Source organism: Eublepharis macularius, chromosome 5 (genome assembly GCF_028583425.1).
Source record: "Eublepharis macularius isolate TG4126 chromosome 5, MPM_Emac_v1.0, whole genome shotgun sequence".
NCBI lineage: Eukaryota > Metazoa > Chordata > Lepidosauria > Squamata > Eublepharidae > Eublepharis > Eublepharis macularius.
In genome coordinates this window covers 130,129,066-130,185,116 of record NC_072794.1, presented here as the reverse complement: position 1 = coordinate 130,185,116, position 56,051 = coordinate 130,129,066, and the positions used below count along the sequence as shown (strand labels likewise).

The 56,051-nt window shown below is 42.6% G+C and overlaps 2 protein-coding genes across 3 annotated transcripts; one reads left to right on the top strand and one right to left on the bottom strand.

The window, feature by feature from the left end:
* The first annotated feature begins 5,673 nt into the window (after nt 1–5,673).
* On the top strand, nt 5,674–14,246 carry TIMM17A (translocase of inner mitochondrial membrane 17A). The gene is made up of 6 exons (XM_054979689.1): nt 5,674–5,764; nt 9,146–9,245; nt 10,129–10,192; nt 10,822–10,950; nt 11,292–11,402; nt 14,013–14,246. Exons 1-6 carry the CDS (start codon nt 5,739–5,741, stop codon nt 14,081–14,083), a joined length of 501 nt encoding a protein of 166 aa, XP_054835664.1. The 5' UTR covers nt 5,674–5,738; the 3' UTR covers nt 14,084–14,246.
* Nucleotides 14,247–14,544: 298 nt separating this feature from the next.
* ADIPOR1 (adiponectin receptor 1) lies at nt 14,545–50,108 on the bottom strand. Of its 2 annotated transcripts, none has more exons than XM_054979687.1 (9): nt 50,034–50,108; nt 39,672–39,756; nt 36,611–36,776; nt 31,174–31,290; nt 30,179–30,350; nt 25,550–25,736; nt 24,380–24,567; nt 22,646–22,839; nt 14,545–20,337 (listed from the first exon to the last, which is right to left on the bottom strand). In XM_054979687.1, the coding sequence occupies exons 3-9, from the start codon at nt 36,749–36,751 to the stop codon at nt 20,209–20,211; spliced, it is 1,128 nt and encodes a 375-aa protein (XP_054835662.1). In that variant the 5' UTR covers nt 36,752–36,776; nt 39,672–39,756; nt 50,034–50,108; the 3' UTR covers nt 14,545–20,208. The 2 variants fall into 2 exon arrangements, with proteins under 2 accessions (XP_054835662.1, XP_054835663.1); XM_054979688.1 differs by lacking the exon at nt 50,034–50,108 and adding an exon at nt 49,862–49,938.
* Between the last annotated feature and the right edge of the window lie 5,943 nt (nt 50,109–56,051).

The window sequence follows — 56,051 nt, the reverse complement described above, 5'->3', positions numbered from 1 at the left end:
ATTGGTGACCTTGAATCAGTCATTCTCTCTCAGCCTAACCTACCTCACAAGGCTATTGTGAGGTTACTCTGTGAGGCTGCTCTGAACTCCTTGGAGGAAAGGTAGGATAAAAATGTACTAAATAAAAAGCATAGAGATGTTGCTTACAAATGTAGTGGAAAGCAAACTCTATGAATCTTACCAGTGAATAAATCTGCAGAGGATCAGACTGCACATATGCATTAAAAATAGCACTTTGCTAATACTATTGGAAGTATGTGTTGTAAATTATGCATTCCTTGGTATGTGCTCCTGGAATTTTATCAATGAGCCAAACCACAGCCTATTATAAATACTGGAAAGATTTCTAATGCAACCAAAATTATTCCCAATATTCAACAACCATTAAAAGCCTTGCATTTGATCATTATTCTGAAGCCATTGTATAGTTTTTTTCCCTAGGTTGCTGGACAGCAAGGAGAGCAGTGATTCAGCATAAGCAGATATGTACATGGCAGGAACATTATCCAACCACAAAATTTCTCCAAATATGATTCTCCCAGTTGGTGCATTTGTGCTTTTGCCTCTCAGTATGCCAGCTTAGTAGCTTAGAGATGGCTTTTCTGCTTGTATATAACTAGACTCCTTCTTGCCTGAGGTAGTCTGTCATCTGTGTCTGTTTGCATCCTAAGTAGGCAGGGGAAATACTTTGCTTGTATTGGCTGTCAGACAGATATGACAGATGTGGGAGGGGGAGGGAACAAAGGTTATGACTCCCCTGAGGTATGTTGTCATCCTCAAGCAAGGTACTTGTGGATCCCCACACCCTCTCCTTTCTTTATGGCTCTTGTTCCTCACTCTTTGGAAGAAAGTAGAGTCCATCTTCCTCCTCCCCATCCCACTTTCAGTGCTGGGGAGCAAGCCATACATAGCCAGTAAACCTGGCTGAACACGTGTGAGAGCCTCTCATCTCATGGGAGTATGTATGCTGTTTTGGCAATCTCTTGTTACACTGCCCCAAATAGTTGCTTGGATGATGAGAAATGGCCCTGCCCTATCTCACCCCCCCCCCCTCTGCCACAGCAAGACTAGTAGTGCAACTATATGAACACTTTGGCCATTTTCACACGGCTTACTGGCCTCTGGAATGTTGCACAAAACTCCCAGCAGACAGCATCTTCCTGCACAAAATCACACCAGGAAGATGCTGTTATCTGGGAGTTTTGCATGAAATCGCGCGAGAAGACGCTGTCTGCCGGGAATTTTGCACAATGTTCTGGAGGCCAGTAAGCCATGTGAAAACGGCCTTTCTGGGAGTAATCCCCATTGAATAGACCCAAGTAGGATTCTGAGTTGACCTGTTTAGGATTAATCTCTATACCTGCCAGCCTTCCTACCCTAAAAGTCACTGAAGAAATGCTTTGTTTATAATAGCTGACAGGCAGGTAGGCTGCAAAAGGGGAGTGGAGGACATAGAGGCAGATGCCTAACCATTGTTTTCCTAGTGAAAGGCAGGCCAGCTGACTGCAACCAGAGTGGGCAGAGGTTTTTTTTAAAGTTGATCCATTTATTTAATTTACTTATATACAGTATGGATTAAGGCAGAAGCTAAGACTTTACATAAACACGCACACACAAAACAGCAAATCCACACACAATGAGGCCAAATGAGGTGCAAAAAATCAGTGCTGAGGAAGCATCAGGTATTCTTCCTATTTATTTTATTATTTATTTAATTTTTTTTAATCCATTAGCTGCTTTTATACCTTACTGCACTCTGGGTGGCTTACAGCACACATAAAAATACATTAAAATCTCAATTTAAAATCATTATATAAAACTAAAATTATTTGAATGCCGTTCTAAATAAAACTGTCTACAGCTGCCTCCTAAAGTTGGACAGTGAGGGGGCAGGCACATTTCTCTGGCATGATTGTTCCACAATTGTGGGGCTGTCACAGACAAGACCTTCTTTTGTATTTGGCTGACAAGAGTCAGAAGGGCCCCTCCCAGTGATCCCAACTCAGGCCGAATCATATAGGAGAAGATGGTCCTTCTAATACCCTGGGCCCACACAGAGCTTTAAAGCTGAGAACCAACACCTTGAATTGGGCTTGGGAGCGGATTGGCAGCCAATGTAGCTGCTGTAATGTCAGGGTCACATACTTCTGGTTATTGGTTCCCCTCAGCAATCCAGCTACAGCATTCTGAGTAGCAGCAGCATCCGAACAACCATTACTTCACGATCTGAAACCTCCAACATCAGTAATTACAGACAAAATCATACATTTCCTCTCATATAAATCACAACCCCATAACTGCTACTCGTCCTGACCCTTCTATTTCAAGTATTAAAAAAGAAAGGTGAGGGGGAGTCTATTTTTGAATAAAACAAGAACACACGGGAGATCTATATCCCATCACATCCTGTCTCATATCCCAAGTACTTGAAGGCTATTTTCTCCTTGCTAGGCTCCAGTTCTGGAAGAAATCAGCCATGCTGGGAGAAAAAATGCTGAAATAAACGGAGCTCAATGTGGTAAGGCAGAAGGCATGGCTTGTATCTCTTCATCAGCGTTGTTCACATTTGTAGCAAATTAATAAGAAGTCTATGAAAATGGTCCAACAACTGTTAGATAGGCTCCTCATACAAACATCATTTGAGGCTCTAGGAAAAAGCTTAGTCAGATACACTTGTCTGTGCCTGCACAGCACATAAGATTTTTACAATGCATACAAAGCAGAGTTAAGTCTTTCTAAGTCTGTTGACTTCAATGGATCTAGAAGGGTGTAACTCTGCTTAGGATAGCGTTGTTAATTACCTCTAGAACAGACATGCTTTCATGAAGTTTGGAAGGAAGAAGCCCTTAGATGAGCGATGCAAACCCTAAGAATTTCATCCCAATAGGATGGGTGGGGGAAATGACTCCCAGAAATATGTCTTCCTTTAAATCGAAGGAACTAGTAGGTTTATTTCCTTATATAGACATCTCAGCTTCTGGTATTAACAGTGCCATCCTAAGCAGAATTTCACCCTTTGAAGCCCATTGACTTCAAAGGATGCAGAAGGGTGTAATTCTGCTTAAGTTTGCACTGCGAAGAATCCAACTCTTAAACATGATATATGTGACACACCATGTAAGTACAAATCTGACTTTTGGTGGGAGGGGATCCAACTGTATATGCCTGTCACCTCATTATTCTGTGTCTCTCAAAATGTCATTTAGATTTTTTAGACTTTCTCTGGTTTGTTTCATACACCCAGTTATATTTTGGAATAAGAGGGGCAAGTGGTTCTGCTGCAAGTCTCTTTGTGTCCAGGAGTGAAATAAACAGCTTATCCCTTCTTCATTGAAGGTACTAGCAATGTTGTCAGGTTTTAAAAATAATGATGATAATGATAAATTTTCTTACATAAATAATGCCAGAGACTCTGCCACGGCCTTCAAAAGCTTGCTTGGAGGCAGCAAGAGGGAATGCAACAGCTGTGTGTCCTGCCTCATTCCTCCACCACTCCCCTCACCCTTCTTCCCTTCCTGCCTGCCATGAGACAAAACTGGAGTCTTATTTTGCTACAGCAAGCAGAGAGAAGAGCAGCAAGGAGGAGCTGTTAGAAGTGCAGCCACTGTGTGGTCTTCTGGTTCCGTTTGAAGGCCAAAACAGAGGCTCTGGATCAAAAGCTGGCCACCATATCCAAGAAGAAAGTGGCACAGTGGGTGTCCAATATGTCTGTTACTCCCAAAAGCTTTTATTGGGAAGCTACAGGACCTGTAAGAATCACACCACACCAAGCAATGAGTGTTCATTTATATGGGAGACAATAGAAGCAAGGTCTTCTGTTCTTTTTTAGAATATATGGAAAAGGCTATTTTGGAAAGTGTGGCTTACTGTAGCCAATTGTGGAAGTGCTGAGAAAATTCCTTCTACCCAAGTACTAGCAGTTGCAGAACAATGAATTCCATACTGTCTGGTGAACTCTTCTGCCTGGTGTATTTGGTTACCCTACATATTTGGAAAAACTGAAGCATAACTAATCCCTTATTGACAGGCCTAATAAATCTGGAGTTGTCCGTCAGTGCATGAGCTTTGGGATGACATGATTTTTCACATAAACTGGTAGTTCGCTCCTTGGTCCGCCACTCCCCGCTTCTCTTCCTAAATAAAAACTTTACAGATGATATGCCCCATCTGCTGGCAGCCTCTGTTATTGCAGAGACTTAGCACAGTAACTTATTGGGGGAAACCCATCCCTTTATAGAAAGAAAATGAACAATAACATACTGACACCTGAAACGTCATTACATTACATGCTTAACAATGTCCTTTTGCCATATACAATGGACAAATTGGATAGTCTGTCTGTAAGTGAATGATAGTACAATCCTAAGAAGATTTTCATCCTTCTAAGCCTATTGAAGGCTTAGGGTGCAATCTTGAGGAGGTCTTATTTCTGCTTAGAAATAAATCAAATTTTATTCAGTAGAGCTTACTTCCAGAATGGTGTTTTATGACTGCAGCCTTAGAAGGGTTTAACTATATGTAGGATTGAACTGTAAATAATCACAAAATACACAAGAAAAACAGAATAGTAGGATTTCAGTCCAGTGGCACCTTAGAAACCAACAAGATTTCCAGGATATAAGCTTCTGAGAGTCAAAGCTCCCTTCTTCAGATACAAGTAGGATCCATAGGCCAGTCAGGAGGTGGGACGGGTGAAGCAAAGAAGGGAGTCACGATGTAAAGGTACAATGTTGCAGTGAAGCTTGGATTACAGAATTACCATCTGTAAATTGTTCTCCCACTGTTTGACTGTTGTGATTTTGAATGTCAGACTGACCTGTTTGTCCAATGTAAAGAATGGAAGAGCACTGCTGATTCTTGATAGAACATATAACATTGGAAGATGAACAAGTGAATGAACCTGAGATGGTTTAACTGGTGTTGTTAGGTCCTGTGATTGCATTGTCAGAGTGACTATGGGGATAGAGTTGGCATCTTAGTTTATTGCAGGCCCTGGTTCCAGAGTCCATGTTCGCATCAGGAAGTACATTGTGTGAAGTTTTGTTTAAAGTTAGGGGCTGTCTGTGGGCAAGAAAAGGAACCTACTTCTAGTAAACATGCTTAGGATTGCACTGAAAATGTATTATTAAATGTCAAGGGGATTGAAATGCTCCCCCTACTATTTCTGAGTGTTTGTTTTTCTTGTTTGCATGGGAAAGAAGCATACTGTAGACATGATCAATCAAGATATGCAGCAGCAAGCGCCGTAAAGACCAAGTCAGAGCCCACTTCATCAAATGCACGCTTTAAACAAAAGTCAAGTAGCACGCATCTGATGAAGTGAGCCGTGCTAGAATCCACGATGTTAGTCTTTCAGGTGCCACCAGACTCCTGTCTTAGCTTAGATTCAAATACCATCGCAACAATCCTGACTGGCGATTTCGATCTCAACCCGAAGAGGTTTCCCGTTAAATTTCCAGTGCAGAGTAAGGAGATGATACAAAGCAACCACTCTGCGTCCTTAAAGAACCTTGCTCAACTGTCGCTTCTAATTTAAACGGAAGTTCATTCTCGGTGTGCCATTCTAGGCGTTCCTCCCTTCACCTCTATGGCTTATCGTCTACGAAACGCGTTAGCCCGGCCCTCGAACCTCGGTAGCCAATGGCTGCGCTTTCTCGCCAGAGCGAGGGGTGCCGGGGATCACGTGATCCTCATGCCGGCACCGCTTATCGCGCGCAGAGGAGAAGCCGGCTGCCAAGATGGAGGAGTACGCGCGTGAACCCTGGTAAGCCGTTGGCGAGCGGCTCGCGCTCTCCTTTCTGGCCCCGGGGGGCGGGGGGTTTGCGGGCGTCACTGACAGGCCCTGCCTTGCTGTCCCTTTTTCAACCTTTGCCTGAGGAAATCGACCTTGGGGAGAAACGACTGGGTCACCCGGTCGTTCCACGAGCGAGCGTGAGGTGTGGGCGCTGCTCGCAACCCAGAGAGGCCGAGTGGGTGTCAGTTCCGAGTAACTGTGAGGATGAAGAGGCCTTCAGGTTAACGCTGGCTTGTGAACTCTGATATGCTTATGTAGGGGTGGGTAGATTGTGGTCTGCCCCAGACCAATTTCTGGCAGATAGCCTGACGCCTTCTTGTTGCCGGGATTCTAGCATAGAATGCTGGACCAGGTGAACAGTGGTCTGATTTGACTTATGATGTCCTCAACTAAAGGCGCATACTCGGAATGACGTACTGATTAGTTATGCCTTTTCTGTTAAGAGAGCGTGAATATGCACTATTTCTTCATACATTTGAGCCATAGAAATTCTAGTACTGAAACACACAAGACTGACCACTACCTTGGTCTGAACTATATGGCTTAAGTTGAATATCAATTAGTTGAGTCTATCTTGGGCCATAAGCCGTTCTCTGCATTTTTCTCTTCCTTCTCCTATGAATATTCTGTTTAGCAGTTTATTCAAAACAATAAAGGAGGCAGTGTAGGGTTTTTAAAAAAAAAACTTTGTACAAGTACCATGTACATTAATGACAAGTAAAAAAAGTTCTAGCCTAGATATACTTCTCTGAAACTTCGTTCTGTTGTATTCCCTTAACAATTCCTGGAGAAAAATGAGATATAAAGTAAATAATATAGCTGAAGATGAGGGGACAGATAAAAGATAGGTTGGTAGGTGGATGTGAAGGAGAGAAGGCAGCAGGCAAAGATGAAGATATGGGGACTGCTAGAAGGAAAGCAGGAAGTAATGTAGGGAGGGGGGATACAACGGAAAGTGAGGTGCCCTCCACAACTCCTAGCTGGTTCCCCATCAGGGAGATGCTACCAGGGGGAGGAAAGGAGGGCAAAGTGAAGACAGGAGGGCAGATAAAGATAGATTGTATGATGGGTGGGAAGCAGGAAAAGGAGAGAGGCTATGAGGGCTTTCAGGAAAAGGAAATAGTAGGGATGGGGAAAATGAGATACCACCCCCAAGTCCTTGCAGGTCCTCCACTTGTAAATTTATAGAAGTATTTGCCTCAGTCTTCTAACAGGACCCATAATTTTTCATAATTGCTTGACTGCCAGAACACAATATTATGATCTAGTGTGCCTGCTCATAGAATTGGCAACAGAGTTGGTGCAAGGGTACAGCTGATGAATTCACACTGATACCAAGCTTACAGCCCAGGTGTTGTGATGTTGGGGCATCTTTTCCTCTCCACCATGGTATAAAAGAACTACATAGGTTCCTTATATGGTATTGCCAGAAGAGGGAAATTTACATAATCTTATCTCAACCATGAATCTTTTGGGTTTATCCAAGTTGTGGATACCAGCAAAACATAAAGACAGGACAGAATTCATGTGGATGTTATGCTTGTCAGGCATTACCCAGGAGTATGAAACTATGTTATGCAACTTGAAATTGCCAGCTGGGTGTCAAGATCATCCTCATTAAGTGCATAGTAAAGCTTACTACAGGGGCAAACACCCCCCTGTCCCTGATGTCATCGTGTTGTGCAAGCTTCACTGCATGTTAAAAAGGGAGTGAACTCACTGCTTGTTCTTACAGTTGTCATTTTAACTGGTATTTCATTTTTTAAAAAATGCTTTTTTAAAAAAATATTGTAATCTGCCTTGGAGACTTTTTCAGAAAAGAAAAGATAAAGATAATCTTTCTATGTAAAAGGCAAGACATTCTGGCGATGATGCACCTGAGTCGTCGCCAGTACGGCCTCCAGAGGCCGCTACCATGGGAAGGTCAGGCAAGCCAGCCTGTCCCTCTGGAGGATGCTGCCGCCACAGGACAGCCAGAGTTCCTGCACTCGGTTTTCTAGGGCCGTTTTTATTATTAAAAAAATGGAGTCTGCTGTTCTGTCCCAATTTAGGGAGCCCCTATCCAAGACTTTAGCCTCTAAAATAAACCAAGGCAGATAATAATTGGCAATTAAAATTTATTAGCGAAAACACTCAAACAATGCACTTTAAACAAATTCAGCTAAAGTGCATACCTAACAAGATAAGCACCCTCATTTATAGAATAAGGGGAAATTATTTATAATAGAACAGTAGTTTACATAAAACAAACGGGCCTGTATAAGTAAAATTCTAGAGTTAGCAGTAATTCCTAAAAGTTATCAAGTCATATAAACTACAACAGAGTAATAATTAACACTTCCTTTGGCACCTCTTGTTATCTTTTGGAGAACCAGAGGGGTAGAATTCTCGGCTGATAAAGGAGTGTTAGGAAGACAAGACTACAATATCCAAGGTTTTCTTGCAGCCATGTCTGTCATTAACTCAAAACACCCTCCTGTCTCACTATTTTTACCTACATTGCAATTTCTAACAGAGGGTGAAAATATGAAAGTGTGTGAAAGGGCACAGAGAACAAGGCAGGCAAGACTCATTTTTAACATGGCCTAACCAGACAATTAAATTTATAAGGGATTAGAAATTAAAGCTATATCCTTACAAGAAAATCCCTTAACTGTAACTATGTGACTTTTCAGGATGATACTGCAAGATGGCATATCAATAAATTGTCTTAACTGGTTTTGGATCTCGAGTTAGTCAGATATTCTAAGAAGCCAAGAACGGCTCTATGCAGTAGCAGCTTCTATTTCTGAAATTTTTATCTTATTCATATGCCATACGTTAGCAAGACCAAGAGTGTTGACTGTTCCCCCCCACCTCCCTTGACTTACAACAGTTGGGTACAAAAATATACCAGGGTTTCTGTTATTGGCCACCTGCAATAGCAGCAGGTATCTCCAAACAGGCTCAGTGAATCTCAATGAGAAAGGTAGACAATAACACAAATAAATAAATGGTAATTGATATCACTGTCTCCTTGCCCTTCTGCTAGTTTCTGCGAGGAAGGTTTGGGTGAGCTACTGCCCAATATGTGCCCTCCCAAGCTGAGTGATTCCTGCAGCCTTAGCTTTTAGGGCCACAAGGACCACTCAGCTTGGCTTGCTTCAGGGCTATTTTCACTTCACAAGCTGCTCCTGCCAAGAACTGACTTGCTTGGTAAGTACAGGAGATAATCTGGGTGTGTATTCAATGGGGAAAAGAGATGTTATATTTTTAAGAAGACAAAGAAAAGGTTGTGGTTGAATATGAACTATGTGTTTGCAGTGGTGTGATACTTATATGGCAGAGTAACATGTGCGCTCTTTCACTCAGCCCGTGGAGAATAGTGGATGACTGTGGGGGTGCCTTCACAATGGGAGCCATTGGTGGTGGGATCTTTCAAGCCATCAAAGGGTTCAGAAATTCCCCAGTGGTGAGTGACAAGAATTTTTTGTGGATAAGAGTTTTGGTTACATTCTCTTCAGTATTAAACTGAAGGGTATTAAACAGTCAGGTCTCCTAATTGGAGACATCTCTGGCAGCTATATAAAAATCTTGCTGCTTCGGGCTGTGGAAGAATTTAAGTGTGGAAGAACCTCTTTGGAGACCCAATACTGCATGCTTAAAACCATCTCAGTTTTAGCACAACTGTGTAATGGTTTGGATCCAAAGTACCATCAGTGGAGCAGTGCTCACCAGAAAACAAAAACAGGATTTACTGGTTCTCCCCTCCCCATGCAGCTTACTGAGCCCATGTAATTCTGCTCCTAGAATTAAGGGGATCCTCATGAACAATGGGGGGAGGAAGAAATCAGCTTGCATCCTGTAAGTTAGTTCATTAGGATAAGTACAGTAATGCTGGCAGAACAGTAATTTTGGATCATGCCAATCAATAACTTTTGTGCAGGTAATAAACTATTTTTCTTTCCATTGCTGTTTGTTATGAAGGCTTTCACCAGCAAAAACTTACAAAACAACTTGTATATGTCTATTGAGTATACACCGCCCCCCCCCCCCCAAGTTTATAGGTGAATTGATCTGTGGCTGAAAGATAGAACTACATGGGCCCAGGGGAAAAAAACCCTTTGCAAACCTGCAAAATGTTGCTCAACAGTCATAACTATTACATTTGCCACTTCTATCTACAGACTTGAAATATCAAAGTGGTTGGGAAGGAATCATTTCAGTCTCAAGAACCTCCAAAAGATCTCGGGGTTAAAACTAAGTGCAACTATTGAAGATAAAGCAAAATACAGTATTGACAATCTCTACATTGAATTTTATTTGCTTCAATTGTGTTTTTTCATTTATTGCAGGGTGTAAATTATCGATTGCGGGGTAGTTTAACAGCAATTAAAACCAGAGCACCACAGTTGGGAGGTAATTGTGCTATTTGTATATTATAGTTTCCTACTTGGATTTAAAGGAAAACTGACAGATTTAAAGGAAAACTGACAGAAAATGTCAAATGAATTGGTATATATTCCTATTCATATAACACTTAAAGAATTGGCTCTTAATGGACAGTAAGCTGTTTATTTTTTATTCTTTACCTAATTGTAAACACGTTAATCAGTTTTGCCCAATACCAGTTTTCGCCTGTGAAGCCTGCATTGTTTCATGCCAGTTTTGGGATGTGTACTTACATGAACACACATGAACCTGCTTTATACAAAATTGGACCAATACAGTCCGTGTTGTCTACACAGACTGGCAACAGCTCTCCAGAGTCTTAGGCAGAGGTCTTTCACATCAGGTACTGCCAGATTCTTTAGCTGGAGTTGCTTGGGATTGAACCTGGGATGCTCTGCCACTGACCCACAGCACCCTTACATCATAAACTGTATAGTTGCACTTTCTGGAAGAATCATAAAACACAGGATGACTCTTTTTCAAAAGAATGTTCTGAAAAGAGAGTTTGCAGAACCTTAGAACATGAATAAGGTAAGCAACTGTTAGCACTGTTTTAAATAGTTTTGATATCTAAATAATTTTCTTACCTCATATAGGTAGCTTTGCCATCTGGGGTGGTCTTTTTTCCATGATTGACTGCAGTATGGTGAAAGCAAGAGGAAAAGAAGATCCTTGGAACTCCATCACCAGTGGTGCCTTAACAGGAGCCATATTAGCTGCAAGAAGTAAGGCTTTAAGGGTACTAAGAATTAAGGAAGTGCACTGAAAAAATCATTTTCTGTTTTGGATCTGGAGTTTCCAAAGGAACTATGTACCATTTATTAGAATATTAAGAACAAAATACTCTTTGTTGCATCCTTACCAAAGTTGAATTCTTAGCACTGAAATGAAACATACAATTCGAGAAATGAACTTCCCAGCTCCTATACCTTTCCTCTGAAGATGTATAACATGGATTGTTTGAAACTTCCAATACTGAACCTTGTTAGCAGTGTGTAAGACAGTATTTAATGTCACATCATTATAAACTTTTTAAAACCTATTTTTCCCATGCTCTCTCTTTCAGATGGACCAGTTGCCATGGTTGGGTCTGCAGCTATGGGAGGAATTCTTCTAGCTTTAATTGAAGGGGCGGGTATCTTATTAACAAGATTCGCATCTGCACAATTTCCAAATGGTAAGATATATGCTATAGTTCAGGGAACAATGTTTGCAGTGCTTCCTTAGAGGCTTATTAATGAATTAACAATTGGCTTCCCCTTGAGGTAAGCAGGGGATATTCTGAAAGGTAGACAGAGGTTTACAAACAGGATTTGTTAGGAAAGACCAAAGCAATATAACAGAGAGATGTGACTGTTTCAACAGGCATAGAGGCCTAGGATGTAATTAACTTTAAGCTCATGTTCCACTGCTGTCAGCTGAGAGTGCTGATGGCTGCAGATCTTTCACTTACTTACTCCCCAGCAAATCCTATCCAGTCCGTTGAGGTGGGGAGCTGTGCTGAAGGGTGAGAAAGGGACACACAATTCCTCTTCCTTCTGTCAATAAAGCTGTGCTGATGAAAGAAGGGGTTATTTCATTCTCCTCGGTGTAACCCTCCAGTCTGTGTGCATCCCACAACCCAAGGTATCAACTTTCCAGGCTTGTGTGGGGGAGGGGAAATAATCCACAATCCTTGTGCCCATGGGATGGTTAAATATGTGGGCACCTAAAGACGATGCCATAAACCTGATGAGATTTGCTAACTTCTGTGTTAGGAATATCCAAAGTGTATTTGTGACAGGTATCTGGTATTCTGCAAAAGATGTTAGTGTGTCATGAAAACATTAATCGGAAATTCAAAGGATCCTATGAGCCTAGCTTATCTACACACACAAGCGTTGCCTGCTACCTCTTTTCATGACTTGGTAGTTTGACTTTGCCTCCTCCTAATCACCTTTCAGTACAATCACTCCATTGCAGAGACAGAGTGCTCAAGGAGGCATGTTTATCACAACAGTAATCTTTCCAGAAACAGGCATGGGTCATTCTGACACATTCTAAATGAAAACTTTATTGGGTAAGAAAGAGAAGTGTGCCTCCAAACCGTGTTTAGCATCTGGTTTAGTAGTAGCAGAAAATAAGACATCACCTCCTTGTAATGGAAAACACATTAGTTTGGAATAGCACTCTTCTTGCTGTTAAGTACTTTAAAGTCGATTAACTTTGGCTGGATTTTACCCTGGGTGATCAAGCTTTCCTAGACTAAGACAAGGAAGTTCAGTGATTAATATAGAAGAATTAAACGTTTTCTCTAATGAACAGTGACATTTAAAAGTGGTTAGCTTTGGTTTGGAGACAGCGTCAGAAGAAAATGTCAGTAATGGCACTGGTGATACCTGACTGATCTAATCAGTCTGTTGTAAAGTGAAAACTTCAGTACCCATAGGATAAATGAACGTAAGCTAGGCCATAAAGAGCTAGAGCACTGATCTAATCCATATTTGCTTACTTATACACTAGAGCTCTGCTTGCATCTTACTAGCCACAGCTGAAGGTCAACTTTGAACTAAACTCAGTCTGTGTCTACTGTTTTGTGGTTGGTCTATTAATAAGGACATAAATAGAAAATAACCTGTGTATGACTGAAATACTTGATTGGAAAATATATCAAATTTTGATGTATTGTGTCAGGGCTTGCCGCCGCTGCCGCTGGGCGTGGCATTGGGCGGTCTGCTCCTGACGTCATAGGGGGGCCAGGGATGCTGCAGGACCCTGCTCTGTGAAAGGAGGGGCGGTATACCTCACCCAGACTCCCTCTCAGTCCACTCGCTGGCCTGCTCAACCTGGCCTGCTTGCCCCCTGTGTCCTTCTTCATCCCCTCCTTCCAGAACTCTCCTCCAAACCTCCACTCTTGCATTGCACCGCTCTCACTCCACATTATCACTCCTTACTCACATCCACCACCACAGGGCTCTTCCCAGCCAGCTTTTATAGGGCTTCCTTCTACTGCCCCACCCCTCTTCCAGCCCAGTCTTGGGCTGCACCAAGCAGTTGCAGCTGGGGTAGCTGATCTGGCCCCACTGACCAGCACCAGCTGTGCCTTGTTCCCTGGCTGCCCAGCCTCCCTGCCTTGGCTGATTGCTGAAGGCCTGTCCAGCTGCAGTCCCCTGGCTAGCAGCTTGGCCTCCCTGGCTGAGCTGATGGCTGAAGGTGGGTCCAGCTGCGGCTCCTTGGCTGGTTGCCCAGGGCTTCCTGCAGAGTGCCTCCAATAGCCCCACCTGGAGTGGCTTGGCTTCTGGCAACTCCTGGGCCAGGCTACTATTTTCTAGCTGGGGCGTGGCTTTGGGCTGTTGGGGCTGCTGCTGCTTCTCCTCCTTAGGTAAGGTCTTTGGGTGGGTGACTGCTGGGCCCCCAATCCCTCTGCCCTTGCCCCCTTCTGCCTTGCGTAGTCCCCTTTCCTTCCCCAGGGGAGTGGGACTCGCTGGCTTCTCTCTGTCTCCCCCTGACTCCTGAGGCCCTGGGCCTTTGCCTCTTGCCCCTGGCGCCGGCAGGTTCTGGCTCCATTTGCCCATGGGAGGGGATGACCTGCTGTCCCCAGGCTGCCCCCTCTGCTTGCCAGTCAGACCGGTTGACCTACTGCCTGCTGGCTGACCGGTTGACCTGCTGGCTGCTGGCTGCCCCCTCTGTTTGCCCGTCAGCCCGGTTGACCTGCTGTTCCCTCTTGTCAAGTCTGGGGGCTGGGGCTCAGACCCCGGACACATTGCAGAATAGTCAATATAAATTGAAAATGTTGCTTAAATTACAGGCCCTCCATTTTCAGAAGACTCCTCTCAGTTGCAGCCCTCTCCCTTTGGAGACTACCGGCAATATCAGTGATTCCTGGTATTCTGCTCTTCCATTTTGTCACTCGTAAAAGAACAAGCATCGGGAGAAGACCTTTCATTGAATATGTACAACCAGACATTCATGCAAGCTTTCACAACATTTAGAACATCCACAAATAGCAGGAATCTATTACTGTAAACCAGTGTAGTCATTTAGTTATATCCTGTTACAAGAGGACTAACATTGTAACAGCTTGGTTACAGTTGTGAAAGAACTGAACCCATGGCCTTTACAGTATGGCATTGACCACACTGGTGCCATTGACTTTTAAGCCAACAATGCATTGAACTAGATGGCTGAAGACAGCATGCAAGAAACATAGCAGGTGCCTCAGTTGGGCAGAAAAGTAGCATACAGACAGATTAAATAAACGAAGACAACTAAAGTGGGCTGCTTTGGTTTTTATCAGGCTATTGGAATGAATGACTTCTTATTGGGATGTCCCTTGAAACATTACAGAAATATTTCCAATCACTTTGTAGCATAAAGTATCTTGCATTGTAAATTGACTTCTTCCAGAATTGTCCTAGGCGGTGAAACTACTGAACTTTGATTCGTACTCATTTTGTAAGAGAATGGAGTATTAAGGACAATCAGATAATGTAACTTGCACACAAAGTCTATTCTGCCCCAGGTTTCCAATCCAATGACAGCTTTTATAACTGGTATTCCTAACCTCATTCTTTTTTCCAGTGGACTTTCTAAGTAAATTATGAATATGCCTGTTTTTAGTGATGGCCAAGTCATTGCACAAGGAAAGAAAAAATTCTCCTTTTCTTCCTGGCTGCCTTGTAGAATAAAAACAGTCCAGTGAAAATTTCAGGCAATATATTGCTGTTACTGGAAAAGTAATGATCCCATTTGCTCAGAGTTCAGTTTTGCAAAGAAGTATGCTTGTAAATGTGCACAGTGGAATAAAAATTATTGCTGCTAATTCAGCTGTCTCTGTATTGTACCATGTTACACTGATTATATATTTTTATTTTGAGTTGTGTTCAATAAGTGTACCTTCCCTCTTTGAAACTTTTAAAGATGTTTTAATGGTTTGTTAATTTCAATTATTGATTTTGACTTGCATTATCTGCTGCCTCTTCATATGTTTTCTTAAAAATCTGTAGCAGGGTTCTACAATTTAAGACTGAAAGTGGGAACTCCTAGGATTAACCCCCCCCCCCCCCACACACACACACCAAGACAGAGAATTAGATGTCAGGGGAAAGCCAAGCTAGAACTTTTCTCTGTGTCATCTAATTTTCTAGATTTTTCAGAAAAATCCTGAAGAAATCTATAGGAAATAACGCTATTTGTTCCAAGCAACTTGTTGTAGTAAACATCCTGATCCTAGTTGTAGTTCATTCCTTGATCTTTCTATGTATCTTTTATCACTATAAATATCTATTACAGTATAATTCTACAATCTGTTTAAATTAGGGTACATAAGGAAGATGAACAAGGTCAAATGTAGACCTGTGGTAAACATATTTGTGGTCTTGACATATACCACACTGAAGGTACTAGCTTATCCTTGTCAGACAAGTCAATAGCTGCTACAGTTCTTATGTTTACCTCGGTAAAATTTACTAGCTGCAGAAGTATTTTTACAAGTATAAGATCTTTCCTAGCTGACAAGTCATTGGAACTGTTACAGTCATCAAGATCTACTAATTTAAAAATATTTATTGCTCAAACATCTGAACATCATTTAATTTCCCCTAGTTACCAAACTGTTATGCGTATACCCAACAGAAAATAATGAATACATCTGTTTCTCTTATTTGAACATTTACATCTAAGCAATAAATCTCTATCATTAGTCCAATTATAATGGAGTCTTTTTGCAATAATCTGTTAATCCCCTCAACAATCAGTTTTCAGATTTTCTTTAGTTACTTTAATTAGTTGTCTAAATTTCTCTGTTACATTTGCTTTTACTACTTACATTTGCCCTCTAACAATTTTAATATCCCCCTTTGACTGAGCAAACTTGACACTGATTTTAGCGAGGTTAGGGCATTTGAGTCACACGGTTAATGTATGCAATACCTCAATTTACCTTCAAATAGCCTTTCCAGTTCCATTTCGCACCTGCCTTTTGTGTCCATAAAAAATAGCTACCTCATAGCAGCTACAAAGGTTTTGTGCAATAAAATTTGTTACTATAACGGCACTTTTTTTACTGGTTGCAAAAATGCCTCTCTGCTTTCTGTTTTTCTTTCCATAGTAGTATTCTGTTTGCTAAGCAATTAAACAAGCCATATGTACTCAAGATTGCTTGGTTGTACTAAAACATGCAAAATGACGTCTTTCTCAGGAATACTGTCCCAATCCTTTCTAGTCCATACCATTTTAGGTGAGTGTAACAAGATTGATCTTCCTGTTAAATTGAGATCTACAAAAAATTATCAGCTGAAGATATCAAATTCATCTCCTTTAAGTGATGAGGATTCTTGGGCTCTTTGTAGAAGACTTGACTTTTTTTATCTTTCCACTCACTGTGCTCATACTACTTTTCAGATTAAGGGTAGATGCTTGTGCTGTTACTATCTCCTTGACATTTAACTATTTCAGTTAGTTTCTCTTGCAGAATTGGATCCATTCACTTTCCTAAGAGTTCTAGAACACAACCTTAAGGATTAAACTTTAAACAAACCTTCCTAGTTAGTGTGCAATGCTAAATCAACAATGTATACTCAGCGTGGCTACAAAAACTATTTAGGAAGATGGAAAAAATAAGGCAAAGGAACAGCTGCAATGCCCTCTTAATGGTTGAAGCTAAGGAATTCCCTTGGGGAGATATTTTGATCCCAACATATGCTGGTCCTGTGCTCATCTTGAGCAGGTACTGGTTGGGCAAGCACTAGTCATAGTGCCTGCAGCATGGGATTCATGGACTATGCACTGAAGGGTAATTTCTTATACTTTCCATTGAACAGGAAGTCCAAAATGCGAACCAGCCAAGTTCCCAAATGGAAAGGAAATTAATTGCTGTGGAATTGTGCAGGAGTCGGCTCATCTCAGAAGTAAAAAAATGTTCATGAGTTTGTTCTGGCAGAAACATGGTTAAGCTTGCAGAGCTCTTTACAGAAAACAAGACCTAGCTAGAATGCAGCTGTTACCTGCAGGAGATTCAACCATAGCTTAACCGCATCTAATTTCTAAAGCATCTGGCAAAGGACTAACCAAAACTGATAGCGTTTTAGTATGCTTGAGGTAGATTGCACCAGTCTATTTTGTTCAGCCTTCTTGGGGTGGCCGGAATGGAGGTGAAAGTATGGGGCCAGAATCCCTAAAATATAGTATGCCACACACTTTTTCAGAACTAAGGGTAAGAAAGGAAGAGCAGTACTCTTATAAAATCCCTGCTGGACAGGAATAAGCACAAGTACCATTCTTAAACAGTACATGTGTAATTGAAATGAAAACCTGGCTGGGTTTTCCTCAGTGAATAACTTAGAAAAAGAATCATGACAACCATCTACACCTTGAGAGATGTGGTTTTCCTCTTTAAAAAAATTAATGGTTCTAGAGGGCTAGTGAGTTTCTTTACTACACAGAAATGGCCCCTCAAATGATTCACTGAACTGCACTTTAGTTGCTTAGCCTATTGGCAGCTAACTGCAAATAACGTACAGGACTTTTACAACACAAGGGAAAATATCTTCAATCACCTCTGGGTAGCAATACACATGGCAACAGGTTGCCCTCTCTCACCAAGCTGATGGTTTGTGACATTCATTCTTATAAAAAAGGTCACTAAAAACAAGTGCTGATTCTTTCAGACAGATGAAAGGGACAGATCCTACCTTTAGGAGATTAGTTTGTGAGGCACAACAGCACCAACAAAACATTAAATCCTTGAAGGAGGTTTAGACCTACTTCAACTTGATACAAATACAACTTAATCACTTACTGTCCCCACCAAACTCAAGCTGAAATAGAACTGGAATTGACACGTTCAGCAATGTTTAGAGTATATGTGTTAGTATTACAGTACGTGTGTTAGTATTAACTAACCATATTTTAGACCTGGTTTCAGCAGGGAGTAATTGATTTACTATAAGGCTATAAAATCAAGCACATATGGACTCCCTTGTAAAATATGATATGAACTTCTGAATAGTTCCTGTAACTGGACATTGGGCAGAGGTAACCAGCAGGGTCAGCTTCCATCCTGCCCACTAAATCCAGACTGACAATTTTTGTGCATCTCCACCTATAACTAGCATAAAAACAGGCAAGGCCTTTTAACCAGCAGCATCTATTCTTACCTACAGCCTAAGAGCAAGCACAAAGGAGAAAGACTAAAGCATACTTCAATGGGGTGGGGAGGTGGGAGGTCTCCCCTATAGAAAAAGGGGGAGGTTTCCCACTATCAGGTGAAAGAGAAGTCCAGCTCACAACTTCCGCTGGCAAAAGAGAATAATAATAATAATATTCAATTTATATACCGCCCTTCAGGACAACTTAACACCCACTCATAGCAGTTTACAAAGTATGTTGTTATTATCCCCACAACAATCATCCTGTGAGGTGAGTGGGACTGAGAGAGCTCTGGAAGAGCTGTGACTGATCCAAGGTCACCCAGCTGGCTTCACGCGGAGGAGCGGGGAATCAAACCCAGTTCTCCAGACTAGAGTCCCGCCACTCTTAACCACTACACCAAACAGTCAAATTGTACATGTTAACAAGGAAATCTTAATGGTGAAATGAAGAAAGAGCTCAAATTTCATAATTTCCAGCAACAGGAGGTTACTCCACAGCAGACCAGAGAATTTCATTAAAAGGGGGTGGAGAAGCTTAAGCACAACGCTTCTAAAATACTAAAAGGAATCCACCTTTTTGAAAATTCTTAAACAAAGCAGATCCCAGGCACATAAGTAAAGAAGGCTATTCTGCCAGGATCATTCTGGTAAGGATGTCTAAGAGGTAGAGAGAAGAAGGGCATACAATTGCTGATCTACCATAAGCCATCAAGAAGATGGAAGACAGTCCACCCCTTATGCTTCCCAACATGGCCACAATGCAAAGAACTGTGCAAGCAAGTCGGTATATGTTGCTGGATTTTCATTTCACCTGTTTCCCCTCTATCTTCCAGAAGCCACTGTATCTGAAAGCATAAAAGACTTTAGAAACTCAGGAGCTTCAAACAGTCAGCAATGCTATGCAAGAAGCTGCTTTTTGAATGTTTTTAAGGGGGGAGGGGGGAGGACTAGGTTGAATGGCTGCAGAGAACACAAGACATTAGCAATGCACTTCCGTCCAGATAATCATAGGGCCAATGATATAGAAGCACAGAACATTTGCAAGTGCCATACCTGCAGACCCAGTAGGATGATTTGTGTAGCCTCAAGGAAAGAAAACCCATCCAGTCCCTCCAGGAGAAAAAAATTATCTGCAGGCATTTGAGCTGAACCCTTGAGCTGCCCAGCATTAAAAGCTACAGACCTTTTATTTCAGTCACCGTGTCATAAAAGCAACAGCAGCTCTACAATCCTCTAAACACCCTACCTGTAATACCATGAACAGCTCTCCAGTATATGCTAGAGAGATAGCAACTTTTTTTAAAGCTTATTAAATATTAAATACTCTTTTTAGGTTTACATTACTTTGTCAAGAAAGAGACAAATCTCTAGTTAAATGGCCCTACACATCCTCCTCTGAGCTCTCCTGCTATGAGCTGCCAGCGCCCTACCACACAAATGCAACTTATCTTTTACAGGTCCAAAGGAGAAATGGGTATCTCATGGGTCACAAACATTTAGAGTTTCTTCAAGCATGGGTTATGTGTGCAGCATCAAAGAACAGGTTACAAGCCCCTTTCCTTTTTTGCCAGGTGCCAGAATTTCTCTAATGTCCAGGAAACACGAATGTAATTCCTGTGAGTAATCAACTCACTTGTTAAGAAGGGGCTTGCTGCTGGAGGCACTTCCACCCAGTAGATACCGTTGGCAAACCACCCCCACCCCCCAATCCCATCTTCCTGAGAGAAGGAAAGCCAGGAATGGCCATTGCCAACGATGCCAAACTTCTTTTTTAAAAGTTCAGTCTTCTTTTGATTTTAGCAAAGAAGTAACTAAAAGCACTTGGGAAGCTTGTACTAAAGTCCTCTAAAGTTCTCAGAGAAGAGAGTCATCAGTACATCCTCCTTCAAGTCCATAACGGAATTCCTGCAAATTGGAGACTCCATAGAAATGGACAAAGGCTGCAGCCACCACGAGCACATGAAAGATCTGATGTGACTGGAACTGTGGAAATGCAAAAGAAGTGTTAAAGGCTAGAAAAGCACACTCTTCCTTAAACATCCATGTTGAAATCACTCGACATTTTTAAACAGTTAATAAGGCACCTCTTGCAAAACCACAAGGGAATTCACCAAGAGACATTTGTCTGGGACTAACCAGTTGGTTCTAACTTCCTATCCAAAAGCAAAACCCCTTTTATCTTTTGCATATACTTTACATACTAAACTTAATACAAAAAAGATGAAGGGGTGACAATTTCCGTTTCCACAATGAAAATAGACACTGACTCACTATCTTTAATACCAATTTACAGCAGTCCAGAGCCAAGCAACTACCCTGTCCACTTTCATGAGGCATTACATCCTCGGTGTTAGAGCCAGGGCAAACACATCCTTCAGAATGGCAATATTCTGTGTTTTTTTTGAGAGGATCAGAGGAATGGTATACCTCCTTTCCACTAGCAGATCTTGAGCCTGGAATCTCAGGCAGAGTTTACAGATTCTGTCCAGCTGCCAAAGTCTATCAATTTAGTGAAACATTTGCTACTTTAAAAAAAAATTATTATGTAACGGTTGTATATATATTCTTCTAACTATTCTGTAAATGTATGCTTTATTCTGGTGGTCTTTGACTGTAATAAAGGATTAAACTGAATGCTCGCTTCTCCTAGATACAACCAGATCCATCTCCAGGTACATCAGCCTGCTAGTCAATACCCATCAGTGTGATGCACAGAAAACATGAAGTAATAAGCACAGGTTGCGTGCTTAAAGTTCTTCCAAATCATATGTGCATTCACACAACCTCCTCAGTGTCCCCACAAGTGCATTAATTTAATTTAATTTAATTTCTTCAATTTATAGTCCGCCCTCCCCACACAAGTGGGCTCAGGGCAGATCACAACAGACTTAAAATACACCACACAACTAAACACATCACCATTAAAAGCATAAATAATACATGTCATTCAGTTAAAATGTATACAACAACTATATAAATACAAATATAAAAACAAAGAACATGGCAGCACTAAGTATTTTACAGCAACTATGTGAAGGACAAGAGGCAACATTGGGCAGGAGGACATAAGATTTTAACCCCCCCACCAAAGGGGGGGGCACCGCCTAGCATCAACCATATGCCTGGCGGAACAGCTCCATCTTGCAGGCCCGGCAAAATACCAACAAGTCCTGCCGGGCCCTGGTCTCGCAAGACAGAGCGTTCCACCAGGCTGGGGCCAGGGCCGAAAAAGCCCTGGCCCTGGTTGACGCCAGGAGGGCCTCCCTAGGGCCAGGGATCTTTAACAGGTGTTTATTGCTTGAGCGAAGGGTCTTCTGGGGCTTATATGGGGAGAGGCGGTCCTGCAGATATGACGGTCCCAGTCCGCTTAGGGCTTTATAGCTTAATACCAGAACCCTGAACCTGATTCGGTACTCCACTGGCAACCAATGCAGCTGGCGTAACGCTGGTGTTATGTGCTGCAGGATACCTGTTGCTGCAGGATACCTGATTTGGAAATACTGAGCAGGAAAGCATGAATCCTCTCTCACTTGAGTATGCCCAGAGTTGCATCTCTCAGGGGAAAGAACTCTGTAGAAGCAAAGACCATCACTTTGACACAGAACCATCATGAACTAGATGTCTGCGCCATTAGTCTTCTATTCTTTGTCCCTTGCCAAGAGGCTAAGGAAAGAAGTTTCTGGACCAGCCACACAAGCTTGGGGCAAGCTGTGGTCAATATGAATGAAGTAAAATAAATAAAGAACAGACATTCAGCAATATATGAATGATGGCACTTAAGCAATGGAGGCAAAGTGAAGCATCTTACTTGTGGCTGCATCTTAAACAGTTCCTGTTTTCTTTTGTCCCAGGATGACTTTATCCATTGAGCAAACCACACGGAATCCACAAAACTTGAGAAGGTGACTACATCCATTTATTTTACTGAGTGCAGAGCACAAATATAGGTTATAGAAAGCCAATCCAGTAATAGCTTCCTAATGAGACTTTTGTGGAATATTCACCTGCATCACATGTTACAGGCTACACTATATTGGTATTCTGCATTCACTAAAACAAATGCACTCTGTATCCAGTAAAACAAATGTACAAAGGGATCCTTAAGAACACAGAGTACCTTCCAAGAGTCAAAATGCTGATGCAGTTGCTGTAGCTCTCTTGGATAGCTGATGTTGCTCCCCACTTCACTGTCAGTGATAAAGAACTACAACCTAGTGGTTCCCTGGATAGCGTTCAAGCACTGTCAGAAGAGCCACAGCACGTGATAGTCCCTAGCAAAGGTCACACTTACCCAGATGTCAAACTTGCCAGGAAAGAAGCGCTCTGGAATTCGGGCAGCATATAGCCCAGCTCCTGTTATGTACATCACGGCCATTAGGAAAAACCAGCCCATCTGACCCACAGTGGTGGCTTTTACAAACCCTTCTGCTATGGTAAAATGCATGGTGGGGACCACACCACTCAGCCCCAGTCCCAGGAACACCCCTATGAAAGGAGGAACAGCAAGATCTGTGAGCATTTAAAATGAAACATCTGAAATAAGTAGTCTGACCCCTCTCAGCAGTCTCCAGCCCTTTGGGGTGTTAATCAAGAAGTCAGCCCTGCAAGATAGGATGCCTGCAGGCTGAGTTCCACAAAAACAAATATTTGGTAGCTGTAGTCAATTAGGACAAGGTACTGGATTTAGACTGAAGCCCAAAACTCAAAACACCACAAAAGTATAATTAATAAAAGTTTATTAAGAATTGTGGAAAAGATTACAAATAAAGGAACTGTGCAAGATGGGAAAGAAAATAAAACTAAATAACTACCCTAAAATACTGTACAGGCTTTGGTTTCCTAACCCAAGTTGCTACCTTGTCAGATCAAACCACAAAAACTCCAAAACTGGTCTCCGAAGTCCAAGAACAAAAAGGCTTAGAGCTGACACCTGAACTGGCTGTCAGGTCCAGTGCTCAAGATGACATGTAAGCAGCAAGTATACCATAAACAGCCCAGAACAGAATGAATACCCTTGCTTTATGCCAACTGCCCACCGCATGGCCTAATGCTGCTTGAACATTTGGCACGTTGCTGGCCTGTGTGCTAGCCAGGCCAGTGTTATTAGGACATAAGACCATGTCTCTCTGCAGTGGAAACGTGTTTGTAATCACAGCAACTTGCCCGTACCAGGGCTTCCTTTGGCTAATGTGATGGAATCCAGCAAAGAGCCTCCCATCCTGGTCTATGGCCTTGAAACACTCTGATCCCATGATCTCATCCGTATTTGTTTTCCTTGGTTCCATGCTCTTATCTCTCCGAGAACTGCCAGCTCAGAGCTTCAATATATTTCCAGAGATTTCTCTTCTGCTGCCTGTCTAGGCCCAAATGTCTGAACCAAAGTTTTGAAAAGCCAAGAAACAGACTAGGAGAGGCCCGTTTGTTGACACTGCCTATATTTCCAGATTCAAATTTTATCTTCCACTTTGTGTGTGAACTACATATAACGAAAAAAGGGGCAAAGCAAAAACAGCCTACAATATTGCCATGATCAAGGAAGAGAAATAAAGTTGGGTTCCAGGAGAGATAATATTTTGGCAATTGTTATGTAGGGGGCCCTTTCATCATGGAAACTGAGATCCTAAGAGTAATGGTGGTTTGGGGACCAAAACTACAGTCCATGCTCACTGCTCTCCAGATGTGAACATGCAAGTCCTGACAGGATGTAAACAACTTAATTCAAGTTTTGATTATTCTCTCCAACTGCCTGTCACCTCTGCTTGGGTGTTTAGCCTGCTCATTTCTACACTTCCATTCCTCGGAGGGAGGGGAGGGGGGACAAACAGAAAAGGAACAGTATGCATTTTCCACAGTCCTTTTTATCAAAATATAAGCATGCTGCCCAAGAGCTTTCACTCCAGGGAACCCAAGCATCCCTGAATTCTGAGTATTTTTTTAAAAATATGTCAACATCCACAATTTATCTGACTTTTTTGAGTTATAAATCCCTAGGACTTGATTCTACATCAGCTGAAATCTCTCCTACCTGCCCTTGTTTGCCTGTGCTTAGGTGTTGCAAATCTGTCCCACTGTGCAACAATGATTGCCGAGATACCCAGCACACATACAATGGAGAGGTAGATAAGTCGAGGCTGCGGAGAGCAGTAGAAAGAATAGTACAGCCACGGAACAAAACTCCCCATGATTAGCAGAGCTATTCCAGAATAATCCAACCTGGAGGGGAAAAAAAGACTCAGGATGTCTTACAAATTCTGGAACCAGTGATTAGTTACAATTGCTTTAAAAGAAACACCAAGGCATGTTTTATTAATTTGGTACTTTTTATGCCACCCATCTACAAAAAAACATATTCATGGTGGCTCACAAAAGATAAAGTAAGCAGATACCATACATGCACACAAAAATGAACCATGTATGTACACATGGCTTCTGCTGCTTTACCACAGTTGCTGAAAACACTTCCCCATGGCAGCAAGAGAGAAACTGGGTGGCTTTCTATGACAGCTGCCTGATCTGCATGTCATGAACTTCAGCTAGAGAATTTTTTTTAATTGCTTCATTTAATTACCACTGTAAGTATGGGTAAGTTGGTTCAAAACTTCATTTTGAAGAAGGCCCCCAAAACCTCTCTCCTTCATTTGTCATAAACCTGTTTACTGTCATTGAAATGAGGAATTTCCCTTTGTTACAACTTCTGTAGGGCTCCAAGGAGTCAATGGGCTAGTGTTCTTTTACCTCTGTTCCCTTCAATCCCACCACACCTTCTGGTCCCAGTTCAGGCAGCCCATCACCTCTCTTTGAGTTGGTTTGCTGGACTAGCCAAGTGGAAAGAACATGGTAGGCCTTGCACAGGGACTGGTTTGGATAACCCCCAGGGGCAGAAAATTAGGAAGCATCTCCATATCAATAGGTGTAATTCCTGAACTTAGATAGCAGCAGATCATAGCATGAAGATATTTGCAAAGAAAAGTAGCTAAAACATGCTACTTCTATTAAGCTCTGCTCAACAGCTTTGGCAGGGCTTCAATGTATTTAAAGAATCGTATCTAGACAACACTACCAGCTTAGACATTTCTTCATATCACATAACAAAAAAGATTTAATGTGTTAATAAATAAGAGGTTACCTGAGAAAGTAGACGGTTGGAATAAAAGTTAACATCTTGTCAAATCTTTATTACTACCAATTGACTTACTTGGAAAATGTCCGAGACACCTTTTCTGAATGACAATAGACCGTATGAAAAAGCCAGGAAAAGCTGAGACACAACACTGCTCCAAGGAAGAACATTCCAAACACCACCTTCTCCTGAAGAGGGGCCATGAAGTACATATTTGGCCTGAGCATGGTCAAAATTCCCAGGCAAAGAAATAACACAAAACCTGTAATTGGGACACAGCAGTGTAATGTCAGCCTAATTTGTCTCAGGAATGAGAAGTCTCATGGCTTAAGAATCAAAGAAACAGGACCTCAACAAAGGACCCAGCTTAGGACCTCATTCCCCCCCCCCCGCCCCCGCTTGCACCTTCCAAGATGGGTAGAAATAATTGCAGATAAAATGATGTGCATGTAATTGCTAAAGCTCGGGAGCAAGAGCAATTTGCCACTCTAAGGAAGAGGCACAAGTTCTGTTTACTATTTTACAAGCAAATCTCATCTATTCATATTAACAGCCTCTCTGTACACCAAATAAGACAGCCATTATGTACAGAATCATCTATCTATTTTGTAAATCAAAATTTGAACTGACTTTCTCTGTATAGTTACCAACTTCTGAAGTGGCAAAAAGTGGCAAAAAGATGCATGCAACACTACTCCAATGCAACTCGCACCTGTGCAAAATGGGATTTTGATCTAGAGATTGCCATCAACAATGAGTCTGCTGTTATTTGGCTAGGGGTGATTAAGAATGACTGTACAGTTGCTGCTTTATTATTTGTTAAGTTTTAGTGTAGTTTTAATGTGGACAGTTTGGAACTGGAACTTCCATGAGCTTCCTAACAAAGGAGAAAATAAATGCTTTTTAAATAAAACAAATTATATCAACAAATTAAGAGGACCATTATGTTTTAAATGAAATCAACAAATTATGAGGACCATGATGTTTTAAAAGTCCAATTAAGATGCCTTATGGAACACTCCATACATACACAGCATTCTGTAAAAGGAAGTGCTTATGGCCATTCAGATCCTCTGCTTTGATTGCTTCCAGGTAGGGAGAATTTGCTTTGTTTGGCCCTCCAAAGTTTTATTAGCCCTCCTCTCTGTCTGTGTGCTTATGTGTTTTGTTTAATTGTTTTAAATGTTTTTTTGTATTTTAAAAGCTGTTTTAATATCTGAAATGTTTACTACCTTAGGGACCCTAAGCTAGGTTGAAAGGTGGCATAGAAATGTTTTAAATAAATACATGAACAGAATCAGCATCTCAAGCTGTTATTCAATGCCTGGGAAAGCAGAGCTCCATACAAAATGAGGCTATCCCAATACACTCAATAAAAACAGCCCACTGTGCCCTGAAATACTGTTCTCCAAGTTTCAAAGGATCTAGAGGAAGATTGCTAGAGTATGGTGTGAAGAAGGAATTCACAAAGATCATCATGCAGGTAGGAAATGAGCTTTGCATCTAACCCACAGTTTTGATCATTCTTTATACAGTGAGATGAAGGAGCAACAAATAGGCCAACAAAGTATGCTTCAAAACCTGGAGTATCATGTACTTCAGTTTATTACACTTAACACCTACAAATCACAAGGATTATGTCAATCCTCCTGTGGATCATTGCTAATCCAAAGGGAAGACCAGTATTTAGCAGGATTACCGTATGTAGCACTGTTCAGTACGTCAGCTACTGCAATTACTCCCATGTCAACAAATGCTCCTTCCTTTAGACACCTTCTCTACCCCTAGCCCTTGCAGTTTAGTGCTATAATATGCAACTTGAATGTCCATTGCAATTGTGACCGTTCAATGGAAAAAAAATATTGGGAGAAGAATCCCTATTTCCTAACAGAATGTACCTCTGAGAGCTAGCCTTGTAAACATGAAAATGGCAACTAATACTTCAAGCGTGTCTCACTTCCTGTCTAGTAATTACCAGAGAAGCTAAATATGACCCATTGATTTTATTTTAGATTAACTGAAAGCAGTCTGCAGGTTTTAATGAGATTAATTTACTGTGGCTCAGATCTTTGTCAAGGTTTTATCTAAATCCAGACTATCAGAAAGACAAACAAAACCTATTGAATGCATAATAGTCTTCTGAGAAAAGCAGTACAGAGTTTTCAGTATACTTGCTAGAATCTGACTTAGTCACAGGGAACACAGGTGTAGACAAATGCATACATTTTTATAAAACACTCTCCATGCTCTTATATTTCACTTTGGAAGGAACTGCCAAATAACTAGTTGTTGCTCCCAAGCAAGTGGTTTTCCTGTTCCTAAGAATGTATGACTAAGGATATAATAAAATTCCTTGGAAGCCTGAGCCACCAGTGCAAATGCATGCATTCAGTGGTGAATACACTACTTGCTCTGGAGTGCTCAAATCAGCCTACAATCTGCAGTACTATGGCATTAATACCACCAACAGTGGAGGCCAGGCCATGTGATAAAGAATAAGGCTAGTATCTAAGGTTATTGTGCAAAATATCCTAATAATTCCCTTCTTGCTGTGTGACAATGGGATGTCATGTTTAAGAGAAGAACTAATGGTACAGAACCATGATCTGATGAAGAATTTAAGACGGAGTTCTGCCTTTGGGCTCCCATTTAAGTCTTATTGGTCAGTTATATTGTCAAACAACTTAAATTGGAGGCACTTTGTACTGAGATTAACCAATGTAAAAAGGTAAAGGAGCAAGCACCAAGTCATTACTGACCCATGGGGGGACATCGCATCATGATGTTTTCTTGGCAGACTTGTGTAGCGGGGTGGTTTGCCATTGCCTTCCCCAGTCATCTACACTTTATCCCCAGGAAACTGGGTACTCATTTTACTGACCTCGGAAGGATGGAAGGCTGAGTCAACCTTGAGCCAGTTATTTGAACCCAGTTTCCACCAGGATCGAACTCAGGTCATAAGCAGAGCTTGGGCTGCAGTACTGCAGCTTACCACTGTGCGCCACGAGGCAATATAGAGACAATAAAACTACAGCTCAAGCCCTGGAGATCAGACACACAAAGCCCTAAAAAACTCCAATAGCCTCAGTACCCCAATATTTAAAATTTAAGAATTTTTTAAAAAACTTTTCAAAAGTTTAGTTTTTACTATACAAGCAGTGAGAATAAAAAAGATGGAAGAAAGCATAACAGCAACCAACTTAACTGATTCACAGTAATACACAGAATATAAAGTGTAGAACACAGAAAGTTAATAGTGTTGTGATGCTTATAATATACTACTGAAATGTCTTCAAATCAAAACTTTAAAAAAATTAGCAGACAAATGTCTTTAGCATCCAGTAAACGAATGGAACTGCATTTCAAAGGATGCTTATGGAATTGAGATGTTGATTGAGAATTTCTCTCTACATACCAAAATGGTAAACCAACTATATGTGAAACATGTTGAGTACAGTGGACAATTGGCAATTTTCAAATGTGAAGATATCCAGGGCCAGATCGAGGGGGGGCAGGGGACGGCAAGCTGGCCGCCCCCTGTCCTGCGGGGCAGGCGAAAGCAGCGCAGGGGCTGCAAGGCTGCCCGCGCCATTCACCTGTGGGGAGGCGAATGGCGCAGGCGGCTTCCCAGCCCTGCACGCTGCCTCCGCCGTTCTGCCCTGCATGATGACGTCACCGAAGTGACGTCATCGCGCAGTGCAGGGAGCGCGTGCGCACTGTGCGCGCGCGCGAGGTAGTTGGCCTAGGGTTGCCCCGGGCACGGGAACCCTAGATCCGGCGCTGAAGATAACTTATCCAGGTCAAAATCTAACAAATTTTAGTTTTCCTTTAAAAATGAAGAATACATTTGATTTTTTTCTAATATGTTGCTATTTAGCAGCTAGCAGAAGCAGAAAAATTAACTCTAATTTAATAGTCAATCTAAGTTGACTTGCAAGTTTTTCCAGCTAGGAATTTATGCAATTTTTAATGTGCTGTGTTTTATTATATCTTGCAAGCTGCTGTAAAAAGCCCTACAGTTAGACTGCCAGGTAATAAATGACAGAAATTCAAAATATACATAAACCAGTGTCAAGGCTGAAAATAGAAAAGGCAACTGTTATCCAGGGATTTATGGATATAGAATATTTTTTCAGCCCAAATGATTATTAGTGTTGGTAAATAAGAAGAAACCAAGCCAGGGCCCCACACAGACTTGCTGAAAATATTGAGGCCCTTGGCAGAAAAAATGAAGAGCCATTCCATTCTTGTGCCCCTGGCCTCTTATGTGTCTACTCTCCTGTATTATCATCTCAAAGTACTCCTCGAGCTGCAGAACTAAAAAAGACCGGAAAGTCAGAATCCAGCTCTCTGTATAGAGAGAGGATGGTCACCAAAGCTTCCCCCAACCCCATTATCCAGACTACGCACCACAAGCATAAGTCATCAAGATGTGTCATCCACAAATTACCTCCAAGACCAAAAAATATATATACCCCCAAGTTCTCCAGCCATTCTACTCTAGTGGAAATTCTTTGCCAATCACAAATATGATAGACTCCAATCTAAAGTGAAGCCTGTTAAAACAAGTTCCTGGAAGGAGGGGGAGGGGATGCTTTTAACCATTTTGTATAAGTCCAGCCCACCTCCTAACACTGTAGCTTGTTTCTCCTGTGGAAGCAGAAAAAAGTTAGTAAAATAATTTAACATTAATCTAGAAATTACCTAATAAGTGTGTCCAGATGTTGCCTGTCTCAGTGTGGATGCGGAAGATGCTCTTGAAGCAGGCTCTGAAAGACGGCATGGGGGGCCGATGTCCATGCAACAGGTAATCATTATCTTTCAGCCAGTCAGGCAGCACATCATATGGAATGACTCTCCAGCGACCCTCCCAAACCTACAACACACCAAATCATGTAAGCTTTTGAAACAAGAGAAATCATCTGATATTATACCTAGAAGACTCCTAGAACTGTTATTGGCCTCCCCTGTGAAATATGGTCAAGTACTTGCCCTTTACCCACAGGCTAATACATAGGGAGCATCAATCAATATAAATCTTCCCTGCCTCTGCAGCGGAATCCTCTCAAACTGCCCAGCGTCTAGAAATAATTGAGCAACTGTGGTCCCCTAAGTCACCCTGACACACCACCCTTCAGAAGGTAATCCCTTGTCACTCACTGAACCTTCACAGGCACGTAGTAAGAGAGTAACCAAATAATTCAGAAATGCCAATATAGGCTGGACGTGATGGCACCAATAGTTGGTGCACTAGCACTTTACATCCAAAGCTGTATGGCAACATTATTTTGTCAAGCAGGAAAGTGTATCAGAAGCCTCCATGGCACACCTAGCCATAACATACTGAATGGTGCTTCAGGGAAAAATAACCTCCTTGTTCAAACTTTCAAAACTCCGCACTTCTTATAAGTTCCAATCCATTACCCAAGGGAGTTACCTCCAGGAGCTTCAGCAGCAAGCTACCTCATTCCCAAGTAATAACCGGTCCAAGTTTTTATGAAGCTTGAGGATTTGTATCACGCCTGTACTCACACTGCTGCATGCAGAACCCTATTATTTGCTTGAAAGGAGGCAGCAGGGGATAAGAGGATAACAAGGAGAGGGGCACCGTAGAATGTGCCCAGGAACTCTCCTTCATCAGAGCATTAAAGTACAATAGCTCAGACCACTTAAACCAGGTAAGACTATGAATCAATTACCTTATATACAAACTCTTCCATTTTCTCCATAGCATGATGTGCCTGCAAAGGGAGAGTCAGCACCCGCACCTCCTCCTCTTCTTCCTCTTGGGTTGCTGGACATGGCTGGTCTTGAACCTAGGAAGACAGGATCATTAAGTCTGAATACAGGAAGACATTCTGAAGGATCTGGGAAATTTGTAAAGCAACATATTTACATCTTATGTTGGGTTGCATTAATCTCCTATGTATTATATTAAGTGTGTTTGAGAAGAGAGAGCTCAGAACAAGAATAGGGACTATCCTAGAGGAGATGGTATGCCCGTTCATGGATTGGGATACGGCACAAACGGTGGCTTTTTAGAATATTTCTATGCCATCTCCCAAACAAATTCAAGGCAGCTACCAATTAAAAAAAATTATGGTTACAATATCATCAATAGTCACTAAAATCAATAGAACCACAATATCAACAGCTGCACAATACAGCACAACCAATCAAGATAGCAAGGAGAAAACAAACACATACATGACATGCCTGGCAAAACAGAAATGTTTCCACCTGCAATCAAAACTGAAAAGACCAGGTGCCTGGTATATAGGTAGGCAAAGAGAAAGCCCCTTTCTCTGATCACCATAATCAAACACAACTAGAGTTCAAGGCAACTCCCCCCCCCCAACATTCCTCCTCTGTCCAACCCTTTCTTCTGCTGCCTTGCTCTTAGAGGAAGTGCAGTCCTTGTTGGCCAAATGGGCCATAGAACCATTTCCAACTGATTGTTCCAACGGGATTTTTTCCTGCTACTTTATTGTGGACAAAAAGTTAGGGGCTCTCATCCCATTTTGGACCTTTGTCCCCTAAATTAGTTTATAGTTGCCAGTTTCAAATGTTGCCATTGAGAGACGTTTTATCCCTATTGGGAAGCTACGGTTGGTTTGTTACTGTCAATTTAAAAGATGATTATTTCCATGTGTCAATAAATGTTCGCTACAGAAAGTTCCTTCGTTTTCAGTATGGATTCAAACGATACCAGTACAAAGGCCTTCCTTTCGGTCTCTCATCACCCCCCTCCCCCATATATTTACAAAAATCATGCCAGTGGTGGTCAGCCATCTCGGGGAAAAAAGGTGCACCATCTTTCTCTCTCTCGACAATTGGCTTCTAGTGGGCAAGACTGTCCCAGCACATTTCTCTAGTTCTTGCCGTCCTCCACAAGCTGGGCCTGAAGGTCAACGTGGAGAAGTCATGCCTGGTATCCTGCCAAAAAGTGATGTTTGTGGGGGCAGTCTTGGACTCTTTGTTAGCTCTTGCCCTCCCTACTCCGGAAAGGTTACATTTCTCCTCACCCTAAAGAAGGTCCTTTCACAGAGGCACCAAAATGCAAAGCAAATTCAACAACTGTTAAGTTTTATGGCCTTGCTGACTCTTATAGTTCCATTCGCCAGGCTGAGGCTTTATCCCCTATGAAACTGGTTTGTCAGAGAGTTCCACCCACGGCACCAGAATCTGTCCAAGCGGTCCTCGGTTCTGAGGCTCATTCACAGGTCCCTGAGTTAGTGGAACACGACTCAGAACTTATAAGTGGGTACTCCCTTCGGTTCTCTCCTGATTCATGTTTCAATCTGCATAGATGCCTCCCTGTCGGGATGGGGTGTGTGTTCAGGGATCACCCAAGTAAAGAGAATTTGGTCCCACAAAGAATCCTCTATGGGCATCAACCTCCTAGAACTCAGGCCAATAAAGTATGCTCTGAAGGCTCTGGTTTGCCTTGTGAAAGGCAAGAATGTTCAAATATGCACAACTGTCAAATATACAACTGTCATGCACTACTTGAACAGGCAGGGGGGCACAGCCTCCCTGGCCCTTTCCCAAGAATCCTCACAAATTTGGGAATGGGCTACCCAGCATTGAGTCTCTCTCTATGCCATTCATACAGCAAGCAAGGACGATGTGCTTGCCGATGTGCTAAGTCGATCCAAATCCTAGAACTACGAATGGTCCTTCTATACGGACTTTATTTACCCTGCTTTTGCAATGTGAGGATCTCCCACCATAGATCTGTTTGCCACAGAATTCAACAAGAGATGTGCTCAATATTGTTCAAGGGCAGGGAAAGGGAAATCATCTCTTGGGGATGCTTTTTAAATACCATAATCGAGCGCTCTTCTATATGCATTTCCCTCTTCCTCTTATGATGCTGACACTCAGCAAAAGGATGAGGGAAGGTTCCTTGACAATCGTAACAGCCCCTTTCTGTTCGAGGCTATCCTGGTTCACCACCCTATACCAAATGGCTCCAGGCAGAATTTACCATTTTCCCATAACGCCATGCCTGCTACAGGACGATGTGGTTCTCCACCATAACCTGGGCACTCTGAAAATGACAGCCTGGTTCATATCCCCCGTAGACTGAATTTCTCCTCTCCAGTTCAGAAGGTCCTCTCCTTGGTTCCCACTTCACTCATGCATAAACCTTCTGAGCCCCTACCAACCTGCTCCCTTAAGGCTCTGGCAGCCAAAACAGTCTCTCTCATGGCTATAACCTTGGCTAGGACGGTGAGTGAATTGCAAGCCTTAAGGCATGACGCTCCTTTCATTAAGATGTTCGCAGATTAAAAAATTAAAAACATTAAAAAAAAAGATGTTCGCAGATAAAGTTGTCCTCCATCTGAGCCTCCTTTTTTTGCCAAGGATCATCTCCGCTTTTTAAGTGAACCAGGACATTGTCTTACTTGTATTTTTCCCTACTTCTTCGACTGAGAGAGACATTTGCACACACTTGATGTTAAATGTACTTTGTGCTTCTACTTGGACAGGACAGCTCCTTTCCAAAAGGACCCTAATCTATTTCTCTTGTATAAAGACTACAAAAAAGGTCTGAAGGTCTATGCACAGACCATTTCAAATTAGATAGTTTGGCTCATCAAGGAGTACTACACTCAAACTAAATAACCATGCCCATTGCACATAAGGGTGCACTCTACAAGGGCTCAAACCACCTCGTCAGCCCTCAACTTGGGCATCCCTCTAGGGGAACTGTGTAAGGAAGCCACCTGGTCTACGTTGTCCACATTCATCAAACATTACGCCATTTTAAAAAATGGAAAATTAATTTAAAATTTTTTTAAAAAAACATTATGCCATTGGCGTAGACTCCAGAAGGGATGCAGCTCTCGACAAGGCAATCCTGAAGAGTCTTTTCCGTTAAAATGCTTCACGCCCACCTCCTGGGTAAGTTAGCTTGCTAATCTCCCATGTGGGACTGCACAGAAGACACAATGGTGAAAACAGGGTTGCACTTACCTGTAACTGTTGTTCATCGAGTGGTCTTCTGGGCAGGCACACATCCCTCCCTCCTTCCCTGCCACATGCTCTTTATTATTGCTATATTTTTACCTTCTATACTGGCGGCTTAGAAACCTGAGGGAGGGAGACGCTCGCCCCGCCTTTTATAGCTGCGCTGGGAGAAGGGCATGTGAAAAGGCTAGGCGAGCATCTCACACCTTTAGGAGCTTTAGAACGACCACAGCTGGCCTGCGTATGCACAGTTCCCATCTGCATATGAACAGAAGAACACTCAATGAACAACAGTTTCAGGTAAGTGCAACCCTGTTTTATCTTAGCATTTCTTTGAAAAACAGGATGGCCAATACAGACTTCACTTCATTGCTCCTGTTCCCCAGACCTCAGCTTTTGTGCTCTCACAGGGCATCCAAACCTTTTAACCCTTCCTGTCCCAGCTGGAAGGGTTTTACTTCACCCTACCATGAAATTGGAAGTGAATCTCTGTCTCAAAACTTTCACAGCCCAAATCAGGACATCCAAATAGCTGTCTACCTTGCCCCTTCCTGGCGGGCAGGCAAATGTTTTTCCCCACCTACCTGTGTGTCCATAAAGGAAACCAAGATACTGGACCAGGCCACACAGCAATTCCAGGATACTTATGAAATTTAGAAGAAAATCTACCTGAAAGCTAGGGATGGTTTCACTCAGCAGCTTTATATAAATGTTAAACAGCATGGTAACAATACTGAGCCTTGCAGAATTGTATAGATGAACACTTAAGGAGCTGATACACATCCAAGATAATCTTGCATGTACCATATAATTAATTAATAGCTAGATAATTTTTAAAATAACTCAAGCCACTGGAGAGCCTTCCCTAAGCTGTTTTAAGCAATCCAAAATAATAATGCAGTTTATCATTATCAAAAGCTGCTGAGGCCCAGAAGGAAAGTAAATTCCCTCAGTGGCTGCCCATACATGCAGTGTTACAGTCAAATGCCAACACAGCAGTAATCCCTGATTTACTGGAATTCAGAGCAAGGATTAAAGCATAGGCTTTTCCTTCTTAGAACCTAAGAGGCAACCCAAATTGGCAACTCGATTTCCCATCCTGGCTGGAATCCAGGAAACAAATTAAGAGCCAGCCAAAGCAGGAGAAAAAAAAACAAGGACAGGCCTTCTTTTCATCATTTATTTGCTTCTTTAACAGCGGCTTCAGTGTAGACTGTGTTTATCATCTGAAAGCTCTATACTTCAGTATAAGGAAGAAAACAAAATAGTCCTCGACTGCAAGCAGTAGTACTACAAGAGGAGGAAAGGATCTTGAAATGTATTGTTTGAATAGGCAGCACTACAAGTTAACTTGCAGAGCAGGAAAGGTGACAGAAACTGGCATTAAGGCTTTCCTGTTGCCAGTTATGCACATTGCTTCAAAATACTCCATTATGAATATGGTACATGCCACATGGGGCATAATGAAGAACGTAAGTCTCTCTTTCAATGCATGCAAGAGAGTGAAATTCAATTTAGATCCAGATGTTTTATGTCCAAGAGCCAGTCTCATGTATATGGGATAGACCAGGAAGACTTGGGTTCAAAACTCAAATCAGTGTGTGAATCTGAATAAATTGTTGTCTTTTAACTTATCCTACCCCTCAAGACTGTTGTAAGGATAAAATAGAATCATCCCCATGAATGCAGCAGAGTTCAAGTTTGATATATAAATGCATAGATGTATATGATGCAGCACTGTGGCGAAGAACTGTGGAGAAGCAATGCTAAATGAACATCAAATCTAAAGATCACACAAACCCCCAGAGATTACAGCTACTAAGCTGTTAATAAGATTCTCCAGTATATTTATGGTTACTCTACAAAGACACTGCAAGATGTCTTAAAATACTTAGCCTCAGCTCTAGTAACTTTAGGAAAAATGTTATTTCATTAAAAGCTTTTCCCTATCACATACTCTGCTACAGTTCTGTACAAGCAAGAGGGCTCACTTCTTCATCTTTTTTTTTCTATTGAAAAATGAGTATTTCATGAAGGAAGTGTGCCTTAACCAATTCAGTCAAGTTTGCATGACTCAAGGAGGTTTCAGTAAAGTGATTTTTAATAAGCAAACATCAGCATGTGTGATTTAATACAGTTCCCTGATAGAAAACTACTTACAATGGGTGAATTCGTTGCTACTTGGTCACCTTTCTCCTCTAACAGGGGTCCAAGTTCAGCCAGCTCCACATCTTCCCTGTCTCTGACATTATTTGAAGGTCCATTTCCTTGACTGGTTATTGATCCTTTACGGGACGACATCTGGTCAGTACAGAGACCTGGACTTCTGAAAAAGAAGGACACCAGACATCTCCAGCACCCTAATGAATTCTCACTAGGAAGAATTAAATGTTACTTTGCAGACTAATCTGTTTCTGAAGATATTTGCAACCTAGGCACACAGAAATTGTTCTTTCCTAGTAAACTTAAGAATCTTGCAGATATTCTTTTCCATTTACCTGATTAAATAAATCTTAATTAAATTGTGTTTTAATTAGATCCACTTAAGTTCGTATAAAAGAAGAAAAAAGTTCTGAAGAATGAAGTGTTACTTTGTCTACAGACACGCATCAATGTATCATAGCAAACACCATCTTAGAAACTGAATTTCCTCTTATATGAAACGTGAAGGAATGCTACTAAGTTGCCACCTGCTTTTTTACAAGTGGTTTTATTAAAAACAATTGACACTTTTGCCCAGATAATCAGGGGGACATTTTTTTAATCAGAATATTTGTATTTGATTAATATCATTTGTCATATAAAGAGCCCCGTGGCGCAGAGTGGTAAGCAGCAGTACTGCAGCCCAAGCTCTGCTCACGACCTGAGTTCTATCCTGGCGGAAGCCAGGTTCAAATAACCAGCTCAAGGTTGACTCAGCCTTTCATCCTTCCAAGGTCGGTAAAATGAGTACCCAGTTTCCTGGGGGTAAAGTGTAGATGACTGGGGAAGGCAATGGCAAACCAACCCGTAAAAAGTCTGCCAAGAAAACGTCGTGATGCGACGTCCCCCCATGGGTCAGTAATGACTCGGTGCTTGAATTTACCTAATTTGTCAGCTAAACATCACAGCAGTGCTCCCAAGGATTCACTTTCAAAGCACAAATGGTTGGCAGTCAGTCTTATTTGATTTAGATCACCTACAAATACATAGCTTATTCCAAATGATTCTTCAAAGAGCTATGTGTTCAAAGACAAGAATCTATGAAATCAAAATTAGAGGTGTGCGCTTCGGATTTCCTATTCCGGTTATTAACCCGAATAGGGCGTGATTTGTATAGATTCAGGGGTTCCCGAATCGGCCCCAGCATTGCTGAGCCGATTAAGAAAGCCCAAAGCAAAGCTTTCCAAAGCATTTCAGAACACTTCGGAAAGCTTTGTGTAGAGCAGCAGTAGCATTTTCCTTGCCCTTTGCAAATGCAAGAAAAGTGCTGCTGCTGCTTTCAAAGCTCCCAACATCTTTTTCACCCGATGGGAGGGGGGAAGAGGGAATTTCCTCTTCCTCCCTCCCACTGGATGAAAAAGCTAGCCAAGAAGTTTTAAAAGCTCAAATTAGCTCTTTGCAGGGCTGCTTTGAGCTTTCCAAGCTCCCGACATCTTTTTCACTGGATGGGAGGGGGGGAAGAGGGAGTTCCCTCTTCTTTCCTCCTATTGGATGAAAAAAACCAGCCTGGGAGTTCAACCTGCTCTTTTCAGAGCTGCTTTGAGCTTACACAACTCCAAGCAGGCTTTTTTGCCCAGTGGGAGGGGGGAAGAGGGAACTCACTCTTCCCCCCTCCATCCAATGAAAAAGCCTGCTTTGATCTTTGGTGTGCTCAGAACATTTACGGAGCATACCCAAGCAGCTTAACTACCGAACCTGAAGCAGCTTGCTGCTTCAGGTTTAGGGTTATTCCAGATTTTTTTCCTGCTTCGGGTAAACCCAAAGCAGGAAACCCAAATTTTTTTTCTAGTGCACACCCCTAGTGCACATCCTCCCATTGGATGAAAAAGCCAGCCTGGAAGTTTTAAAAGCTCAATTCAGCTCTTTGCAGGGCTGCTTTGAGCTTTCAAAACTCCAGCCAGGCTGAATCATCCAACGGGAGGAGGGAAGAGGGAACTCACTCTTCCCCCCTCCATCCAATGAAAAAGCCTGCTTTGATCTTCGGTGTGCTCAGAACATTTACGGAGCATACCCAAGCAGCTTAACTACCGAACCTGAAGCAGCTTGCTGCTTCAGGTTTAGGGTTATTCCAGATTTTTTTCCTGCTTCGGGTAAACCCAAAGCAGGAAACCCAAAATTTTTTTCTAGTGCACACCCCTAATCAAAATACTCTATGATTCAAACCCTTCCCAAAATATATACCATAAAGTCAATTTTGTCTTGAATTTGACATTAGTCAAGATGACTCATACAGAAGTGGACAGAGGATAAAGACACATGTTTTATAACCAGAGGTGTTGGTGGTGGTAAGCAGAAACCAGTTGTTCAGACATAAAGCCACAAAAACAAAGGCTGTACATCCAAATTCCTACTTGCATGAATAAGAACTGCTCTGCTCATGCACAGGCCCTCAAAAAGCTGCTCGCAAAGGTTAGAATGACATGCAACGTGTCATGGAAGAACTGTAGCCAGGAAGGAATATTGGTAACACTACCATCATACCTACATTTTCATCAAAGCTGTAACAGGCTAGAACAGTGGGAGACAACAGAAATCAGATGCACTGACTAGGATATGATATACTAAACTTTAAATTAATTGACTGCTGGGCCTTGGGTTAAAGAAGATCATAAAACTCTGTGATTTCAAAATCTAAAATTCTTGAGATCTGCAGCAGTTCACAACTAAAATACGTGGACTAGCTTTCAACAGATTTCCAATGCAATCTGTGCAGAATTACCTCAATCTAAATCCACTGCAATTAATGAGCTTAGTTTGGAATAACTCTGTTCACAATTGCACTGTAAATATAGACCAATGGATATTTTCCCTACGGTCTAAAAGGCACTGGCAGGGTTCAAAAGTCAAAATACCTGATTTATGCCAGCTCTACTAACAGCTTCAAAAAACTTACTCAGCCACATTTGCCTAAGGGGGAAGAACAACAAAAACATGCTAGGGGATTGAGAGGACCTCTGCCTGATCATAAACCCTAGGAATTAATCAAAACATAAAAGGAGTTGGAAAAGCAGTTTGTTACCTGTAAGTTGTTAGGAGAAAATTATGCACTTTCCAGGATACCAGCTCACACTTCCACCCAGCTTGCCATTCCAGCTATGCAAAGCCTAGAAGCAGGAATTCCAGAGTTTAGATATCTTCTAACAAAAAGCTTAAAACTGTCCCAACTATGTCTGGCTATGTCTTAGTTACAACTATTTATGAATACTCCCTTAACATACTGTGAGAGGCCTTCCAACTGAAGGAACCCACACAGCCCCCTATAATTTTGAGAACTAGGTTTGTTTTGAAATGTAAATCTTCCCCTTAGTTGTTAGATGTTCTTATAGCAACAAGCATAAAGTCTTTGGGTTCCCTGCCATGAGTTATGTTTTGTGGTAAGAATTCAGAGATCATTGAAGCAGGAGGTTCATAAAAATAACCAGGAAAAGTTATTTATATACAGGTTGTTTTAAGAACAGATCAGCAGCCCAGGTCTCTCAATATCCAAATGAGAAACCTGGCAAAGACACATACATTTAAGCTAATTATGGCTTCAGATAGTGATTTTAATTCCCTTTAATGCTTTCAAGGACAAAAAAGGCCTTCCCTGAGTGGCCACCAGGTTAGAACCTTTCACACACATACACACATGCAAACACACACACACACAGGATTCCACCTATACCAACCTGCCCTTTCCCAAGACTCAGACTAAAGAGTACTAAGGTTTCTCTTCACCAGAGACAGTCCTCACAACTCCATCCTCTCCCAGAGGTAGAGTTAAGACACCCTGCCACGCTACCAAGAGCCATCCTTGATACTGTCTGCTCTTTTGCTGAGGCAGACCCCAACTGAACTGCCGCTGCGTTTCCCTCCAACATTCCATCTCCCCTGTGAAAGGTGATTGGATGCTGGGCAGAACTCCCATTGGCTCAGGGATGAAACTGCTGAGTGGCTGTTCTACCTTTCAGAGGCAGGGCCGCCCCCTGTCTGTCACACATCTTCCCATGCAGCTTTGTCAACTCTAGTACAGGGAACTATTGCCTCTTCCAAAATCTATAGAAAGCTTATGGAAAACGTTCCCAATCTAATTTCACTCTTATGCCACTTTTTACTTTAACGGTACATTGTCACCTTAGAAAAGATATTCCCCACAGCAAATGCCATGGATGTAAATTTTGTATAACATTACATGCAAATAAGTAAATTATGTATGTAACAGAATCAAGCGCACCCTTCTTCCAGTGGGGGCACTTTTTTTATAATAGTGCACTGCAAAGGTTTGTGCGCTCCCCAAAGAAAACGTGTTTATAATTATCAGTTTTCTTTTCCACTGTGCAGCTGCACACACTGCACAGAGTCCAACAGACCTTATCATTGATCTGGAATACATGACTGAAATATTGCTGAATGAAGTTATGTCTCTTTATCTCAAGTAACACCCAAAAATTCACAACACAGTCATGTAATACCTTTTATTAGAACCAAATGGCACATAACAGTATGTGTTTTTGAATTTACCAGAACTCTTCATCAGGCTAGATGTTACAAAAATAAAATGTTTAAAAAGAGAAAGGAAAATTCCTCCGGACATGGTAGTGAGTCCTGGTCATATTGCTTCCAATGATGCTGGCTCCAAGTTCCACACAGCTCTTTTGAGCAAGAAATAATAAAGCAATTGGTTAGGGTTTCCCTTCAAAGAGGGTTCAGGCACCTGTACAGCAGACACCCCTGCTTCTTGATGGCTTGGAGCCAGGAAAGCAGAGAAAAAGAGTACCAAGGGATTGAGGATCACGATATGGTTGTAGTGCTGCGATTCCCCCCCTCCCACACACACACCAATCCTCACCACCTTTTCATTTTATGAGGGACTCTGCTTTCATTGGCAGCCCCTCTTCCAACTTTGAGACCTCAGCAAAGCTTGCTTAGATTCCCTCTCTCCCATCCCCTTCATTTCAAGAGAAACAATCATTCCTCCCCTACTCATCTTGCCAGGCAAGTGGTTTCTAGCCACTGAGTGTGCAGTCCTTTATTAACCTCTGACCTGGAGGATGGAGTGTGTGTTAAGTCATAATGCTCCATGACTCTCCCTGCAGATTTCTGCCGCAGTCTATTATCAACCTTGACTATGAGCTTCTTGCGCTGGGTTGAGGGACAGATTGGGCATCCTGCTGCTGTACTGTCCATCTAGTTCACCAATAGAGGCAGTTTCTGGCTCAGTGCTGGAGCTTCCCCCCTCCCCAGACTTACTATCCTGAATCCCTACAATATCCATTTGGAGAAGGCTCCTTTGTCAGACCAAACTCAGGAGTTTATGGCAACCATGGGACAGGCACAACACATGGACCCAGCACATTAGTCTTTTGTACTACTCAGAAATCTGGTGGTCTGATGAGAGGGACTAATAGCCAGCCAAGTAGACCACTGTCAGCTCAACACATGAAGCTGCCTTATAATGAATCAGATAATTGTCTTCCATGATCAGAGTTGTAAACTCTGACCGGCAGCAGTTCTACAAGCTCTTTCACACCACCGTCCACTTATTCCTCTTAACTAGAAATGCTGGGAATGGAACCTGGGACCTTGTGCAAGCAACCCAGACACTTAACTGGTGAGGCAATTTGGTGTAGTGGTTAAGAGTGTGGGACTGTAATCTGGAGAACGGGGTTTGATTCCTCACTCCCCCACTTGAAGCCAGCTGGGTGACCTTGGGTCAGTCACAGCTTCTAGCTCTCTCAGTCCCACCCACCTCACAGGGTGTTTTGTTGTGGGGATAATAACATATACTTTGCTATCTTTGCTCTGAGTGAGTGTTAAGTTATCCTGAAGGATGGTATATAAATCGGATGTTATTATTGTTATTAACCACTCAGCAATGCCCCCTCCTCAGTTGTAGCACCAGGCACATGCAGGGCTGGAGGATCCACCCCTGCATGTGCCGTTGGAAGTGGAGAGATTTGCTTGGATTCCAAGATGCTGTGGGGGATTCTGAGAGTTCAAATAGAAACTCTGTGGATGTCTTTGTAAGAAGCTGGAATACTAAGCTTAAGGGGAAAGCCAACAGGGTTGCTTGTCAGTGTTCTATTTCACTCTCAAAAAGGAACATACAGCCATGGATCAATATGGATTTGGGGGCTGAAGGGGGAGGAAGATGACTAGAACATAACTGGCAGAGAATGTGGCCTGAATACAACGGAGGTTATAGGGGGAGGCCGCAGCAATGGAGAAACAATACTTTCCCACTACCACTGCACCAGATAAATCACACCCAATTCAATTATTCCGGGTATTGTGTGAATATCTGATTCCTAAGTTAGAGTTGCAATGTGAAAAGGAATTGGCTATCAGCTATGATAAAACTGGCAGTTTCTCGCTGATAGAAGCTCTCAGATTTGCTCTGGCTTTTATGCCAGTTTTGGAACTGATCAATAGCAGAAGTATCTGCAGGACTATCTGGACCATCTATGGACAGAGTTGCTAAGATTCTGGATATCATGAAGCCATGCAACTGGGATCCTTGACAATCTTGGCTGATAAAATCTTGCTGTGACAAGGCGAGTCCTTAATGAAGATCAGCACCACTTTTTCTGAAGGGGATTTTATGTAGGAGGTTGTTATTCAGTTTCTACTAAATAAGCCACCTTTGGATGGAAAGAATGCAGCTAATCATATGCAGGTTCTATATAATTATATGTATCTCTCCTTTACCCTTTTAAGTCCAATTTCGGACCAGACTGTAGTATAGAAATGACACTGTTTGCTCTGGTGGATGATCCCCAACAGCATGGTCACAGAGGGCATACCTTTCATTCACACTGCTTTGGGCTGGATCTGCTGGTAAAAAAGGAAGGGTTCCTCCCTCCTCTTGGACTACCCAAAAAGGTTACAGTGAGGATCATGGGATGTGTATGAAGAAAAGCTGTGTGGGATAGGGACTGTAGTAAAGAGCATAATTTAACAAGATTGATTGAAAAATCTGGCTGGATCCAAACTGTGATTCTTCATCAGCATCTAACACATTTTACTGGTCAATATAGTTAAAATGCCTGGAAGTTGGTATATACAGATTAGAGGAAAAGTGCTGGAGTAGTTTAAGTCCTCTCTATCTAATTGCATTCAGAAAGTTGAAGTGAGAACCCCAAGAGCTTCTTGGGATTTATCCCAAAGTGTCTCACAAGGTTCTGCATTATCATCCATGTTTACCAATATTTATACAAAGCCTAAAACAAAAACACAAAATTTCCCAGGTTAACTGGTGCAAGATATTTTTAAGTCTGGGAGGAAAAAATGGAGTGGAGACGCTTTGCAAGTGTGTTACCTAAGTATAGTAAGCCTTGAAATGGGTCCCAAGTTAAAAATGGGTCCCACATAAGAAAGTTTAAGAACTAGTGGACTAGGGTATAATGAATATGCTGACAACATCCAGCTATACACCTCTTTACCAAAGCTTTCAGATGCTACTTTTTCTGTTCTAGGTACCCATCTGCCACAATCAAATAACTGAAAAAAGAGAAGGCAGAGATGATACAGGCTGGCAAGGCTGGAATTGCAGGGAATATCATGCTCCCTGTTCTAGATGAAGAAAGGTTATCTTTAGCCGACTTAACTGAGACTAGGGCTTCTGCTGGAACTTTCCTTTTTATTAGAGAAACAAGTTGGTATGGTAGTAGACAGTGCTTTCATTCCATTGTATCTAGCCTGGAAATTAGCTTCCCTTTTAGCCTTAGCCAACCTGGCCATGCGTATCCATGTTATGGTAATTTCAGTTACACTCTGAGTGAGAAGGCCCTTTGGCAATTTAGAAATGTCATGCAAGATACAGCAGCCTGATTAACCTCTAGAGCAGGCTCTGCAGTTTGGGAGCTGCATGAAACTCTCTAATGTCTACCTACAGCTGAGCACTGTTTCCCAATTTGACACTCATCTGTGGTCTAGAAAAATGGGTGGAGCCATTGCCTAACAGGGCTTGTGGTTAGTGGGTGGTTGCAACTTTGAAACAACTGCTAAGGGACTAGAGGATGGGTAGGCTGCAAGCCTGCTTGAGCTGCAGATCTCATAGCAGGAATGGACTATCCTGTCCAAAAAACCGTCACCCTTCTCCATAAGCTCCACAGATCTCATCCCTGCACTCCGGCAATTACCACAGCAGGCTAATGGAGAAAAGAGTAGAACTACCCCACTACAACCATGGCAGCTCCATTGGAAAAAAGGAAGTTGAACACAGAAGTGGTGTGTGTGTGCATATGCAGGCTTGTTTGGTGTTACCAGCTTGGTGTACTCCAGACACCTTGGTATCTCACTCTCTTGCCTGAACTGCAATGCCTCATGCTGAGGAGACAGCAAGAAGATAGAGAGGGAAATAAATGGCATCCAGGCTTCCCCCTCATTTACAAAGAAAGGAACAAGGCAAAGTCAACTATCTGACTCTCACTTGAGCTGCAAGCTTCATGCCAGGGAGCAAGCAAGAAGGCAGGAAGTAAAAGGGCACAGACTCACTGCTGTAGGAGCATGATTAATCAGCCTCCCTCACAGCACTCATGGCCCAAGCAGGCTCCCACACTGGGAAACTCAAGCACTCTTTACTTCTGACTCTGCCTTTTCATTCTCTCCCTCAGCATGAAAAAGAATAGGCTGTTGCAGCTGTGGGCTGGGTTCAAGCAAGACGGCACTACAAAAGGAACACCCCAGAGAATCTTCTCAGCAACTGGCTGACCAGCAACACTGTAAACCTCTGACACCTTCCAAACCCTCAACACGTGAAAGGTACACTTACCTGACAGCAAGTCCCACTGAATCAAGTGAGGCTTACTTCCACGTAAGTATGAACAGGATGACACTGTTAGTATCCTCACCATTCCTGGGATGGGCAGATTTGAATCTGGTAGCTTCTCAAGTCCTTCGGACCCACCCTTCGGGTGATGAAGTTAGAAGAGAAAAATAGGACAAGCTCCTCAAATGGAGACATTTCATCATTAACATAAGTCTAAGACAAATCTAGCAGTTCTCTTTTTAAACAACATTATAACTTGTTCATGATGATTATGGAGATGCAGGGATTGTGTATGAGACTGGGTAAACATATGCAGCTAAATGAGGTTGTGGAGCATACCACTGCTGAATGCTAACCCATAAAACAAAGAGTCCTTGCAAGCAGAAAACTTTGCATGGTGACAAGTTCTAATCACCCTTTCTCCTGCAACATTAGAGGTCAAATTGAAGAGAACTTTTAACATAGAGAAGCATTTAGCTTACTGCCTAATAGTGTTCTGGAGAACATGAAAGCTTGTATATGGTTTTGTGTTAAAAGTTTAAATTGTAGGCCTTCCCCTCACTCCAGATACACTAGAGCTGGCTAAGGTTTAATAGAGGTGGGAAGAAAAACACAACAGTGCTCAGAGGTATTCTAATAATGAAAAGAGATGTATTTAATATCAATGGTTACAATTTTAATATTCTGTATGTTTAGTGAGGTGGCATATTTACTGATGTGGCTCTTTTGGTTGATGGGAATTGCAAATGTGGCTTTCCCTGAGCTCTGGAATATAACTAATCTATTCTTGAGCAAGATATTATAAACATATTTCACTTCTTAAAATAATGTTACATTGCTGCTTGTCCATTTCATAGCTCAATTAAAAGCACTGTTTCTCACCATTAAAAGCCTTCATGGTCTGGGACCAGAAATATGGACTAAAACAGCCTAGAAAATTCAATGCAGAGGGCAGGGGGAGGTGTTTCTCTCATTCAGGAGGGCTTTCAGTATTTCCAATGGAAAAGTGAGGAAGAATGAAAATGAATATGCTCTTTTTTGGAATGAGTGAAATGCTTCGGATGACACAAACTGCACCATATAAAGATATGCAGAATGTATGACAATCTACTGTAATAAAGAATGATGACTTCAGTACATACTGTAGACGCATCCAATATTTTCATAGATATATTTATTCTTTAAATGTGTTTAATTTTGTTCATAATTGATATATGAGACGCTTTTTAACTCAACTCCTTACACAAATATGCTTCTAAGTCCTGTTGCGACTGTATGAGATTGCTTCTGTTTCAAATGCTGCCATTAGGGGGCCAGTGGACTTTTGTTTTATTCTACCTAGCTAAAACATTTTGTCTTGTTTACTGCCAAGTCCAATTTTTTCCTTACTGCTCAGGAGGCAAAAATTAAGATACATGCTAACAGATTTGCAGCTCTTTTGAGTCTTGCTGCTTTAGCTTCTAGAAGGCATATATACTTTTAAAAGTCATAAATATAACAAACAATACAAGTTTCTATGTTAATCAAATCATAGATGTATTAAATTAGTAAAATAAGTATTTTTTTCAATAGTGCACCACCCATTTGAAGATCTCAATATTTCATTAAAAAACAGAACACAGCCCATCCCCAAGTTTGCTAGAAGTTTTATAACTCTACCTCAGACCTACATACCTGCAAGACAGCCTCTCCTAGTATGTTTCCTTATAGCAGTTTTATTCTTTGGACGAAGGCTTGTTCATTATTTCATCCTGCAGGCAGGTTATGCCTCTGCCCATTCTTAGACCTTTTCTTTGGTACCTCCAAAGGTACCAAATGACCTTCCTGAGTATTTAAAGAAAGCATTCACCCTGCTAAATTTTCAAACACTGTATAAGAAAATATAGTTTAGGAGGGCTTTCCCAGGTTGATGGCTGAACTGCTTGGAAAAGTTATTGGCAGCTGATTTTATGGTAGATTTTCATTTCTGGTTTTGATGCTTTTAATGCTTTTGTGCTACTGTGTTATTAAATGTTATCATAAACTGCCTTGGGCATGACTGGAGACAGGCAGGTTAAAAGTGGCCTAAGTAAAGGAACAGCACATACCTAATGTGATCCAGAATCCCCAATAGTGGTTTTCAAACCATCTGCTTTCAGAGACCTGTTTCTACACCTTCAATATTGGGCCAAATAATGAGAAGAAGATTCTGTAATGTACTTTAAGGCAAACAATTCACACAGACCATTGGCTAGACCTGCTAAGTTTTGTTGTTGGCCTGCATAAACTGAAAACATACTCTACAGCATACCTGCAAAATATGCCTGCGGCTATCCACTGCAGGGAAGATCAGTAGACAAGTTATCCTTCAGAGGAACTAGACCTCCAAGTCTTGTTTTCTTATTAGGGAATCTCAAAGAAGCATCTGAACAACAGAGTTAAACAGAATCTATTTGAGAGCCCCCACAGTAGCTGCAAACTTTGAGTCTAAAATAAAAGTCTTTGAGATCAGGTAAAATAAAATACAGTGTAAGAATTAGTTATTTTTAGTATTGGCTAAACTTAAGATGGTACCATACTCAAAATGCTAGAGATTTCCAACTTTTATTAAGCACCCCCCCCCCGGCTAGGGGTTGCCATACATCAGTTATGACTTGACAGCACTCTCCAGCACCATCACAGATTTCCTATAGATAAATCCTAGGCCTCAATATTCCCATCTAAATCTTGTTACTTGCTACAGTTACAAGACAACAAATAAAAGTAGATAACACAATGAAGACTTAGAAACCCATTTGGGAAGAGGTGAATTCATTTCCATTACTCTGTTGCCCATTACAAAGCTCTACCATAAGATTAGTTGCTGATAATTTCTCCAATGGTAAAAGCAAAAGATCTTAAACAAAGATCTCCCAACTACAAGGTCCCTGTGCTAGAGCTACTGAGCAAAGAGATGTCAGAAGACTGCTCAAAAGCCACCATATGAGCTAATACAAAAAAAGAATCCACAATGAGAGATCATCCCTGCCTTGAGGTACAGTACAAACAGGTTCTGTTCTCTGCTTTCATGAACAGTTAAGCTACTCAACTGGAAAGGAAAACACTAAAGCCTTACATTCCTGGGCTCTAAATAACTAATTGCCTCTCAAAACCAATCTGAGCTCAAATTACAGATTCAAGCAATACTAAACTTTGAGGACACTTGAAATCTAGTCTGCCATTTTACAGAGGCCACTAGACTGTATTCTCAGTTAATATATGGTTCCTGTTTCTCAGAATAGCATTAAAGAAAACATTTTATGAAAAATGGAGCAGACATCACACATGCTGCGATGAGGCAAAGAGCAAAAAATATAACAGTAAACAGCACAAGGACGAAAACTTCTTTCTAATGCTACTTTCCAGAAACTAAGCAACAATGGCATTTTATTTTCCCTTGTCCAGGCATTTCGTATGCCTTAAATACATGTTCCTCATAAACAAAATGAAAGTCACCATCAATTATACTGCTGTATCACTGGCCTACATCCATGCTCCACATCTTAATCAATATCCGCTTAACAGAAATGGTTTTCTAGCTTAATGGCATTTCTGAATGTGACCACTTTAAATATGTGATTCATGCTCTTTCTAACTTTGCTGCAAATTAATCTTATTTAAGAGCTTCTTCATTACTTAAGCCACAAAGTTCAGAACCCTCAGCTTTTCATACACATTTTGCTAAGCAGGTTGAAGCATGCAGTACAACAGAGACATTATAAGATCCCAAAATATAACTCACATGTTGGCAACTACAAGACACTATTTGTGCACAAAACCACTTCGTTTGCTGGCAGGAACTTCCTCATTGGTCCAAATCAAGCAACCTACCATCTCCTCTGTGGAAACACAGATCAGGAAAAACACACTTTTCTCCCCACTGAAATGGTCAGGAATAGCAAACACAAAAACAACCACCTGTTTAATGAGGTCGGATTACCAATACAGTACCAGCCACTAACTACTTTAAACAGTCTTACTTAAAAGGGCGGGCATGTTGAGAAATCCTAAGGATCAAAAGGTAATTTAATACGGGGTGTGTGGATTTAAAAGTAAGTACAAGCCAGTCTCCAGAGGAGCGTTTCTAATGGGGTAGGAGGAAGCCAGCCCGAAACAACCTACCCCCGCAGAGCCCGGGGCAAGGCTTACCTGTGGATATGTCATCATGGATCTAAACGACTCCTTTCGGCAAGCGCCAAAGAAAGACCTCGCACAGGCAGAGAGAGAGAGACCCCAGAGCACGGCATACGGAAGAGCCACACGCTACGCTTTCTGCTGCAGCTAATCATGCGTCTATATAAGCTTCTTAATCCCAAGAATTAGATACAGGCGCAAACTAAACGGCACAAGGACAAGACTGTGGCACCAAAGAGCGGCGGGCGTTACCCCTGCCACTTACAGTCGGGCCAAGCGGCGGGTCCGCCCCTCACAGAAGACCTCACCCACTGACGGTCCTTTCGCGTGCGGCCGCCACCGCTTCACACTCGAGTCCAAAACTGCAACCGCCGCCTCCCCTCGCTCTAGCCGCCGCCCCTCGCAGGACACCAGGTGGAGCAGCCCACAAGGCCGCCCAGAAGAACGAGATGGGGGGAGGTTCGTCGCTGTACAACATACCGGACGACCCTCGTCGCTACATCCCGCGGAGACAGGAACCAGCAGCCAAAGCACCGGAAACGTCCCACTCGCGAGAGGCTACTTCCGTTATAGCATTCCAAAGTCACGTGAGTGTGTGGAAGCAGTACTTCCGGCAACGGGCGGCGCGAGCCATAGAAGGTGCACGCCCGAGGAAAAGGGGCCGTCGTCGATTCCGGGAGCTCCCTCGTGTGCGTCTCCGTGATTGGAGGTCACGGATGCGCAGCGTTGGACTCTGATTGGGCAGGAGTCACTTTCCCAACCGATTAGTCGAGACCACATGGAAACTCCTTATAAATTTGTGCGTTGGTTCCAGCAACTTACCGGTAGCCGTTCTTATAACAACAGCCGCATTCAACTTATATACCGCCCTTCAGGGCAACTTAACCTCCACTCAGAGCTGTTTACAAAATATGTTTTTAATAGCTCCACAGCAATCACCCTGTGAGGTAGGTGGGGCTGAGGTGAGCCATCCAAATAGTGTGGGTCATCAATCACTATTTTTACCTATAGTTCTGCCTAGATATGCACAAGCAACCTTTTCCCAATTTTGTCTCACCTCCGGACACAGCTATTAAGCTATTGTTTTGGGGCAGAAGATGCAATCCTGCCCCAGGATACATTTCACAGTATAATTGGACTGCGCTCTCTCTCTCTCTCTCACATTCATATTCAGGATGACTTAACACCCGCTCAGAGCAGTTTACAAAGTATGTCCTTATTATCTCTGCAGCAAAACACCCTGTGAGGTGGGTGGGGCTGAAAGAGCTCCTAGAAGCTGTGACTAACCCAAGGTCACCCAGCTGGCTTCAAGTGGAGTGAGAAATCAAACCCAGTTCTCCATCTTAGAGTCCCGCCCCCTTAACCACTACATCAGACTGATAAAGCACGAGTCATCTTCACTGCTGCCTCTATGGACCTTTTGTCTTCAAGGCTGATAACTATAGCCCTCCCTGAAACTGCTTTCCCATTTCCTCACTCTTCCTAGTTAGCCTTGTGAGTGTGCTTTGTGCATTTTGTGTGCAATTTTTACTGCCCCTTAATAAAAAGCATTCCTTTTGAACATCTGCCTGTTTATTAGAAAATCCTCTGAGGGAACGATCCTGGTATACATTGGTGAAGATCCTGCTAAGTTATCCCCTTTTACTGCATCTCCTTGTGTATTAATTCCCCCAATTCACAAAGAGAGCCCCCTATTTGTGTAACAAGAATGCAGCTGACAAATGTGTCCCTTCCCCTCTTTCCTTCCCTGTATTATACCTTCTTACAGACAAAATCTTGTAGAAAGATGCTTTTAAAAGGTGCCTTTCTACAAGAATAATGGGATTCTTCTCCTTGTTTGCATTATAGACAGTGTGTCCAGCTCAGAGCACACGCAACAATTTTTTTAATCCTTTTCAACACTAGGGAAATGCGTAAAGCTCCTGTTTCAAGATTACACAAAGTTTGCTAGCTTCTTGCCTCCTCTGATGTTGTTGTGAAAGGGCAAGAAAGAAAATACTTTGGAATCTGAGATGCCTGCTGCTGGTCACTTCAAACTGAGCTCTACCATTCATATCAAAAATGGCAGAAAAGCAAGGACTGAGTTTCCTCTCACTAAAACTTTGTCTGTAGGCTTATCAATAAAATATGAAAAGTATAATTTGTTTCCATTCAACTCTAATGAGGCATGAAGTGTCTGATATTAAAAATGAATGATGTGCATTGTTCACTCATATAATACACAAAATAATCATTGAACATTATCATTGCTGATCTGAAACAGGAGTCTTAGGTTGCACATTGTAAATTGTTAAAGTTATGCAAACTGTGGTTGTTGTGGGTTTTCCGGGCTGTATTGCCGTGGTCTTGGCATTGTAGTTCCTGACGTTTCGCCAGTAGCTGTGGCTGGCATCTTCAGAGGTGTAGCACCAAAAGACAGAGATCTCTCACTGACCACAACAACCATCGTTCTCCGGCCATGAAAGCCTTCGACAGTTATGCAAACTGGTAGACCTTTCTAGCAGTACCTACATTTTCACTGTATGCCTAAAACGTGATTTATAGAGTCATCTTACGCTGTTGCTAAGTAATCTGTGGAATGATGGTTCTTGCTGAGCATTTGTGGTTTAAGGCGGAGCTCCTGTAAGGGTTCTAAAATCATACATGTGAACAATATGCTCTTTCCATATTATTATTTCACCATGGCTGTTAACTGCAAAGTTCTTCTATTTGTGCAAAACACCCTTTCTTTAGAGTTCCCATCAGCAAAGTTCCCACTAAGACACAAACTACATGTTATATTTTTAAAGAATTGGGTCCAGATTCCCCAGATACTTATAAAGTTCCATGGGGGGACCCAGTTTGGCTCAGGACTGCAGCATAAGGGGAGGAGGACATCTGCTGCAATGACCCTTGGGGTGTTATTTGCCTCATTCTGGAGCTGCATATGCATAGGGAAAGCATAATTAAGTCTAAATGCAAATACTAATGTACACTGTAAATGTGTGTTGTCATATCCAGTCACCAATTCTTTTTAGGTAACTAAAATGTCTGCTCAGCCGCCGCCACCTTCTGCTCCCCCTCTTCAGCAGTCAAAATCCAGCTGCTCCTTTAGCCTCTGTCTATGGAATGGCTAGATGAACCAGTCAGAATCATCCACTTGCCATCTTTAACAGCTCCCCACCCCCACTAGCTGTTGATTATATCAACTTACATCGTATTAGAAACACAACATAGCTGGTCATCTGTTATATGCAACTGGTGTATGGATAGAAGCTGTTACTGAGAATATTGATCAACCACTGATTAAGTTTCTTTGTGGTATACTGGGGGCATGGGTTTGATTCCCCACTCCTCTGCTTGAAGCCAGCTGGGTGATCTTGAGTCAATCACAGCTCTCTCAGAGCTCTCTCAGCCTCACGGATTTGCGGATCTGCGGAGGATAACAACATACTTTGTAAACCACTCTGAGTGTGTCATTAAGTTGTCCTGAAGGTAGGGTTACAATCACCCCGCCTGGGGCAGGGGATCCCCTGATCCCCCCTTCCCACCCACACCCACTTACCTGGCTGGTGGGGGGTGTGCTCCCTGGGGCGCCCTGTCTCCAGATGGTGCGCCACGAGAGCGGGCAGTGGGGGCGACAGAGAGCAGGCAGCAGTGGCAAGAGTAGGCCGCTCTCGCCACTGCCGCCCCTGTACAGCCCGCGCCGGCAGGCACAAGGGACGCGGTGGCAAGAGAGAGCTGCAGTGGCCACCCCTGCCCCTGTACAGCCCGCGCTGGCAGGGACAAGGGGTGCAGTGGTGGTGAGAAAGCGAGCTGTGGTGCCCACAGTCCACTCTCTCGTCGTGGCCGCCGCCACCCCTGTGTAGCCCGCACCAGCAGTGACAAGGGGCACGGTGGCGGCAGTGGTGTGAGAGAGAGCTGCCCGCTCTCTCTGCCCCTTCCTGGCATGATTGACCTCATCACGCCGGGCACCCTTTGACCCTGTGTGCTGACATCACTCCCAGAAGTGATGTCATCACGCACGCCGGAAATGAGTGAGTGCGCGCACGTGTGCGCACAAAGCATGTGCAGTCAAAACATCGAGAGCAGCAAACAGGGTAAGAGCTAGTGTCCCAGTCTCCCTCTGGGAGACTTGAGGGACCTGGCAACCCTACCTGAAGGGCAGTATATAAACTGAATGCTATTATTGCTTCTATTAAATCTTGGCGAGCTAAGACATCTGATTGAAACTCATCTAAAACATCTGGATTATAAAAGTAGAGTCAAGTAGAGTTTGCTAGCCCTTTGCAGTTGGCATTTCCTTACCAGTTCATATCCCAATGTATTTTTGTGATTTAACATTTCCTAAATATAGATGTACTTTTATGTTGGCACATCTTTATGCTTTACCTTCTGCAGTGTTGTCAGATAGATACGCTCGTATTCCATACTCAGAAAGATTATGTAATTGCATCAGATCTATTGACCAGATACTCTTAAGTTGCCCTGAATTTTTAAAACTTAGACAGGAGCTGATTTTTCCCCTAATTAGTATGGATTTTGCTTCTTCAGCTGCTGAGACTTCTATACTATTGAGCAATAAAGTCAGATGGGTTACATATATGGTCACTAGTTTTTTGCTGCCCTTGTGGAAATATGGAAACATCCCAAAGCAGCTGCATAAACTTTAATATTATGTGGGTAAGCTTTTATTAATTTCCTAAACAAACTCTCAGTGGCTGTTTTGAGACCACTGGGGAGAGAGAGAGAAAACACATAGCATTTAATTACAGGCCCTGCTTCCATAATTCCAACATACACCTCAATAGTGTGTCACAATACGAAGGCTTGCTAATAGAACAATACTCCCACCACTGCATAAAAGTCCCATTTAAGAGTGTTTTATGTATTGAAATATTTATATCTTGCCTGTTCTCATGACTAAAGCTTTCAACTCCAAATTTAAAGCATACAAAATACAATAACGCCCCAAATAAGCCCCCCATCCCGCCTTGGTGCAAGGCTAAACAAATTCCAGAGGCAAGATGGGGTGAGGGGTTACGACTGGAGAACTGCTGGCATTGAATATCAAGTGGATCTAACTTGTCTCACTCTTTACATTTGTTTCAGATGTTTGCCATGATCTCTGCCTCTGCTACTATGACTGAATCAGCTTGCTAGACCTAGAGAAAATGAAAACTGATAGTTTCAGTAGTGGATAGACTCTGAATATTTATCTCATTGTTCAAACTAGTAACAATAGCCCCCACCCCCCCAGTGAACCCAGCTGAGGAAGTCATGACTGCCTGTTTTTGGGTGGAGGGGAGAATCAGACACACCATTCAGTCACTCCGTTCAGTCAGTTTTAGCGGTTACTTGTCCTGCTTTAATTTAAGTGAAGATTTTTTGGAGCATGTCAAATTATTACATTTGGCTCCTTTGCAGCTCCTGCACGGTCCACACTTAATAAGGGACTATCTTACATTTATCATGAGTTGATTATGTTGACCCACATGCTTCTCGTGCTTAGGACCTGTCGTTGGTGACTATTAGGCCAATCCTGAGTAGACATGGGCACAAACGGGAAAAAATCTGAACCGGCTGTTCATTGTTTGTTGCTGACAATGAACACGAACAAACGAACGGAAACGAACATGTCCCGTTAACGAATGTGTTCACTGTTCGTTGTTCATCGGTGCCAGAACAGCCTCTTTAGCACTTAGAGAGCTCATATTCACAGGGAATGTGCGCAGGCTCTTCTCCAGCCATCACCCAAGTTTGGTCAAGATTGCAGTATGGATCTTGGAGTTATACATTCCCAAATTCAATGCCCCCAGGAAACTCCCATTCAATACAAATGGAGCCACCCTCTCCAGTTCACTTTAGCCCTGTGCGGTGGATGTGGGCCGCCTCCCCACTCAGAGGGGGGGGTCTTGCTGCTGGCCAGCGGCACCCTCCATGTGCCCGCCTGCCAGGCCTCCCAGAGGGTATCTTCCGGAGGGTCAGCAAGGTGGTATATGTCTGCGGCTGCTAGGCCTGGTGGGCTTGGGGAGGCAGTGGTGGGCTGCCTCCCCTCTTGGAGGCAGGGGGTCTGGCCGCTGGCCAGCGGCACCCATGAGTCCACCTGCCAGGCCTCCGAGTCAGAGGCAACTTTTCTGCTCACGCATCAAGGTGGTTGATATCTGCAGCCGCTGGACCTGGCGGGCTCGGGGAGGTGGTGGTGGGCCACCTCTCCTCTCAGGGGCAGGGGTCCGGCCGCTGGCCAGTGGCACCCATGTGACCACCAGCCAGGCCTCTGGGTCAGAGGCAACTTTTCTGCTCACGCAGTAAAGTGGTTGATGTCTGCGGCTGCTGGGCCTGGCGGGCTTAGGGAGGTGGTGGTGGGCCGCCTCCTCTCTGGGGGCAGGGGGTCTGGCTGCTGGCCGGCGGTACCCCCCATGTGCCCACCTGCCAGGCCTCCAGGTAGGAGGCTACTTTTCTGCTTCCGCAGCAAGGTGGCTGATGTTTGCGGCTGCCAGGCCTGGCAGGCTTGGGGAG

Excerpts from the sequence above, each read along its gene's own strand:
- TIMM17A (XM_054979689.1), top strand. The coding sequence starts at position 5,739 with ATGGAGGAGTACGCGCGTGAACCCTG. Across the intron at positions 10,193-10,821 it reads CAGAGCACCACAGTTGGGAG|GTAGCTTTGCCATCTGGGGT; the intron begins GTAATTGTGCTA and ends TACCTCATATAG. Across the intron at positions 11,403-14,012 it reads ATCTGCACAATTTCCAAATG|GCCCTCCATTTTCAGAAGAC; the intron begins GTAAGATATATG and ends CTTAAATTACAG.
- ADIPOR1 (XM_054979687.1), bottom strand. The coding sequence starts at position 36,751 with ATGTCGTCCCGTAAAGGATCAATAACCAGTCAAGGAAATGGACCTTCA. Across the intron at positions 25,737-30,178 it reads CATCTGGACACACTTATTAG|GTTTTGTGTTATTTCTTTGC; the intron begins GTAATTTCTAGA and ends TCCCAATTACAG. Across the intron at positions 20,338-22,645 it reads CTGGCAAGTTTGACATCTGG|TTCCAGTCACATCAGATCTT; the intron begins GTAAGTGTGACC and ends GCATTTCCACAG.